This window comes from Nicotiana tomentosiformis, chromosome 12 (assembly GCF_000390325.3).
Source record: "Nicotiana tomentosiformis chromosome 12, ASM39032v3, whole genome shotgun sequence".
Lineage (NCBI taxonomy): Eukaryota > Viridiplantae > Streptophyta > Magnoliopsida > Solanales > Solanaceae > Nicotiana > Nicotiana tomentosiformis.
Window position 1 is genome coordinate 108,655,535 of NC_090823.1, and position 71,780 is coordinate 108,727,314.

At 35.6% G+C, this 71,780-nt stretch overlaps 5 protein-coding genes across 9 annotated transcripts in view; 3 read left to right on the plus strand and 2 right to left on the minus strand.

Annotated features, from left to right (window-relative positions):
* The first annotated feature begins 6,014 nt into the window (after window positions 1-6,014).
* LOC104090706 (probable protein phosphatase 2C 55) lies at window positions 6,015-6,747 on the plus strand. The gene is made up of 2 exons (XM_070191137.1): window positions 6,015-6,091; window positions 6,297-6,747. The coding sequence occupies exons 1-2, from the start codon at window positions 6,015-6,017 to the stop codon at window positions 6,745-6,747; spliced, it is 528 nt and encodes a 175-aa protein (XP_070047238.1).
* A 6,875-nt stretch (window positions 6,748-13,622) lies between these two features.
* LOC104090696 (DNA (cytosine-5)-methyltransferase DRM2) lies at window positions 13,623-29,138 on the plus strand. Of its 4 annotated transcripts, none has more exons than XM_009595863.4 (15): window positions 13,623-13,752; window positions 13,892-13,957; window positions 17,222-17,286; window positions 21,221-21,267; window positions 21,434-21,580; window positions 21,721-21,820; window positions 21,905-21,948; window positions 22,497-22,643; window positions 23,293-23,419; window positions 23,722-23,813; window positions 23,951-24,679; window positions 24,871-25,322; window positions 26,396-26,443; window positions 26,552-26,673; window positions 28,909-29,138. In XM_009595863.4, exons 4-12 carry the CDS (start codon window positions 21,265-21,267, stop codon window positions 25,306-25,308), a joined length of 1,827 nt encoding a protein of 608 aa, XP_009594158.1. In that variant the 5' UTR covers window positions 13,623-13,752; window positions 13,892-13,957; window positions 17,222-17,286; window positions 21,221-21,264; the 3' UTR covers window positions 25,309-25,322; window positions 26,396-26,443; window positions 26,552-26,673; window positions 28,909-29,138. The 4 variants fall into 4 exon arrangements, with proteins under 4 accessions (XP_009594158.1, XP_009594159.1, XP_018624479.1 ...); XM_009595864.4 differs by having other exon boundaries at window positions 26,557-26,673; XM_018768963.3 differs by lacking the exon at window positions 17,222-17,286.
* A 743-nt stretch (window positions 29,139-29,881) lies between these two features.
* Window positions 29,882-33,490, plus strand: LOC104090697 (actin-7). Of its 2 annotated transcripts, XM_018768964.3 has the most exons (7): window positions 29,882-30,059; window positions 31,281-31,394; window positions 31,514-31,583; window positions 31,662-32,055; window positions 32,134-32,747; window positions 32,871-32,937; window positions 33,218-33,490. In XM_018768964.3, exons 3-6 carry the CDS (start codon window positions 31,524-31,526, stop codon window positions 32,934-32,936), a joined length of 1,134 nt encoding a protein of 377 aa, XP_018624480.1. In that variant the 5' UTR covers window positions 29,882-30,059; window positions 31,281-31,394; window positions 31,514-31,523; the 3' UTR covers window position 32,937; window positions 33,218-33,490. The 2 variants fall into 2 exon arrangements, with proteins under 2 accessions (XP_018624480.1, XP_009594162.1); XM_009595867.4 differs by lacking the exon at window positions 31,281-31,394 and having other exon boundaries at window positions 29,911-30,059.
* A 5,301-nt stretch (window positions 33,491-38,791) lies between these two features.
* Window positions 38,792-42,253, minus strand: LOC104090699 (trihelix transcription factor DF1-like). The gene is made up of 2 exons (XM_009595868.4): window positions 41,728-42,253; window positions 38,792-40,983 (listed from the first exon to the last, which is right to left on the minus strand). Exons 1-2 carry the CDS (start codon window positions 42,021-42,023, stop codon window positions 39,321-39,323), a joined length of 1,959 nt encoding a protein of 652 aa, XP_009594163.1. The 5' UTR covers window positions 42,024-42,253; the 3' UTR covers window positions 38,792-39,320.
* A 27,947-nt stretch (window positions 42,254-70,200) lies between these two features.
* Window positions 70,201-71,780, minus strand: part of LOC104090700 (exocyst complex component SEC5A-like) — a 24,671-nt gene continuing 23,091 nt past the window's right edge. Inside the window, exons 19-22 of the mRNA XM_009595869.4 lie at window positions 71,660-71,780; window positions 71,119-71,334; window positions 70,636-70,884; window positions 70,201-70,461 (exon numbers count right to left, since the gene is read on the minus strand). The exon at window positions 71,660-71,780 is cut by the window's right edge and continues 29 nt beyond it. Coding sequence (XP_009594164.1) covers window positions 70,663-70,884; window positions 71,119-71,334; window positions 71,660-71,780 — 559 coding nt within the window. The 3' untranslated portion in view covers window positions 70,201-70,461; window positions 70,636-70,662. The remainder of the gene's footprint in view (window positions 70,462-70,635; window positions 70,885-71,118; window positions 71,335-71,659) is intronic.

Genomic DNA, 71,780 nt, shown 5'->3' on the forward strand with positions numbered 1-71,780 from the left:
AGTTCTCCAGTGTGAGTTCTGGCTCAGTTCTGTAGCATTCTTGGGGCACGTGGTGTCCAGTGAGGGTATTTAGGTGGATCCGAAGAAGATAGAGGCGGTTCAGAGTTAGCCCAGACCGCCCTCAGCTACAGAGATTCGGAGCTTTCTTGGTTTGGCTGGTTATTACCGTCGGTTCGTTCAGGGTTTCTCGTTTATTGCATCGCCCTTGACCAAATTAACCCAAAAGGGTGCTCCATTCAGGTGGTCAGATGAGTGTGAGGAGAGCTTTCAGAAGCTCAAAACTGCTTTGACCACAGCTATAGTGTTAGTTCTGCCATCAGCTTCAGGTTCTTACATAGTGTATTGTGATGCCTCGAGGGTAGGTATTGGATGTGTTCTGATGCAGGAGGGTAGGGTGATTGCATATGCCTCGCGCCAGTCGAAGACCCATGAGAAGAACTATCCTGTCCATGATCTTGAGTTAGGAGCCATTGTTCACGCCTTGAAGATTTGGCGTCATTATTTGTATGGGGTTCATTGTGACATCTATACTGATCACCGGAGTTTGCAGCATCTGTTTAAGCAGAAGGATCTTAACTTGCATCAGTGGAGATGGTTAGAGCTTATTAAGGACTACGATATCACTATTTTGTACCATCCGGGGAAGGCCAATGTTGTGGCCAATGCTTTGAGTTGCCGGGCGGAGAGTTTGGAGAGTTTAGCATATCTCCCAGCAGCAGAGAGACCCTTGGCATTGGATGTTCAGGCCTTAGTGGGCCAGCTTGTCAGATTGAATATTTCGGAGCCGAGTCGGGTATTGGCTTGTGTGGTCTCCAGGTCTTCTCTTTATGACCGTATCATGGAGTGTCAATATGATGATCCCCACCTGCTCGTTCTTCAGGACATGGTTCAGCGAGGTCATGCTAGGGATGTGACCATTGGTGATGACGGCGTGTTGAGGATGCACGGCCGGATATGTGTGCCTAATATAGATGGGCTCAGGGAGTTGATTCTTGAGGAGGCCCACAGCTCGCGGTATTCCATCCATCCGGGTGCCGCGAAGATGTACCAGGATTTGAGGCAACACTATTGGTGGAGGCGGATGAAGAAGGATATAGTTGGGTTTATAGCTCGGTGTCTCAACTATTAGCATGTTAAATATAAACATCAGAGACCGGGTGGCTTGCTCCAGAGGTTAGAGATCCCAGAAAGGAAATGGGAGAGAATCACCATGGATTTCATAGTTTGGCTCCCACGAACTTCGAGAAAGTTCGATGCTATTTGGGTGATTGTGGATCGGCTGACCAAGGCCACGCACTTTATTCCAGTTGGTACTACTTGCTCTTCAGAGCGGTTGGCGGAGATTTATATCCGAGAGATTGTTCGCCTGCATGGTGTCCCAGTTTCCATCATCTCAGATAGGGGCACTCAGTTTACATCACAGTTTTGGAGGGCCATGCAGCGAGAGTTGGGTACTAAGGTTAAGTTGAGCACAGCTTTTCACCCTAAGATGGACGGGCAGTCCGAGCGCACTATTCAGATATTGGAGGACATGTTGCACGCTTGTTTCATTGACTTTGGGGGTTCATGGGATCAGTTTCTGCCACTCGTAGAGTTTGCATATAACAACAGTTATTAGTCGAGCATTCAGATGGCTCCGTACGAGGCTTTATATGGGAGGAGGTGTAGATCTCCAGTAGGATGGTTTGAGCCGGGTGAGGCTAGGCTCTTGGGTACAGACTTAGTCCAGGATGCATTAGATAAGGTGAAATTGATTCAGGAGCGGCTTCGCACGGTGCAATCTAGGCAGAAGAGCTACGCGGATAGAAAGGTCTGTGATGTGTCTTTTATGGTTGGGGAGAAGGTTTTGCTGAAGGTATCACCCATGAAGGGTGTGATGAGGTTTGAGAAGAGGGGAAAGTTGAGCCCCCGGTTTATTGGGCCTTTTGAGGTGCTTCAGAGGATAGGGGAGGTGGCTTATAAGCTTGCCTTGCCACCCAGCTTGTCTAGTGTGCATCCATTGTTTCATGTTTCCATGCCCCGGAAGTATGTTGGTGATCCGTCCCATATTTTGGACTTCAGCACAGTTCAGTTGGAGGCTGATATGACTTATGATGTGGAGCCGGTAGCCATTTTGGATCGGCAGATTCGGAAGTTGAGGTCAAAGGATATAGCGTCAGTGAAAGTGTAGTGGAGAGGTCAGCCTGTGGAGGAGGCCACCTGGGAGACCGAACGGGAGATGCGGAGCAGATATCCACACCTATTCGAGACTCCAGGTATGTTTCTAGACCCGTTCGAGGACGAACGATTGTTTAAGAGGGGGAAGATGTAACGACCCGGCCAGTCGTTTCGGGAGTTATAGTCCCGTTTTTCCCATTTCTGCTTCCTTTAGTGCTTTTCAGCTATATTATGATATATCGGGTTAGTTGGTTCGGGTCCGGGTGGTTTCAGAGTGGATTGAGATACTTAGTCTCTAAAGTAGAAGCTTAAGTTGGAAAAGTCAATTGGATGTTGACTTATGTGTAAACGACCTCAGATTTGAATTTTGATAGTTCTGCTAGCTCCGTTAGGTGATTTTGGACTTAGGAGCGCATCCGGAATGTGATTTGGAGGTCCATGGTAGAAGTAGGCTTGAATTGGCAAAAGTTGAAAATTTAGAGATTTTGGTCGGTAGTGAAAAATTTGATATCGGGGTCGGAATGGAATTCCAAAAGTTGGGATAGGTTTGTGGTATTATTTGTGACTTGTGTGTAAAATTTGAGGTCATTCGGACGTGGTTTAGCGGGTTTCGGCATCGTTGGTGGAATTCAGAAGTTTAGGAGTCCTTAAGCTTGAATCCGAGTATAATTTGGTGTTTTGATGTTGTTTTGAGTGTTCCGAAGGTTCGACTAAGTTCGTATATTGATATATGACTTGTTAGTGTGATTGTTTGAGATACCAAGGGCCTTGGGTGAGTTTCGGGTGGCTAACGGATTGATTTTTGGTGTTGAAAGTTGCTGATTCTGCTGGTGTTGAGGTTGCTGGTGTTTTTCGCACCTGTGGATGGGGAGCTGTAGGTGCGAGGTTGCAGGCGCGCGCAGAAGTTCGTAGGTGCGGACGGGGTTGAAGTAGGTCGGGTCCGCAGGTGCGTAGGGGAGGTCGCATCTACGGGTCCGCAGATGCGGATAGGCGCCCGCAGAAGCGAAAGTGAGGAGGTTAGCTAGCGTCCGCAGGTGCGAGGTCTTTTCCGCACCTGCGTGGTCGCAGATGCGGATATGGAGCATAGGTGCGAAGTTGGGGTAATTAATGATTTTTTGCAGGTGCGGAGTTTCTTGCACAGATGCGGCATCGCAGGTGCGCATATTTGGCCGCAGGTGCGAAAGTCGTGGGCAGAAAGTATAAAACGAACACTTCGCGAATTTTGGTTCATTTCCACCATTTTCAAGTCGGTTTTTGGAGCTTTTGGAGTGATTTTAAAGAGAGATTTAGGGGGTTTTCATTGAGGTAATTTGCTTGAGCTCTAATACTCCTATCTATGATGATTTCCCGTTATTTAATCATTTAATTAATGGAATTTAGAGGTGAAAATAAGGGGTTAGGGCTTGGGATTTTTGAGAGTTTGATGGGAGGATTTGAGGGATCAAACGGTGTCGAATTTTAATAAATTTTGTATGTATGGACTCGTGAGTGAATGGGCTTTCAAGTTTGTAATTTTTGTCGGATTTTTGAGACGTGGGTCCGGGGAAGGGTTTGAGCCAATTTCACGTTTTTGGTCTAAGTTGGTAGTTTTTCCTGTGGAATTCATTCCTTTAGCATAAATTGATGGTATTGTACTGATTGTGAATAGATTTGGAGCATTTGGAGGCCGAATCGAGGGGCAAGAGCATCGCGGAGTAAGGATATGATTGGTTTGAGTTAAGTAACGATTGTAAATCTGGTCCCGAGGGTATCAAACCTCAGAATGTTATATCATTTTACTATTTGGAGGTGGCGCACATGCTAGGTGACGGGCGTGTGGGCGTGCACCGTTGGGGATTGTGACTTGGTCCGTCCCGTATCAAGTGTAAAGTTGAATATTTTGTTGAAACTATATGATTCTTATGTGTTTTAGAAAGAATTTCTGTAAATCAGGTTGGATGCCATGTTTAGGCCTTATGCCAGTATTGTTTGGACCCTTAGAGGTCTTTTCTTGCTATCCTCTCATTGTTTTTGATTGAAAATCTATACTCAGTCATGTTTATACATACTTACATCATAACTCAGTCTCTATTACTCTATTTTGATGCATCATATAAATATTGTTTGTGCTGAATACTTTATTTTCTGAGAGCCCGAGAGGCTGGAGAGGTTTATGACTGAGTGAGGCCGAGGGCCTGATTTGTGAGGATATTTATGGGATCGGGCTATATGCCGCAGCATGTTTGATATAGGCCGAGGGCCTCATTGATTTATGCCATGATTTGCTTGATATAGCGCTTGGGATGAAGGAGCCCTTCCGGAGTCTGTACACACCCCCAGTGAGCGCAGGTACCTACTGAGTGCGAGTACCGAGTGCCGAGTGCTGAGTGACTGGGAGGGATGAGTGATGGTGAGGTCTGCCCGAGGGACTGTATACGAGTGATTGTGAGGTTTGCCCGGGGGGCTGTATATGCGTGATGTTGCCTGAGGGGACTGATTATGATTTTATTATTTTTGCTCACCTTTGCATTGAGCCTTTGTTTGAAAACTGTTGAAAGATGTCTTTAAATGATTTTACTGGAACTGGGTTTAAAAGAACTGATTTGATTCAAACTCTGGTTTTAAAAGCATGCTGTATTTTACTGAATTTTTGTGATATGAACTTTACTTGCATTATTGCTCGTCATTACTTCTCAGTCTTTATTTACTGTTATTACTTACTGAGTTGGCGTACTCACGTTACTCCCTGCACCTTGTGTGTAGATTCAGGAGTATCTGGACACGGTAGCGACTGTTGACTATTCTGGTTGCAGATTTTCTCGGGGATTGCAAGGTAGCTGCCTGACGATCGCAGCCCTGCTCTTCTCCCTCTTATCTTCCTTTAGTTGTATTTAGCTATTTTCCAGACTATGTTAGTCTCGATATTGTCAGATAAATTATAGTTGATGCTCATAACTAGTGATACCCCGATGTCGGGCTTTTCTTTTCCGCACTTTTGTTTTGATTTGAACTCCTTTACGAAGGTTTTTATGTTAAATAGCCTTGAAATTATATTTGAAATGAAAATATCGGTTTGTTTTGGAAATGAGTCGGCTTGCCTAGTTCCACGATAGGCGCCATTATGACAGGGTTAGTATGGGTCGTGACTATATATATATATATATATATATATATATATATATATATATATATATATATATATGAGAGAGAGAGAGAGAGAGAGAGAGAGAGAGAGAGAGAGAGAGGAAAGAAAATGCTTAAATCAATAAGGGATAATTTGGAACATATAAATTTATGGTGAGGATAGTTTTGTCTTGAATAAATTAATTTTCTGGTTCTACTTCTGCTTCTTGGAAGAAGCTAAAATTTTCTAGTTCCTCCCAAAAGCAGAAAAATTGCTTCTGCTATTGGCCAAAAATACTTTTTTTATTTTGGCCAAACACCTTAAATTTTTCAAAAAGTACTTTTCTGACAAAAAAAGTACTTTTTTGACAAAAAAAAATACTTTTGGCCTCCGAAAAGCTTGCCCGAGAGAGGCTCTTGCTCTCGTTTTTCTTTTCCTTTATAGAAACAGTTCCCCTCGGTTTTTAAGAATTTTATATTTGTCTTTGGAATATAAAAGTGCATAATTGCATTTGTACCTATTCTAACTAGGATTACTACGTATATAAATTTTCTTACAACCAAGCCCTGACGTGCTCTTCGAGCAGCTTCTTTCATCATCTCATTTTTTTACTTTCCAAAAACTTTTGTTTCCCTAATCTATTCTAACTAGGATTACTCCGCCTATATATTACTCCATCTTATAACCAAGCCCTAGCCCTTCAGGTAGTACTTTCATATCACCTCGCTCTTTTTATTCGCAAATCAACACATCAATGGCTGCATGCATCTCATTAGGTCATGAACATTCGTTCAAGAAGTTTGATGAAGTTTTCAAGCTACCGCAGAAGAGGTACTTCGACTTTTGTTCCTATGAAATAAACGATAATCATCAACTGGAAAATTATAGAAACAAGAGACTCAAATGTTGTCATGTCTACCCTAGTCTAAAAAATGGTGGCTGGATCGTTATACTTACCTAAGGAAAAAACCAAATAAACCACGAGGTGAAGATGCACACTTTATCCATAAATTATACCAAACAATTGGTGTAGCAGATGGCGTTGGTGGCTGGGAAAAAAGGGTGTCGACGCTGGAATATACGCAAGAGAGATTATGAACCCTAAAAGGGTTCTTCAAGAAGCTTACAAAAATACCAATTCTGAAGGATTGTCAACAGCATGTATTATAAGTTTGGACAGTGAGAAAAATACGTTATGTGCTGCTAACGTTGGTGACAGTGGATTTTTTCTGATTAGAAACGGAAGAGTTATATACAAATCGCCAATACAACAACAGAGGTTTAATTGTCCTTATCAATTGGGAAATGCTAAAGATAATCCTAGTGCTGCTCAAGAGCTGGAATTAATCGTCGAAAAAGATGATGTTTTGATTGTTGGAACAGATGGGCTGCTTGATAATATGAATGAAAGGGAGATTCGGGAACTTGTTAGAAGTGTTAGCCTCAAGGTTTCACGTATTGATTTTGTTAATAACAAAACAACATAATTATTAATCAAAGAACATTTACTTATGGTAATCTTGTTCTTGTACGGGTTTGTTCAAGTAAAAAGATGCTAGTAAAGATCCAAAGAAATATAAGAAAGAGAATAACATGTGAAAAATTTATAAGCGAAAATAGTAACAAGGAAGATACTATATGGAAGAGATACTACAAGGGTAAGGAAGAATATATTTTTTATAGAAAGAAAATATATTATGGATATAGTATATCTATATTATGGAAAAAGATTATTTTTCAAAATCAAGAAAGGAGACAAAGATATATTGAGATCTATCAAAAGGAAATTATTCCCATAATTATATAAGTAATAAATGATTATTGAGATCTTCATATAATTGGAGACAAAAATCAAGATCCAAAGTCAAAGGAAGAGGATAGTGAAATTCTGTTAAGTTGTCTAAATAAGAGCTCAAATTTGTACAGCCAGAAATCTACCTTAAGTAGAAGAGTACGAGAATATTTCAGCAATGAGAGAAAGGTTATTGTTATCTTAATATCTCCAAGTTGACTTACAAGGTGGATACATATTTTTGATTTGAAGAATTCAATAGTCACAAATCATTCTGTGAGCCCTCTACTTCTTTAGACAAGGATAAAAGTGGCGGACAACAAAAGCAAAAATGATTTATGTCACTTATTTTGAAAATTTATTTGCGCAATGAAACCAAAGCTCTTCAGCCCCATCTACAGCTAAAGGTGGATACATCTCCACGAGAAGATATTTCCTCAGATTTGATATAAAGTCCTCCAGTCTTTTTTGAAGTGATTATATACCGTGCACCTATTGTGATTCGATGGCGCCTTTAATTTTTTTTTAAATGAGTTTTCATATTGAATGTTTGCCAAAATTGTCGTATGATTTAAAGTTGCTAAAGTCTGTTACTTTCATTTGCTTGAGATGTTAATCTTTTTTGAAATTTTCTGTTCTTAGTGACATGCTTTCCTGGTGTTGAACCTTTTTTGTATTCATTCATGTGGACGTTCAATATTTTATTGTCACCGAAAGTTTAAGGTCTCTAGGCTACTTGAATTGTGTCAGTATTCTCAGTGAATAATATTGGTGAGCAGTGAGTTGTAGAATCTAAGTAGTACTTCGACTATCTTTTTCTATGACCGGCGCTCATACGTTAAACTTGTGAATCTTACTTGTAAGGTAATAATTTGTACATAGCATTTTGACATCAATTCATTTATTGGTGAAGAAAAATATTGAATATGTATTAACAATTTGGTAAATCCGAATTTGAAGTTTATTAAACATACTACAACCCTGGCATATATGAAATGAAACAGTATCTTTCCTTCATTTTCTTGTGTTTATCATTAATTAGTGCTCCTTTTATGATGCATATTGTCTTTTCATATAATTTATTCTTATTTTCCTTTCTTTCCTTCATAAGTTGTACAATAAATTTGTACTTTATGTATATGGGTATTAACATTTGATTATTTCCTTATGATTCTACAGCTGCCAATATTTTTACACAGACTATAAAGAAGAAGACTAATCACAGCATGGAAAATGCTTCACCTTCTGTCAATATGTAAACAATATATATGTAACTCTCATGGTGTAATGACCCGATCGCTCGTTTTGAGTATTACAACCTCATTTACTGCTTAAATTGTACTTCACAGTTATTGTGTGAATTGCCGGGGAATGAATTAGACCATTTAGTTTCAAGGTTTAAAACTTAAGTTAAAATAGTGACCAGATATCGACTTATATGTAAATGACCCCGGAATGGAATTTTGATGATTCCAATAGCTCCGTACGGTGATTTTGGACTTAGGAGCATGTCCGAAAAATTATTTGGAGGTCCGTAGTAGAATTAGGCTTGAAATGCCGAAAGATGAATTTTTGGGAAGTTTGACCGGAGGGTGACTTTTTGATATCGAGGTCGGAATCCGATTCTGAAAATTTGAATAGGTTCGTAATGTGAAATGTGACTTGTGTGCAAAATTTGAGGTAAATCGGACGTGATTTGATGTGTTTCGGTACAAGATATAGAATTTGAAGTTTCAAAGTTCAATGATTTCGAATTTAGGTGTGATTCGTCATTTCAATGTTGTTATGTGGGTTTTGAGGCCTTGAGTAGGTCCGTGTTATGTTATGTTATGAGACTTATTGGTATGTTCGGACAGGGGTGCCGAGGGGCTCGGGTGAGTTTTGGATGGTTAACAGATCAAATTTGGACTTAAGAAAATGCTGGATCTGCTGCCTACTTGTGTGATCGCACCTGTGAAGTTTTGATCGCAGGTGTGAAGCCGTATGTGCGCAAAATCAGTCGCAAAAGCGAGGGAGTGCTAGCTGGGAAGGCATCACAGAAGCGGAAGTAAGGGCACAGAAGCGCTTGTGTAGGAGCAGCCCAACGCCCGCAGAAGCGCGCTCGCAGGTGCGCTCCTGGCATCGCAGAAGCGATTATGGTTGGCCAAGCTATTCTCGCAGAAGCGAGATTTTTCCCGCATAAGCGAAGGTCGCGGATGCGACCCCTGCTGGGACAGAACCTTAAATTCGAGGGTTCGATATTTTCACCCATTTTCGAATTTTGGAGCTCGGGTTAGGCGGTTTTGGAGAAAAAAAATTTCACACAACTTGGGGTAAGTGTTCTTAACTCCCTTGTGATTATATTCCATGAATTAATCTTCATTTTTGGTGTAAGATTATTGAATCTTAAAGAGAAATAGAAGGAAATTTCTATAATGTTACAAAATAAATTTTTCAAGTTTGAATACCGATTTGGAGTCGGGTTTGAGTGAAATTAGTATGGTTGAACTTGTAATTAGATGGGTTGTCGTATTTTGTGAGTTTCGTCGAATTTCGAGACGTAGGCCTACGAGTGATTTTTGGGGCATAATTTCAGATTTTATGGAAAATATTAGCATTTTGATATGGAATTAATTCCTATAAATTGTGTGGACTGAATCAAATTAATTGTGGTAAATTCGAGCCATTCAGGAGTTGATACGCGCATAATAAAATTTTTGGAGCATTGTTCAGCTTGCTTGACATTGGATTCGGCTTGTTCAAGGTAAGTAACTCTTCTAATCTTGGAGTTGAGGGTATGAACCCTGAATATATATATTTCGTGAATTGTTGGGAGGTGACGCACATGCTAGGTGGCGGGCGTGTGGGCGTGCATTGTAGAAATTGTGACATAATTATTTTTGTAGAATTGTGTAGTTAAATGATCTTGGCATTTTCCATGCGGTTTTATGAGTTAAAGAAATTGAGCTGAAAAGCATATTAAAAATCATGTTGAGGCTATGTGCCAGTATTATTGGAACCCACTGAGATCATATTATTGTGAATTATTTATTTTAAATTGAAAATTCATACTCAGTCATATTCATTTCATTGCATATCATATCTCATTCTCTGTTGTTATTTATTGATACATCATATCGTCATTTTGGGCTATTCTCATGACATTGTGAACCCATGAGTGAGAGACTGGAGAGATTGATGACTGAGGGAGGCCGAGGGCATGATTGTGAAGATATCTTTTTTTGGGATCGGGCTGCACGCCGCAGCAGGCCATATATATATATATATATATATATATTATACTATTGCACGTGAGTTGGCCATGCAACACGTGAGTTGGCCTTGCGGATCCATATATTATACTATTGCACGTGAGTTGGCCGTACGGATCCAGATATTATTATAGCACGTGAGTTATCCGTACGGATCCAGATATGATATTATAGCACGTGAGTTGTCTGTGCTTATAGCGCTTGGGTTGTAGGAGCCCCTCATGAGTCTATACACACCATCAGTGAGTGCAGTCGACTATAAAATAGGGATCGGGCTGTACGCCGCAACAGGTATTATATAGCGCTGAGTGATTGAGTGTGCTGAGCATAGTAAGAGAGAATGCGAGACGGTGAGATTGAGTACTCTGAGAGTGTGAGTGCATGAGTACAATCTCTGAGATATATTGCATTGACATGCACACATGACATATATGCATAGAGATGTGTTTTTCTCATGATGTACGATATCACATTATTCATGATTTCTCATACATGTTGACAGATGGGCATAGTGATGCATTTGTTTTACATAGGTTATCTGGTAAGAAAGTGAAACATATTATTTATTATTGAAAGGATTTTGGAAAAATTATTGCTTTCAAACTTATTCATATTTTTGAAAATTTCGGTAAACGATTTGGGTTTTTCACTGATGTACTTGAAAGGGAGAACTATTATTTTATAAATCATGATTTGGCTAAGCATTTTATCTCTGAGTTACTTTTGGTATTATTTACTTTATGTTGTTATGGACTGTTGTGGACTAGTGGTTTTGGACCCGACCTTGATAGAAGCTCGTCACTACTTTCAACCTAAGGCTAGGTTTGTTATTTACTCAGTACGTGAGGTTGGTTGTACTGATACTATACTTCTGCACGTTGCGTGCAGATGTTGGTTGTTGTTGTTGATGTGCTCGATGGTTGCGGGATTTGAAGATGTACCAGCGTTCCTATTATAGCTGCCTCTTATTCATGATAGCCTTAGATTTATAAAAGCTCTGTTTATGTATTGTTCAAACAGACTATGTAATTATTTCATTTCCGCTTTGTATACTATATTTTTAGAAGCTCATGATTTGTACTACAAGTTCTTGGGGGATGTATAAGATTAAGATCTGTATTCACTTAAATTGCTTTAATAATTTGGATAATTGAAAGTTGGCTTACCTAGTGGGTTGGGTTAGGTGTCATCACGACTAGTTGGATTTTGGGTCGTGACACATAGAAGCAAGTTGAAGAATGTATTATTTTGCCAATGCATATCTCATACTCCCTTGGTTTCAATTTATGTGAACCTATTTCCTTTTTAGTCAGTGCCGACCTCTTTCCTTATTTGGAAACAATTTACCTTTATGCAATTATTTATAGTCACACAAAATATATGTGCCTCATTTTACACCACAAGTTCAAAAGTATTCTCTCTTTTTTTAAACTCCGTACCCAATCAAATATGTTCACGTAAATTGAAACGGAGGGAGTATGTTTATAATTTTGTTCTTCAAATGAATATACATAGTATGAAGTGTTAATATGTTGCTAACATTTAGTCAGTTTGGTAGTATTACTTCCTTTTTTGAGTATTCATACTAGACAATTGAAACAAGTATGAAATTCTATTATCCGTCTTAAAACCTTGTGGTAAACTTACAGATGTACAAATAACACAAAGAAAGATGTCACGGTCGTGTTTGGCATCCGCCCGTGCAAAGCACGGGCATCGACCATCTAGTAATAAATGCAAAAACTTGGATAGTAGAAAAACCACCTCTAGACACATTGCCATGTAAAAGACTGCAGCAACTAAATAATACTACTTGTCCAAGTATAAGGATTAATAATCTGGGCTAGTACATTACAATCTACGGAATTATATTGTTAGGGCTGCGAACAGAGAAAATAATAAGTTAGATAGTACACGAGGCAAAATAAGAACGACTTAACATCCTTAGTATTGCTATTACAACAGCCTGAATCTAGCAATTTCTTGAGCCTCAATTACAAAGGCTCCTGTTGGTTTTTCAAAAAACAGCTTCTTGCATTAAGATTCTAAAATTTACCCGAAAATGTTGTTCAAGGTGGTTGTCGGTCTCATTCAAAAGGCGGAGGGGTATAGTTTTTCAAGCATTAAAGATTAATGGGGTAAAATGTATTTTACTCCTTAATTTATTAATACTATTCCATGTTTAATATATTCTCTCCGGTCAATTTTAATTGATATTTTGGTATTTTTTTTTTGTGTTCCACAATATTTGATTTTTTCAGATATTAAGAAGGAATTAATATTCTTTTTCAAAGTTGCCCTTGGAATAGAGAGCATAAAAGTATTTGTTATATTTCCAATGAACAAAATAATATTAATATAGTCAATTTTATTATTAATTAATTCTAAAATATGAATTTCTTAATATGTGTGAAAAATAACCAAAAAAATTATTTAAAATTGATGGGAGGGAGTACTTTTATTCAAACAGGACACAAGAGTAATTTCACAAGAAATAAGTAGGGCACTCTTATTGAGAATAATAATTGCAGTGATGTCAGGTCCAATGTCTACTCTGGAGAGTATAGAATTCATTTTACTTTCTTTTCACTTGCTTCCCCACATATAGTGTTTCTTGTTCTTTCTATCTGTCATTTAAAGTTTTGACATATTAATTAAAAATATTATTTAATTGCATTAATTGATGTTTGACCGAATAACTATTATCTATCAAATAAGTAATTAATGGCTATATGACTTTTAATGATAACGATTAAATTGGAATAAATATTACAATGTATCTTGATCTTTTAAGTGACAAATATTGAGAATGATATTTTTTAATAAAGTAGCAGATAAAAAAGATGGTACCATACTACCAGTAAATAATAAAAAAAAGAACGTTATTATTAACAATCATTTTATTCCCGTCTATACTATATTAATATAGAATCTCCTAAATTCACCCACTTGATGTGACAGAGTTAAAATAGTTTTATTTGATCATATTTTTATAAATACTTTGAAAAATTAATTATTATGGCTTATTTTATTTTTACATAATTTCTAATTATATAAATTTTATTCAAAATATTTATAGTGGGATCTGAAAATAATAGTATATACTATGTAGGCACATTTTATCCCTTCTTGTAAATATAAAAAAATTATTTTCGATAAATCCTCGTATCGATACTAAACTGTGAATTATTATGGCACATAAAATGGAAGGGATGTAATTACACGTGGATCACAAAGCCAAAAGACTATCTTGCCCCTGGCTGAAGAGATGGTTTTTCAAAATTACCCCTGTTCGTCCCTCTCAACTCTCAAGTAAAGAGTAATGCGTTAAAATCCACATATCGAATTCAAGGAATCTCTCTGACTCATTGTCCTCCTAACTCTCACTCCACAACAAAATCTCCTTCATCTTCCTTGTTCACTCTTCACTCTCTAATCAAATATCTCTGGTATATCTTTCTCTTTTCATTTTCACTCTGTAAACGAAAGAACCTTTTTTTTTTTTGGGTTTTTGAATTTGCTGAAACTGTGGTTTTTTAATCCTAATTTTTTAACTTTCTTTTATGTCTGGGTTTTTGGGTAATGCAGGATATTAAGAAGATTTCTCATATAGCTTAAAGTTGCTTGACGACCTTGATCGTCAAAAATTCTCCGGTAATTTTTATGCTTTTAAAATATTCACTCGTTTGCTTACTTGTAATCAGTAATGAATGTCGAAAAACCTAATTTTTGTCTGCATGTTAAATTTTTAGGTGCAATTGAAGCTTTATTTCAAAATTGATAGGAAAAAAACAAAACCTAATCCCTCAATTGCAGAAATTGACTCCAAAAAGAACTAATTTTTGCATTAAAATTCTTGTCTAGTGTTTGACTTAGTGCACCGTGGCAAAATATATAGGATTATATGGAGAAAAAACATCCCCAAATTTCTCCCATTAAGTGCTTATGCTGGCAAACTGAAATATGAAGGATACTCTAAAAAGGAAACTAAAGAGTGAACACTGATCAAAATTAGGCTATTATTGGAGTTTTTCCATTCATTTTATAAGAAAGTTAACATAGATTTTAAGATACAAATATATGCTTAGGTTCACATATCAAGTTTTTTGTGTGCTTCTTAAATCTTAAAGTATGAACCTGGGAAATGTCAGTTTTTATTAGAAACCAAGAATCTTTTTTTATCCAAGATATACTAGCTTCTGTGTAATCTTTTTTTTTTTTGGGGACAAGTTAAGGTTTTATTTGGGTGTGAAAAGTATGGGGAGATTCTTTATTACATTTTAATCATTCTCCAACTGGGAAGAACATTTTTGTTGTTGTTGAGATGATAAAAAAGCAAATGCTTTTAAAATTACCAACATAACAAATGCAGGCATTAGAATACTATCATGTATAACCATGCAAGCCCCCAGTAATACAACTATAAGTAGAACTCTACCTGACTTCTTATGCTTCCTCAAATTTCGTTAATGCTAAATATGGTGTGGATGAAGCAGCCCATCAGCCACTTGTTGGTCGGGCAGTAGACTAAAATTTGCATGTCTACAAACCAGAAAGCACAGAACAAACAGTACCTGGGAATAGTCTAGCACAATTATCAAACACGATCAAGCTTGGCAGGCATTAATTAGTCCTCTTTTAACATATCTTCACAATTGCCATTTGTAAATTGTAATCAATAGAAACATACATGTTTTAGCAAAGGCATAACTGAATAAGAGACATTGTCCATATGTTTAACCAAAATGTACTGTAATTCTTTTGGACTCTGATAATCCAGCAACTTCCTCACAAATATATAGATCTTTTTCTTTGATAATAATTTCATTAAAAAGGGAAAATATACAAGGAGTAACCAAAAAGTAGAAAACCTTACAAAAGGACATGGTTTTCTACGAATGACACCCAATCTTCTATACAAATAGGAACTTCATGGGTGCACCAAATAAGGGAAAAGAGGCTACTCCTCAGGTATACAAGATCTTTTTCTACTCCATCAAAAGCTCTACTATTCCTCACTCCAAACAAACCACAAGTGCAAGAGGAGCAACATTCCAAGCCCTTCATCTTCTCTTCCGTCTTCTAAAGGCCCAACTAAACATAGTTTCCTTAACCGTGCCCGACATCACCCACTCTATACCAAACCAACTCAAAATTTGTCCCCACAAATAAGATGCCATCCGGCAATGTAAAAGGAGGTGGTTCACGTCTTCTCCTGATTCTTTACATATGAAGCACCGACTAACACAAGTAACCTTTCTCTTTCTCAAATTCTCCGCCGTCAAAATCACCCCTCTTGTAGCTAGCCAAGTAAAGAAGCACAACATTCTTGGTACCCTAGGAATCCATACCGAATTATGTGGGAAGGCGACTTCTCCCTAGATAGTAGCTACCCATAATAAGACTTAATGGGAAACTGCCATTTTCCCCGTCGCCCCATCTCCATGCATCATGTCTATCTTGTGAAACTTATTGGCTATGAAGCAGTCCGAGCAAGTTCTGAAATTCATCTACCTCTCAGTCTTGCAAGTTCCTTCTAAACCTCATACTCATATAGATCTAAAGTGGTGAAGTGCTCAAATCCCCATACACCACCCCCAGGCTTTGGTATGCCAATTGTAGATTCTTAGAAACATTCACCAAAGGAAGCTACAAGGATAGAGATGAGATGGTTTCTTATAAAATTGTCAGCTAGAGATTTGCTCACTTGTACAATTCATCTTTAAGTTTAAACTGGAAGCAAGTAGATATAGAGGAAACTTTCATGAAGCCAGTAACTCCATGACAGCGAACCTTATCTTTTGTCTCTGATTTTGAACTGTAAAAGTCATGAAGAATATACAACAACAACAACAACAACCCAGTATAATCCCACTAGTGGGGTTTGGGGAGGGTAGTGTGTACGCAGGCCTTACCCCTACCCTGGGGTAGAGAGGATGTTTCCGATAGACCCTCGGCTCCCTCCCTCCAAGAACTCCCCACCTTGTTCTTGGGGTGACTCGAACTCACAACCATGAAGAATATAAATTTGTAATTTGTTTGTTGATGCATAAGAGAATTGTACAAATTTGTTATTAGTAAAGTAAGAAGCTACTGTAAGAAGCTATTGTCAAAAGACATGATTATACACATCACCCATACGACAAACTAGATGCATCAGCTCTGTGGCAAAAAGAAGAGAAGAATTTTGTTTGCTTACTATAAGTTGCTGAAGTTTGGTACCCCTCCTCAATTGCATCCATTAGTGTATTAGGTAGCAACCCATGATGCATCAGCTTTGGGGCAAAAGAAGAAACAGTTGTCAAGCCAACATAAACAACTAACATTGAGCCTGGATCAGCTGCATCTCTGTACTACAAAAAGTGTCTCATCCCTCCTTTTTTGTGTGAGTGACCTATGAGAAATCTAACACTATTGCAAAACCCTGATGGGTGAAACAAAGCACAGAAGTGAGTTCAGTTTCTCCTATTAAATAGACAAAAGTGAGTTCAGTTCTTCTGTTAAATAGACAAAAGTGACTTCAGTTTCTGCTAACAAAATTACAAATTATAGAAAAATCTGTTGGAAAATACAAATACTTTTGACACATAGAGCAAAGAATAGTTTCACAAAGTCAAGCAGATGATTTCTCAAATTTACCCCTGTTCGTCCCACTCAAGTAAAATAATCACATTAAACTCCACATATCGAATTCATATCTCTCTGGCTCACTGTCCTCCTAACCCTCACACTACAAGAATCTCTCCTTAAGTCTCTTCTTCCTTCACTCTTGATTCTCCTGTATGTATATCTTTCTCTTATCATTTTCACTTGTAAACGAAAGAACCTTTTTTTTTGGGATTTTGAATTTGCCTAAACTGTGGGTTTTCTTTTTCCTAATTTTTAACTGTTTTTGGTCTGAGATGTTGGGTAATGCAGGATATTAAGAAGATTTCTGATATAGCTCAAAGTTGCTGACGACCTTGATCGCCAAAGATTCTCGGGTAAGTTTAATGGTTTTAAATCTTTTTGGTCATCTTCTTACTTGTAATGGGTGATGAATGTTGGAAAAACCTAATTTTTGTCTGCTTGGAATTTTTGGGGAAATTGAAGTTCTATTTCAAAATTATTATGAAAAACAAGACTAATCCCCCATTTGCAGAAGTTGACTCCAAAAAGAACTAATTTTGCATTAAAATTCTTGTCGGATGTTCTATCTGCATTTGTTTAGATTTGTATTAGTTGCAGAAGGCAAATGCTTAAGCTGAATGAGACTACTGGAACCTAGTGGTGCATTCTTATGCATTTTTGCATTATTTTTGCAACTAATGTGTTATGGACCTAAGAAAACGATGTTACAATCTAAAAAAAATGATATATGTTAAAATACAACAAACAGGATGCTCACTACAGCTATAACTGATTACATATAATGAGAAAAACAGACACAAAAAGATACCTTGACATAGCTATGATTATGAGTTTATATAACGTATATAATGAGAATATTAGGACATTTCTTGCCTAACATTTTAACCTCTTGGTAATTTGCACCCTAACCGCTTAACTTAGGTATCAAAGTGCCACCAAAAGTCTAATGTCGAACATGCTGTCTGTGATAGGAAAAACAAAGCTTTCTAAGAAGTAAGAACTATATTTCCATGCAATTTATTTTGTTTTTTCGTCTATCACTTGGTGTATCACTCTTCATATACAAGCACAAAATATTAACTACATAAACAATTTTTTTTCTCTCTTCTTCCTTTTACTAGATAGCATGAGATGAATATGATGCGAGAAAAGAAAATTTTTCTAATAAAGATATTTTCGTTCTTTTAAGCCAGGAGGAAAATTTATAGATATTCAGAAGAAAAATGTATAGCATGGGAGGGCCGAAGATGAGAGTTAAATAGAAGATACAAAATTGTATTTATACTATTGTGGTTGTATTGCCTTTTTTCTTGTTGAAGGTATGGGGTTAGGTTTGTCTTTTCAAAAAGGATAAGAAATTGACAAGATTATAAAAAATAGTTTGCACCAAATCTACGCGCCTCCCCTTGAATAGTTCAAATTAATGTGTCTTTTAGTGACCATATCGTATGGAAATATTATTTATACCGTCTTTTTCAATGTTGCTATTGAAAATTGAAATGTTATATTTTTGGGACACTTCGGTACAAAGTGATTGATGTTGCCATGCTAATTACTATGTGCTAGTAAAGATGTAGATGTATCATTTGAATCTTGTCCCACTCTTTGTACATATTGAGGAAAATAATCAATCTTTAGGTCTTTAGAAGGTGTAATACAAAAGATGGAATGTCACTATATGATTGTTTGAATTGTAACAGTGCGACAAGGTTCAAATGAATCATATTAAATACAAAACATGCAATATCACAGTATCAGATTGCTTGAAATTATGGATTTCTTCTTTAAGACTTGGTCCAATTTGTATCTCCTTGTTCCTTTGAAGTTGAATGAACCCCAACTTTGTAAGAAATTCACAAGTTTTGCTTCTTTTTGTCGCTCTTCTACTGTGCCTTGGCTTGTAAAGTTGGTTTGTTTTATATTTTCTATTTATGCCTCGACTTGTACAATCTATATTGCCGGCTTTGGTTGGAGGGTGAGAGATGAAAATAGAAGCACTGCAGTGTTGTTGTCTTTGAAAAGGAAACTAGGTCTTTGCTAAAATATCATATTGGTTATCTGCATGTTTGGGACTAGATTCTTTCAATTTCTTCAAATATCTGTGGAAGCCATTTTCAGTGAGCTAATAATCTATTTTTGAGACAAGTTACTTGTCAGCACTTATTTTGGTCAATGCTGCATATGTCTTGTTACGCGGCGCCTTCCTGAGATTCGTTGGAAGGGCGATGTAAGGCTAAGCAACCGATGTCCATGCAGTTACTATCCGTTAACTGGGGTCCCCTTCGTACGCTAGACGAGACTGTCAGTGCCGTACGGAAAACCAATGTCAAGAGCAATTGAGAGAAGAGAAAAGAGAATTGAGAATGAAAAAAAACTTGATTGCATTAATGAAAGCTATTACAGAAAAGCAACACGGTGTCGAGGGGGAGAGACACCAGTACAGAGAATTGTTTGCTTGCTAGAAAGTTTGAATGCTTGATCCCCCCTAATAATGCTTAAAAAAATAAACCAAAGTTCCAGTACAAGACCTAACTAAGCTAGAGAGACATAATGGAAATACATGAAGTCAAACTACTCTATATTTACAATGAAAAGGACTTGGATTCCTACAAAGTAGAAGCAGGTCCGTTGGCAACAACCTTGTCTTTAGCATCAGAGTCTGCGCGTGCGGCGCTGTTGGCATCTGTCTGCGGCTGGGCGCTGGCGAGGGCTATCGGTGGGGCGACATAGGCACATGCGCGCTTGTCACATGGCGCGGCCAAGACCACGGGGCCGTCTTTGGCGCTAGGCGTTGGGAGGCTTGCCAGGACTCCATTGGGCGCGTCCAAGGGGTCATGGGGCATGGGGCATGGCTGGAAAGCCGCCCATGACAGTCTTCACGTGGCATAACATGTTTAAAATTGCTTCTATCTTGAGTTGAGTACTTGTTAGCACTCTTGGTATCTCTAGAATATTGTAGAGAACAAGCTTAGAAAAGGAAAAATTGTATCCCTAAGTTTTCAAGATAATAAAAAGGAGGCAGCCTTGATAAACTTTCAATCATCTCCTGCTGGATGGTTGTTGAAAGGTGAACATGGGCTTATGAAATCCCTTTTTATCATGTTTCACCGTGACTGTTCTTCCAAATCACAGGATAATTAATTACCCCCTCCCTCGAGTAGTTTAAGCTATTTATGAGAATTCTGCAACTTCTTCAAGCTCTTCATGAGGATGAATATCCTGTTTGTAATATTTGGGGAACTTTTACCATATTTGTGTAGGAAACTGTGGTTCCTCTATAATCATTGAACCTAAATGATAGTGAAAACTATTTTAAGTCTTGCCATTTTTTTAAGGGTGAAACAGCAGGCAAGTAGGAGGTTTTGAAGGTTTGAGAAAGCTCGACAATTTTTGGGGTTGTTTTGGATGCACATTTGAATTGTTTCTAACAGAAGTAAATTGGAAAGAATCAATAGTTTAACAATTCCATGGAGAGTTCTTCAGGACTAACCTTTTTAAGTTAAGTCTTCATAGACCTGGTCATATTGATGTTAGTATTATCCCACTGCCAATGTTGGTGCCAAAGAGGAATCAGTAGGAGGCATACGATCTTGTTCTCTTATGATTTGTGTCATTGATTCCATCAAACAAAACCTGTTTGAGGCGGCCTCTTTTTTAAATTTGGATGAGTTGCAAGCCAAGTCGAAATGCAATTCAAGTCGAAATCAAATATGAACTTAAAAATGCAAATATATTGGAAATTATGTAAATAGGACCCAGATTAAAGCATGAACGATTATGAAGTGAAAACATAAAGGGCATGGTATTAGTTCTTCAATCCCTCTTATTCTAACATCACAAATAATTAACTTGTCCTTTTCGTCATCAAAACTTTGATTAAGAGAGCATGTTAAATAATTCAATAGCGAAAAATTATAATACTGAACGATACATGCTTAAATTTAGGAGGAAAGTCATATGATCAAAGGAAAAAATAAATCTAGGAGCAAAGTCTCTTCATTTCCTTTTCGATATAGGCCTTGGTATAGTGAATGGGATTGGAAATTGCTTTTTGTACTTATGTTAATTAATTGAAGAAGGTATCATGTATATTCTTTTGAAGTTGTGTTTTGTGTCCAACAGGAAAGAACTTAAGTGCTATATCCTCCTGCTTCAATATCAAGACATGAAGAAACTTTTGTTTTTGAGTTTTTTGTGTGAGATATGATGGGCTAACTTTTAGCTTTGATGATTGATCTGTGGAGCTTTAATGACAGTAATTCACGTTTACCTTCTGGTGTTTTGTAGGGTGCTTAACAATTCGGAGTTCGTTTTCAGGCTTACCTTGAGAAATGGTAAATTTAGCTCGTTTCTCAATTCCCTTACACTGCAAGTTTTTGAATTCCTTCTGTTCTAATAAATCAGAAAAGAAATTATATGTTCCTTTTTTATTCAGATTTTTGATAAATGGAGGAAAAACATTTATTGTTTGTTTGTATTTCTTGTTTCAATCCCGTGCAGGACAACAATCTTTCTGGAGAAGACAATGACAACATTGACTGGGATACTGAAGATGAATTAGAAATACAGGAAATACAGGACACAACATTTTCCTCATGCATGGATTTAAGAACTACTGGACAACATACTGTTAGATGTGATGGGGAGGTAAATGCTTTAAGCCTATGTTGATACCTACTGATACTTCTTGTCAAGGACATCGTTTTTAACCCCCAAAAAAGGAAAAAAAAAATAGTTCATACCATTGCATCTCAACTTATGGTCAATTCTTGTTCTCTTACCTGAAGGCAAGCTCATCATCAGTACCCTGTCAGTCCAAGTTCATTCAGCAGTTTGTAGTGATGGGATTTCCTGAAGCATCTATTGCAAAAGCAATAGAGCAAAATGGTATTTGAATATGACTAGTTTTTATACAACTAAAAATTTTGATTTTTCTTTCGTGGCATTTATGTTATGTGACTTTGGACGCAGGAGAAGATTCAGATTTGGTGTTGGATGCTCTTTTGACATTCAAGGTGCGTAATGTCTGCCTCATTGTTTTCAAACTGCTTATATTATATTTTGTAATAGGTCACTGTCTGAGGGAATGAAGATGGTTCAATCCACCCCTCATTTGGCAACTACCTTTTGTTCTTCTAATAGTTGTTGCCTATAGATGCCACCACTTGCATAAGATGGTTTATAGAGAGAAGCTCATTTACATGTTCCAAGTAAAGTTAAGATCAATCAGGGTTTTAAATGAGATGGTGACACCTATTAATGTAGAGATTGGGCCATGTGAACACTGGATTCCTAGGTGTTGACTGTGCAAAGAATGATGTCAATTGTTCTTTGTCCGGTCTGCACAACTCTGTTAGCAAGCTTGAACTGTATTAAGAATATGCATGACTTCTCCTTCCATTTTTTCACAAGTAATGACCCTCTAATACTAACAACCCCCCCACAACCCCCAAACCATCTCCAAAAGAGGAGGAAATAAAAATAGAAAAATTCTGGTCTTTGCATAAATTTTAGCAGTATTAATCATCCATTCATACTTTTCATTTGTCTTTGGATGTTGCAGGCCCTTGAAGACTCTCCCGAAGAACAACCCAGTGCTAGCCCTCAACCCTGCATTAATTCTGATGATAGCTCTTCTGAATACAATGAGAACTTACTGGATGATGTGTATGAGGAAGATAGTTGGTCCTCCGACTCAGATAGCTGTAGAGTATGTTATCCTCAATCATACGCCATTCTCTATTTTTCTTTTCAGTGTCTAACTGTGGCATAGGAAATATTCTATCTGGTTTCTATTTGTTCAAAAGATACATTTAGCCATTTTTTTGTTCGGGCACCTTTTTGATCTTTGTAACAGTCATTTGTGTAATGCAATATCAGTGATATGGTATTTTTGAACACCCATGGCTTCTTTTCCTGCTAGATTATATAAGTAATATGAGGTGGTTTAGTTTTACAAATTTGCGGACAACTACAAAATAAAATTAAAGGTATTTGTGATTTTCAGCTTTGACAGCCATCAGGTTCTTCCAGTTGGAGGATGCACAAGATATTTTCATTTTTCTTTTAATTTAGGATTTGGGGAGACATAGAAGTGGTTTGTTTGGGAGTAATTTCTCCAAATGAGGAGACGGTGACCTGTAAAAGTAGTTCTGAAAGTTGGACGAGTGTGACTCGAAATTAATTTTTAGCTGCTCACTATTTTTGGGGCTTAAAGAACCTTCTGTCTCACGTATTTATGCATCAACTTGTACTTTTTTTACCACTTAAGATTTTTGCTGGTCCTGAATGTTGTTACAAGTTTTCTGGGCACAATTATATAAAGCTTTTCTAACATTTTCCTTTTGCAACTGTGATAGAATTCTGCTAAACAATGCTACGTGAAAGTTGAGAGCAGTTCTTCGTCTGAAAAAGAGCAGACTTTATTGTTCCTGGCAAGTATGGGATACCCCGCGGAAGAGGCTTCCATAGCAATGGAGAGATGTGGTTCGTATATTAAATAGTGCATTGTCCTCTACATAACTAATGTTATCTAAATCTTTTTATCTGATTAGACATTTAGTTTAGCTTTTGATATGTATTAATTATGCTAAGATTTTATCAATGGCGGAAGAAATCTTATTCATGCAAGTTCTAGGTTAGATGCTACTCTGTTGAGTTCCTAGTTATGTATTTAGAACAAAATCTGCTTATTGACACTACGATATTCCTGGATATCTTATTAGAACTGTAGCACCTTTTTTTAATTTCATTTCTAGGTTATTAATGTCCTATTCACAACTTTCTAGGTCCAGAAGCATCGGTTGCTGAATTGACAGATTTCATATGTGCTGCTCAAATGGCTAGAGCAGAAGATGTCTATCTGCCAGAAGATGTAAAGGTCTGCTTTCCCCTCGCAGTATTGTGAAATGGACTCATGCGAACTAACAATCTGCCCAACTTTGTTTGCATTTATAATTGCAAATTTGCAGTGTCATTTTCCATAGGATTGATGTTTTTTTCCTTCCATTGTGACAGCCAAAACTGAATCATATATTGAATGGTAGTGGTGGATACAAGAAGAGGAAGATGTACAATGAATTGTGCAAAAGAAAAAAGGCAAAGGCAATTTTTGAGGAAGAGACAATTCGTTTGCCCAAACCTATGATTGGGTTTGGGGTTCCTACCGAACCACTTCCAGCAATGGTTCGAAGAACTCTTCCCGAGCAAGCTGTTGGACCCCCGTTTTTCTACTATGAAAATGTGGCTCTAGCTCCAAAGGGTGTGTGGGACACAATTTCTAGATTTTTGTACGATATTGAGCCAGAGTTTGTCGACTCCAAATATTTTTGTGCTGCTGCAAGAAAAAGGGGTTATATTCATAATCTGCCGGTTGAAAATAGATTTCCTTTGTTTCCACTTGCCCCACGTACCATTCATGAGGCACTTCCCCTATCGAAGAAATGGTGGCCATCTTGGGATCCACGGACAAAGTTAAATTGTTTGCAAACAGCCATTGGAAGTGCACAATTGACGAATAGGATTAGGAAAGCTGTGGAGGACTTTGATGGTGAGCCACCAATGAGAGTTCAGAAGTTTGTTCTTGATCAATGTCGGAAGTGGAATTTGGTGTGGGTTGGGAGAAACAAAGTTGCTCCTTTGGAGCCTGATGAAGTTGAAATGCTACTGGGATTTCCAAAGAACCATACTAGGGGAGGTGGTATAAGTAGGACCGATAGATACAAGTCGCTTGGTAATTCATTCCAGGTTAGCCTAACCTTCTTTCTTTTTTATTTCACTGATATCTATGTCTTATTATTTTCTCCCTCCTTCCCCTTTTCCCCATGAACTTGGGTTTGTTAAATATAGTGAAGCTACTCCTTTTATTGGCTTATTCAATTTCTTTTCTTTGTTAGAATAACTTTTGACATGATACTTGGATCGATCATTTCGATTAGGTTGACACTGTGGCATACCATTTGTCGGTATTGAAAGACTTGTTTCCCGGTGGTATCAATGTCTTATCACTCTTCTCTGGAATTGGCGGTGGTGAAGTTGCTCTTTATCGTCTTGGTATTCCACTAAACACAGTGGTTTCTGTGGAAAAATCTGAAGTCAACAGGGATATTGTGAGAAGCTGGTGGGAGCAAACTAATCAGAGAGGGAACCTTATACATTTTAACGATGTGCAGCAGCTGAATGGAGACCGCTTGGAGCAACTGATAGAGTCATTTGGAGGATTTGATTTGGTAATTGGTGGAAGCCCGTGCAATAACCTTGCAGGCAGTAACAGAGTGAGCAGGGATGGGCTTGAAGGCAAAGAGTCTTCCCTATTTTATGACTATGTTCGGATATTGGACTTGGTCAAGTCCATAATGTCCAGACATAAACATTAGTAGACAAGTAGCAGGCAAGTTCTGTACTTTGTTTTTCCTTCATTTTGCAAATTACTTTACTAAAGCCCCCTTACTTTTTTTGACTATGTGTCTGTTTAATATATGTCCTCCAAGACTTTTCTTTATTAAAGTTCCAGGAAAAAAAATACTTTTCTTTGTTGCTATTCTCTTATATCTTGCTTAACGTTATATAGGCGCCAATAGAGGAGCTGCAATGTTATACATAGAAACAAGATTGAATCCTGGATTTCTTTATTGCTATATCTTTGTTCTAGTTAATAAAAACAATCACTCTCTCCTTGTTTTGCTTTTAAGTCTAAACCAAAGAGATCCTGGTTTTTTCCGTGTTCAAGAATCTTACAATTTGACAGTACTTTTGAGGTATTTCCGATGACAATTTTCTCCACTTTAGTTTTTCAATCCTTGATTGGCATTTGTAAGAGAAGCATTATCTTGGTTGAAATGAGGTCTATGGTTACTGTTTAGGGAACAAGTGGACTACATTGGTTTCTGCTGATCATCACCTTGATATTTCATCGCAGTGGCATTCTGACAGTGCTGCTGCCTTATGATCTAACGGTTTTAATAATCATTGGGTTCCATTCCATCTGAGTCTTTGTGTCCAACAAACATCTTTTAGTCATACTGAACTTTGAAAATGTCTTGACTGATATAAAATCATCTATTTATGATGTTATCTACTCATTTCTTGGAAGTCAGTTTTTTTTTTCTTCTTGACAACTTTCAAACAAATCTGCACATGCTCATAGTCTCTTAGTCTATTTCCTGACAGCTTAGAAGCATGTGCAACCTCATTAGTTTTATTACATTTTTAACTTCAGCATATTACTATTTGATAAGGGTTGTTTGTGTAGCTTTAGTCTCTCTTTTATACCTTAGAATGTCTCAATCTTATTAGACCATCCTCCATGCATCTAAGAAATTTGTGTGAGAAACCAAATGAACCTCTTGGGACTAACATCAATTGGAGAGCAACTATCATATTCTGAATTGCTTTAAATTTAATAATTTTTCGTGTTGTTTTTTCCCTTAAAGTTCTAAGCTGAATTGCTTCATTTTCTTACAGGTTATATCATCCCAACTGCCGTTACTTATGCTAGATTAACAAGTTCAAGTAAGTGGCAGGAAGCTTCTCTTTCAGGTCTTTGGATACACGTAAATTATTTGAAGCATTCTTTTCCAGCCTAACAGATAGTTTTCCTCCATTTTCTGTTGTTTCCAGAGCAGGTGTCGTATAATTTTTGTGCACAAATGTAAATCCAACTATTGTAGTTGACAGCAGTAACAGGAGGCATTTGATTAAACAATTGAATTATTCATCAAACTGTGCGTTGCTTTAAGAAGGTGATTTAGAGCAAGCAAGCTGAACATTCTTGACCTACGATGTGTTCTTTTATCTTGTGTTCTGCATATCATGTGAGAGGTTTCTTGAAACTGAATGTTAATGAAAGAGTTGAAAGATGGCATATTTTTGCTGGTTTGTTTATTTGTTTGTCTGCAGGTTTTCTGATCGAAATCATTTTTTTTTTTGAATCCATCAAAATCTTGAGCAAAATGTTACTGCAACATACCCCCCCCCCCCCCCCAACACACAAATATAGTAAGACCACTCTCGTAATGAGCATGAAGGGATATATGAATTAGTCCCATCAGAATTTCGTGACCATTTTGTCTGGTGACTTTGTGGTCCACTAATGTAGCGTTTAAGTTTCTTAAACATCTACAATTCATTGCTCGTTTCCAAGCCTGTTGTCCTGGTTTTCAAATGCTCCACTTCCATCATCAGTCCCCTCAGGTATGTTTTAAAGTTTGTCAATTTTTATGATTCAAGCGACCTCTTCTGTTATATATTCAAATGCAATAAATGGAATAAAGTTTCTACTTTCTATGGTTCTGGTTTTACCATAATGGAATTACTCTTTAGTGCTTAATCCAACTACTACTGGTTGATTATTCTATGTTGTCAACAAAAATGAGGGCAACAGTGAGAAGATTTTTATTTTTTTTTGATAAGGAGACAAAGGGGCATTCCGAGAAATGAACCAGCAGAAGATTCTACTGGTGTTATTAGTGAGGGAATTCTGAATAAGATTAAATAAGTTGTTTTCTTATAGGATCCACTGAATTAACTTTGTTGATCTATATTCTATCTAGTTAGAGTTGGATATCTTCCTTCATTGGTTATAGACCTTAGGTTTGCACCTGTAAACTAGCTGAATAACGTGATTTCTCGTTATTCAAAAACATAAGCAGCCTTTGGCCAAATTTTTTGTTTTGAACAGCAAAATTAGTAGCTTTTCTCTCTTTTTCATTCACCAACTTCAAGTTGGTAATCCTCGGGTTCGTTGAAGCCATCTTAGTAAAAACCATTTGAAAAACTGTATGAATCATCTTAAAGGCAGGCCTCCAAGACTCATTATTACAGTTGTAGAAATAACTATAACCACAGGCTTCTACATTCTTCTTTGGCTTTCAAGAAGATGATAAATGTGAAATTAAGTAAAATTACTGCTGACTGGTCCCAGCATAAAAAGCGCATGAAAAAGAAAAATATGATTGCAAGGTACATGATAGAACCACATGCGTGAGTCCCAAATTTTATATGTTTCTGTGGTTGAATCTTCCTTTTCTAACCAATTTTTCGAAGTTTGGAATCTTAATATTTACTTTGATACAAGGGACAGATAAAACTTGGATAACATAAGCTGATGTATTCTGTTTACTTGTTATATTCTGCTTGTGTGATTTTATGTCTGAAGTGATAACTATGGATATCAAGATGGCTATGAATTTTTGTGCTTTGATATGAATAAGGTAGTTGCTATGATTAGAGGATAGTTCTGCCGAATAAATCATGATTTGCCTGGGTTTTGGTCTTCTCTATTTTAATTTGTAATGAGTCATTGTCACTGCTTTTTGATTCATTAGTGTTAATCTTTGAATTAGCTTAGTCTCTCATGATCATTCACTTGAATCAATGGATGTTGCTTTTATGATTAGGATCCTTTACTGATGAAGTCTGTGTGTGTATAATCAGTGCATTGAGCCCCCTGTTCATGCATTTTTACATGCGCGCATCTCTTTCATGTTGTTAATTTGAAATCCTTGATGCTCAGTTCAGTCTCATAGTTGTCATTCTGTGCGATTCCATGTAGTTAAAACACTTGATAGCTTTCTTCGGATAATGAAATTCAACATATTCGTTTAGGTTGCACACCTCCAATGGTCATGACTTACTAAATTTTTAATTCATTTGTTTGACAATACGTTTTAAATAATTGTAGTGTGTCGTGTATTAGATGATGCCTGCCTTCAAGTGATTCTTGAGCTTATAACCTGACCACCACTTTGTGAAGATGGAGCTGATGTTTATCAAGTCATTTAGAAATGTTGTATTCTAGTTATTTTGTCTTTTTATTTGTGTTTTTTGTCATATCCTCAATCTCTATTTCAGTATTAGTACCATGCGGTTGACTCATCATATAATGAAAGATGGTCCTGATCTTAGTGCTTGACATCTTAAAAGGGTTTTTAAGTTTTTTTTTTTTACTGAATCATTTATTTATCTATCTTTTGTAGGTGGAGCAAATGAACAAAGGGCAGAGAAAAGCAGTGAGACCTTACTTAAGAGTACCGATTGATTGTTGCTGAAACTTAAAATCGTTTAGAAATCTTTTATCTTCGAACATTTTCAAACTTAAGTATTCTAATTCTTGAATTGTAAACAGTATTATATATTTTTGACTCTTTGGATATTACCCTTGGATATGTTGGGATTATTGGAATATGATTCTGGTTAACTTCCTCAATTTAGTGTTCCCTGCCATCCTGATGGGCCTTCTAGAGGCTTTGGTAGAGATTGCTTCCAGGAATCAAAATACTTTTGTTGGGAGTTTGCAATTCTTTTCTTTTGGTGGCGCATGCTATTTAGAGATTAGTCAGTACTTATTTTGTCCTGACATTGTAAACTAAAAATCTTGACTTCAGGGCAATTTAGGACATCTATGTCTCAAAAAGTTGAACTGAAAAATTGTAATTCATGACGCACTGGTTAATTCTTGAATAGCAGTCCTTTAGAGGTAGCTTGCTACCTGATGTCATTTCTATGCAAATCAAGTGACAGTTAAGGAAGCGAGTTACGCAATACCTGTAATAGGTAGCAGATACTTAGTGAATAGTCGAGGTATACGCAAATTGGCTCCGCAATATCATAAATTCTTTTCTCTCATGTGACCGCCCTCTAGCCCTCCAAATTCGCCGGAGCAATAATGAACTCCTGATTCAAATTACAGATATGGTAGAAGATGAGCATTTTAAGAGTTTATTTTGGGTATAACTCAAAAAATAGAGCAAAACGTACAACTCTTAAAAGCGAGATACAAAAAATACAGTTTTGCATGAGATACATTTTAAGAGTGTGTTGCAGTCTTGTAGTGAATAAATAAATCTAGGTAAGTTAGAAATAATTGCAACAATCTCTTTTTCTAATGTAAAAATAGAGAAAAATTTGATTTCTGTAAATCTCATCGGAATTCCACATTTTTGCATTTGCATTTTCATTTCATTTACCTGATACCCCTTTAAAGGAATCAAAGATACATGGGGATAGGAGCCCACATTCGTTTTTCCTTAAATATATTTCCTACTGTATTCTAGAGGCTTCTCTTTGTTTAGGAAAAGGGGAGTCTTCTCTTCACCCGCTGCCGCTAGTCAGTCAAACAGCAAAAAGGGTTTGATTTCTTTTCAATTTCTGCTTTTCAATTATTGTTGATAATCATCCCTCTTCAGTTGTTTAATATTTTGATTTTGCGATTTCCTGTTTTGTTCGTTGTCTTCACTTTCACCCTGTTGTGCTGGCTATTTGCTTTGATTTTGCTCGACTTTTTGATGTTGTTGCTGCTAAGTGAATTCTGGGCTTCTTAGTTTTTGATTTGAACTTCACTTAAAACTTTGTTTGGCTGATCTCTCACTATGTTTGATAATTTTGGTGGCTAGAAAGTTAATAAAAGGGCTCGTTTTCTTTATCTTTTAGTGAATACTTCATCTGTCCTTTTTTTCTTAAATTAAGGTGACGCTGGTAGTATTTGATGAGTCGAAAGAGGTTTTTCCTTTGCCATAAGTTTTTCAAATAGTTTCGATATATTTTGGGCTGTCGACTATTGTGACTTTATTTTACTTCATCTTATTTTGATAGGGATGATCTTAGACGGCTAGTGGTTAATGTTGTGCCCGCACTATCCTGTTTTTCCTAGCTCAGGGCCTTAATTACTAGTTATTGTTATTGCATGTAATCTATTTTATGGTTTTTATGATGATGCTACTATTTTTATGGTTTCTGATGATGGTACTATATAGTCTCTTCTCGTTTTCTTTCCGCCTTCCTGAGGGTCTATCGGAAACAGCCTCTCTCTCCCATCGGGCAGGGGTAAGGTCTGCGTACTCACTACCCTCCCCAGACCACAAGTGGGATTTTACTTGGTCGTTGTCCTATTTTATGTGACAGGGTCCTGACTCGTGAGTAAGTCTAATTCTTGTAGGAGTCTGCGTTCATTTAATGTAGACAATATTCTTCATAGAGCTGAGATGCATGCCATAGTCCTGTTGTGGAATTGTGCTAAGACATATTTGGAGGACGTAATAAGCCATCGTTCTATAAAATGCATTTTGTTTCCCTTTGCCATTACATGCATTTTTTCTCCTCTCTTTTTTTTTTTTTGGATAAGTCAAAATTCATCAATAAACACTAGCTCAGTATAAAAAATATGTACAAGTGTGTATACAACTCAACTCGAGTTATTCGGAGTCACATATCAAGTTTGCCTAGATATTATCATGGATGAACTTCAACTGCATCTGTTGACTTGTTTCTCCTTTCTATTGTGTTTTTCTTGAATCTTAATTGCAGTCTGCAATATTGTTTCTGATGTTTTTGTTCTCTGTTCTCCTTTTAGGAGTAGGGGATGTTCTTTGGTTGTAACAGCAGGTTTTTTCTGTATAAAAAAAGGGAATTGATCTATCTTAGATCTTGAAAGCAAATTGCAAAGAGAAATAAACAAATTGGTGGAGTAAGCAATTTTTTGCACAAACTGAGCTACGCTGATATTGTTAACATTCTTTACTTTGACTCTGCATTTGTACCGGTGATTTCTCATCTAGATTGTACTTGTACTTTTAATATATGTAGTCCTTAGAAGATGGCTGAAGGTGAGGACATTCAACCACTCGTTGTTGACAATGGAACTGGAATGGTTAAGGTTAGCTAGAAAAAAATAGCTTGCAGTTTTAACTTATTATTATTTAAGTTTGTTAGTGACTCATATTCTTTTTTCAAGGCTGGCTTTGCTGGAGACGATGCTCCAAGGGCTGTATTTCCAAGTATAGTTGGTCGTCCTAGACACCAAGGAGTAATGGTTGGGATGGGGCAAAAAGATGCCTATGTTGGTGATGAAGCTCAGTCTAAAAGAGGTATTCTGACTTTGAAATATCCGATTGAACATGGTATCGTCAGCAACTGGGATGACATGGAGAAAATTTGGCATCATACATTTTACAATGAGCTTCGTGTTGCTCCCGAGGAGCATCCTGTTCTTCTTACTGAGGCACCACTTAACCCCAAGGCAAACCGAGAGAAAATGACCCAGATCATGTTTGAGACCTTCAATGTGCCAGCCATGTATGTTGCAATCCAGGCCGTTCTTTCTCTGTATGCTAGTGGTCGTACTACTGGTAAGCAGAATTTCTGTTATCTTCTGGTTCTTTATTGCTTATAATCCATTACTAATATGATCGTTGTGATTCAAAAAGGTATTGTGCTTGATTCTGGTGATGGTGTGAGCCACACTGTCCCCATCTATGAGGGATATGCGCTTCCCCATGCCATCTTGCGGTTAGATCTTGCCGGTCGTGATCTTACTGATTATCTCATGAAGATTCTCACTGAGAGAGGTTATATGTTTACCACATCTGCTGAACGGGAAATCGTTCGTGATGTGAAGGAGAAGCTTGCCTATGTTGCATTGGATTTTGAACAGGAGCTTGAGACAGCAAAGAGTAGCTCATCAGTTGAGAAGAGCTATGAGCTTCCTGATGGACAAGTCATCACAATCGGTGCTGAGAGGTTCCGTTGCCCTGAGGTCCTATTCCAGCCATCATTGATTGGAATGGAAGCAGCAGGAATTCATGAAACAACCTATAACTCAATCATGAAATGTGATGTGGACATTAGGAAGGATTTATACGGAAATATTGTGCTCAGTGGTGGCTCAACAATGTTCCCTGGCATAGCAGATCGAATGAGCAAAGAAATCACTGCTCTTGCTCCAAGCAGCATGAAGATCAAGGTGGTTGCACCACCCGAGAGGAAGTATAGTGTCTGGATTGGAGGGTCAATTCTAGCTTCTCTCAGTACTTTCCAACAAGTTAGTTTTCCTTCGCTCTATTTGACTGTAGCCAAAAGAAAAAAAGGAAGATTTATTTTTGATTTTTCTCTTGTTAACTCTTCAAGCTTGAGGGATTAGCACTAATTTCTAGTTAATATGCAGATGTGGATTTCAAAGGCCGAGTACGATGAATCTGGTCCTGCAATTGTTCACAGGAAATGCTTCTAAGGTTGGTCGGATCTTGAGTCCTTTATTTTTTATAATAACACTGTTTTTTTTTTGGGGGGGGGGGGGGGAGGGGGAGTGGGGACACTGCATGAACTAGATGCTGCACTTCTGTTATGTTGGTCGGATTGTAAAGGTGCATTTGAAGTGATCTTGGGAGCAGTATATCTAGTTTGGTAGTCCTTTATTTTTTCCTATAAAAATAATTTTGCTAGTAAGCCATGGAAGTGGTTGAAGAGCCATCTTAAGAAGAGACTAAATGCTTCTGTTTTATTGCTTCTCAGGTTGAGACAGCTGTGGTTATATTTCTCATGTAATCAGAGGTTTTGCAATAGTGTGGAATGTGGATTTGCTTGCAGTTTTGAACTCTATATACTAGAAAATACATTAGAAGTGACCTTGTTCCAGTTTACATGCTATGTTGGTAACTGAATGATAGACTTGGTGTTACTGTGCTTTATATTCACGTGAGAGATTGGATTTGTATGTTAGCTTTCAAGATGTTATGAATATGATATGTTCATATGATGGTAATGAAGAGTGAGAGATTGGATTTATACGTAGCTTTCGATATGTTATGATAAGTATATGTTCATAATGGACATGGCACGAGGTTGGTGTTCTTGTTTCATGGTCAAACATTAAATACTTGCACCTAAATATGTTCAACTAAACTTTGTCATAACTAAAAAGCATTTTAACAACTCATTATTTGCTCAGTAAAATAGAGCAAAGTATTCTAGAATTTTTAAATATAATTCGAACTCTCCAAATGTAACTAACTAGACATAAATATGAATGACTGCACAGTATGCCATTGCAGCATGATAAGCTTACTAGTTTCATAATTTGAAGTTTATTCAATTCTTGTTCTTTCATTATGTTAACTACCTCACCCCCGGTAACTCAATTATCACGCAACACGGTCAAATCAAGTCCAAAATTTATAATCAAAATTTGCTAAGAGTTTGGAATCATATCTATTTCATGTAAGACCAATTTTGTAATTTAATTAGATCTTTACTTTTATCAAACAAAGTGTCAGTATCATTTAAGAATTGACCTAAATAAAAAATAAAATTAAAAGAAGAAAACACTGGTTTGCATAATGGGATTCGCAAAAGGATCAAAATTTCAAGTAGATGTGTATTTGACTTTAAAAGCAGGATTCAAGTGGGTGTTATCTACTTGTGGGCTCGAGTGTTCCAACTCAGACAGGCCCAAAACTAGACAAAATTTCTTATATCATAATCAATTAGTAGACAAAATTATACAAATAAAATAGAGTCAAAGTATGACTTTTCATAGTTCATTATTAAGTCCTTATCCTTTTACTATTACCAAGTAACTATCAAAACCAAAAAGATAAAATAAAAAAGAGAGGAAAAGCCGTTACGTAAGAGTTAATGGAAAATATTAAACTATAGCAGTTTATGAATTCAGTGAATTATTACTTCAAGGACACAGCCACAAAAAATAATTGCATGAAAGTTAGTAGCACTATATCAACTCATTCATGTCAACCCCTTTAAGATATTACTATTACTCCCTCTTCCGTTCCCTTTTACTAGTTCGTATATGAAGAATAAATATTCCCATTTAAGGGTAAAAAATATTTGCAGTTAATATTATTTGGATAGTAGGTAAACCCGTCATAGTTTCAAGATTAAAAATCTCAAACTCTATGGAAAGTTACCCATAAACAGGAGCGGATGTACCATTATAATTACGGGTTCAATTGAACTCATAATTTCCGAAGTAGATTATGAATTTATGTGTAAAATTTTACTAAAATCGCAATAGATAGTAGACATGAACCTATAATTTTAAAAATATAATAAGTTTAATACTAAAAAACTTAAAGATTGAATCTATATACTTTAAATCTTGGATTCGCGTTGCCCATAAATATCTTTTAAGTATCTGAAACTATAAGAATTTCTTTAGATCGATTGTATAAATAATTAAATAAGTGTACATAAACAGCTAACAGTTTGAGGTATGAAAACCCAAAAGGACAACCTCGAATTGCACTATAAACTATGGAATGGCGCAGGTTGAAAACAGAAAAATTTGTTTTGCCGGACAGAACCGAGCAGGTTGAAATCTTGGTGGATTAAGGCTAAACCCAGATTTTACGAGGCAGAAGACAGCTTCTGAAAATTTAGAAAAATGGAAGTGAGTAAAGATGCTTTCGTACTATATATTAACTGAATTTAGTACCTTCAATTCATTATATTCATAAATTGTACTAAGGTCCAGTGACTCTCAAAGTAGTGAAAAGTTTATCGTACTCTGCTGTTCCTACAAAGTTTCTATTTAATTTTTTAGAGTACTTATTAAGTGATTTTTGCTGCTAAATTCGCAAGACTCTCTTCTTCTACTCTCCACTCTTCAAATTAAATCTTTCGTTTTCAAATGTGCTTTTATTATAATACTGTACATCATGTCCCTTTATAATTTTAAATTTAAGAAAATGACCTTTTTAGATCTCTTATGTGTAAAAGACAGATCTCTTACGTGTAAAAGTAAATCTCTCATATGTTAAAAAAAAAAGGTAGGATCATAAAACTAAAAATAAGTTTGTAAAGAGCGAAAAAACCAATTGACCCGCTGTTAATAGATTCACAGTTAATAGAGTAATACTTGTATATGGAATGCATATAACGTTTTACTTTATACTTAACTATTTGCAGGTTTCCCAAATTGTTAAATTTAAGTCATAAATTATTTTCGCTTTAACTAAAACTCATGTAATGTTTTCTTTTTGAAAAAAGAATGTCATACCGCAGTTAAAAACAAGGAATGTTAAAACACAGTTAATTTTTTTTAAAAATTATTTTCAGTTTGAAATCACAATCGTCTGTCTACGTGGAAAAATCAAAGTTGAACGATTTTTATGAGCTTCAATGAAGTCAGCTTTAACTCTTTACTAATGATCAACACCAATAGTTCACTTCCCTTCAGGTGTATATTTTAACGAACAAGAGTGAGTATATTACAAGTTAAATTTAAGGATATCGAAATAAGTCATATGCTGATAATGTAAACAAAATTATGATAAATAGTTACTCTATTTTCAGATTTCAAAGCAAGGTTGCTATAAAGTAATTACTTTTTGTAACAGGTCACCTATTTGATCTCATGGTGTAAGAAAAATCATATACTTCAAGTGCACAAAACTTAAGCTCAATAATAAGATAATAAGTCGGATAGCGTAGGAGTTAATATCAGCATTAGTGGCTGTTTCTACGACTCGAATCTCTAACCTATAGGTCAAATAAAGACAACTTTACCGTTTTCCTAAGGCTCCCTTTACGGGATATCTGAATTATTTAAAAAAATACTATTGAACTAAGAGTAGGCTAAGTTAAAAGGAGAAGATAAGAGTTGAAGGGAGCAATTATGATAGCAACAGGAACTGGTGCTGTCTCTGAGTGGCTAATTGCCTGCATGTGTGTCCACTGTCACACAGTACTCCTTCTACTACTTCTTCTAATATCATTACTGTTACAGCTCAATAGTATTAACTCTTTTTTTGTCCATTCGTGTATCCCTATTTATCTTCAACACTCATTTTCTGGACCTCCACCCCTTCACCCTACCGCCAGAAAACTTAATAAGGGCGTTCAAACGTGAACAATTTTTGTTAGTGGGCTATGCAAGCAAGAGATCGAGGCGCGGGTTGATCGAACTCAGTAACTTTGGTCCAAACTCTATATTTGTTTTAAGAAATTCAAATTATTAAGAAATTTAGAATTCAGTAACTTAAAAGAGTTAAAATCCCGAACCCACAAATTTCATATCATGGCTCCGCCTCTGTATGCAAGGGTGCTCAAGTCTATTTTTTGATCAATAACAAGTAATAATTTTACCTTATATACAATATAACTTTCCTACGAAGAGTGTTCAGTTAACCACCCTTGGCCACACGTAACTTCACCCCGGCCCACCCCCAACATCTACTTGCTTAAATTGAAGATGCATTCAGATGCTTATGAAATGGAAACACTTGACCTGCACAATATATATTCACAGATATATACATGATTGAATCGACCCGGTAAAATAGAGCTTCTTCTTATGACAAGTAAAATACAAGTTGGAAGGTATGAGCTAAAAAGAAAATGATGAAAGAGAAAATTACATAAAGGTGCTAGCTATGATTAATTTCAATGATTTATTTTATAGTCGCGTTATTAATAGAAGGGTTGAAAATTTCTTTTGATGGTTGAACTTTGAACTAAAAAGTACGTAAAATGTTCTACAAAATACTAACCAAAGTTGTAAAACAAGAAAGTTAGAATAGATGAATTTCTTTTAACCCAACACTTCATGAGGGAAGAGGAAGAAAAAGCATCACCATAAACTCGACAACTTATCATCATTATTATTCTTTCTTTTTTCTGATCTGTCTTTCTTCTAACAACATTTGTGGGCTATGTTAAGTCAACACTTGAATGAAAATTATGCTCATTTCACTAGATTTAAAGTTTTTGGAACCCCCTTATTTTGTAGTTTTTACGACACCACTGGCAAATAATTTTTCTATTTTATCCTTATTATTAATCACTCATTCATCAAATCATTTTCCAAAACTTTTTGCATTGTTGTTATTATTACAGGTATTAAAAAATATCACGCGTTCACGTAAGATTAGGGAAAGAGTCGCACCCCAAGGGACAAGGGGGTGTGAATGTGATGTACACAACCTATCCTGATACAAGCATCAGTTACTGAAATTATTATAGGTATTATGTTAAAATAATTACTTCATTTATTATTTTTTAAGAAGAGTGCAAAATCCAAGTAAAAGTGAAGGGACTAAGTACTATTGCCTTATCATTAATTGCTTTTCCCAACCCTCTTCTTATATTTTAATACTGTAACTTCCATCCCTAAAGTTTTTACGCAGACAATAATGGTGTAGATAATACGATATTTCCTAAATTTGTTGCTGATCATGATCAAGGTTGATTATGATAATTTTTGCCTGCCCATTTTTTTGTATACTGTAAAATGATTCTTCCCTTTTTTTTAGATTTTTCTTTTTGCTAGTGGTGTATATATCTTTAAGAGAAAGAGAAGGTCGTAACCTGTACAACACCAAGGTATAGACTATCAGTAAGTTACGCTATTCAAATCTCATCAGATGATTAGGACTGGAAAAAAAACTGAGATTGCAAAAATAATATGTAAATGAAAAGAACAAGTGATGAGTAGACCAAGTACCAAAAATAACTTGACTGACAATCACTATCTATAATTAGCAATGATCCCATTTGTTGTTATTGTTTTTTCCTCTTTCTTTTTTAGTTTAGAGATGGAATCATAAGTACGAAATTCTACTGCTAGCTGTATTTGCAACTTGGGTAATATTTTTCTCTAGTGTCTCACAAGTTGGTGTATGAGAATTATTCTATATTGTCTTTGTTCTTTACTTCTGTTCCGTTCATTGAGCTAAAGAACATATATTTTTTTAATTATTCTAATAAATATCAACGTACGCCACCTGATTTAACTCGTATTTAGGGGAGGGGCCGGGAACCAGTGGCGTACACACAGAATTTTACATAAATAGTGTCATAATTTGAAGAAATGGACAAATGAAAATAAATCAGTATAATGACAAGCAATGTCATTTTCTATACGTATCTTCAATATTTTCATTTTTTTTCTAAATATCTAGTGAAAATTTTCAACCAAGCGGTGTCCCATAATACCGCAATGTATAATGTGCATTCCCCCTGAGTGAAAAATTAAGTTATTTTTTTATGTATATTAGATGTTAAATTCTTGCATAAGCTATTATCAAGAACTTGTAATATGATAAAATCATTGAAATAAAAGGGCAAAAATAAAGAAAAGAGAAGAAAATTATAAATGTAGTAACCATTTTCTCACATTTACACCCCATGAACAAAACAAGAAAGAAAAAAAAGTACAAACATTATCCCTGCATTTATTCCTTTATGTCTCTCTTCTCTTTGCACCCATCCCTCAATAAACTTTATTTTTCAAATAATAAATAAATAATGAAAGTGAAAATAAACTTGTACCACAAAAGAAAAAGAAAAAAAAAACTCTTAACACTATACCCCTTACCAACCAAAAGTAAAAAAAAAATGAAATTAAAACCCCAAATGTGTAAATTACATGCCTTCCTTTTCATTTGGGGTTTTACCCCAAATGTATATTTTCACTGCAGCCACCGTCTTCTCTCGCCAACAGCAATTTCTGAATACGACAAATTTCTGCAAAATCTGTTGACCCACTTACCATTCCCAATGCACAGTCACTTTGCCAACATTTTTTTAACTCCTTAATGCTACTGCTTCTTTTTTCTCTCTCTCTCTATTTGATATCCTTTCTTGTTTTCGTAATTATTCAAACTGCAGTAGTAGCAGCAGCAGCAGTAGTGGCCGTGGCAGCCGCCATTGATGATGGTTGTTTGTTTGTCACTATCTCATAAGCATTTCCTTCATCTTCATCATCGTCGTAATCATCTTCTTCCATGCTGTCACTTTCATTATCGTGATCTTGAATAATATTAGTCATTCCTTGTTGCTGTGGTTGATTTGAAGGAAATGGCCATTGTTGCTCAGGTTCAGCCATAATGGGAACCATTGTGTTATTATTTTCGGGTTTTAATCCAAACCCGGTACCAGTATTTGGTACAACTTCGTTCTTGGCTTTTTCCTTGTACAATGCCTCCAGCTGGTGGAAATATGGGCAAGTTTTGGAATCTTCTGGTCTTTTCTTGTTGCTTTCCTTAACCTTCTTGAAGTACTTGTTGATGTTCTCCCATTTCTCTTTGCATCTCTTGGCATTTCTGTTGTATCCAAGTTTTCGCATTCCAGCTGAAATTTCCTCCCACAGTGGCCCTTTTGGTCCATTATCTTGGTACTTTAGATCCAGGCTAGTCCTCAGCCTAATCAAAGCTTCAATTTCTTCTTTTGGCCATCTTGAAGAGCTTGCTGGACTAAAATTCTCGCCACCATTATCAGGTTTTGGAGCTTCAAAGGTTTTGACCACTGGTAATGACGGTGCCTGTGTTTGTACTTGGGCATGTATTGTCATCGGTATTGATACCGCAATAGTTGGTGCTGGTGTTGGTGCTGGTGCTGGTACTGGCGCTGTTGCTGGTGGTGCTAGTTGTTGTGTTTGTTTTTGTGGCTGAGAATGTGGTGGCACACTCGGGGACTTTTCGGACAATTGAAATTGTATTTGAGCTAGAGAATCATTAGTAATATTCGGGATTGGTGTGTTTTTCTGTTCTGTTATTTTTTGCAAGAACGCAATGATTGTTGCATCTTTGGCGGCTGCCATTGATCTTTCTTGGACTAAAAGATCATGTTCTCGATTCATTCTGGTCATCTCTTGTAATCTCAAAGTCTCCTCTCTCACCATCCTTTCCCTCTCCCGCTTCTCAAGTGTTTCCAAGAACTTCTTTTGCAACTCCTCTTGCTTTTCAATCACATCCTTCGTCAACCTCTCGAAGAAATCCTTCCATTTTCTCTTCTTCCCATGCTGCTTTTGTATATCCTCATCTGATGACGTCGATGAAGAAGATGTGGAATTTGACAGCAAGCTGCTGGTGTTACCTTGAGGCCGATTTATCTGGTTCACTGTAGTAATTATCGGCTGCGTTGATGGTAGTGGTGGTGGCTGTGACAGTGGCAGTGAGGGCACGTTCAAGGGATGATTAACAGTCGGTGCTGCTGCTGTCACAACGTTATTTTGAGACACAGTGAATGTGTTTTGTGTTGGTGGAGCAGTAGTTTGTGACATTGGAATTGGAAGATTTGTTGAGGAATTTGTTCGCATTGGCATTGCCATTGTTAGTGGAGTAGCTGCCAATGGAGGTGGTGGTAAAGAATTATGAGATGGACTGTTTTCAAAAGCGGCTAACTGATCAAAGAAGCGATAGGTTTTGCCATCTGCTTTAGAAGCACGGCCATCTTTAGTTCTCCTGTGATACTTGTAAACGTTCTCGAATTTCTCTTTACATTTCTTGGCACTTCTATGATAACCAAGATCCGCCAATTTCCTGATAATAACACAGTTTTGGCAATGAAAACAATTGGAATAAAAGAGAGAAACAAAAAGAAAGATACAAATCTAATTAACAACTCATCTTATCTTCAAGAGTATTCATTATATTCAAAATAAAACAACATCTCATACTTGTAGTTACCACATTAAATAAACATATAGATTAAGAAATCATTATTCAACACTAAGGTAATTAACATGTACTTAACAAGGAGGAAGAAATGAAAGATCCCATATATAAAGGTGGAAAGAATCCCTTTAAAACACTAGAAGCACATTCAATGGAAAACAAGAGGATAAAGAAAATGAACACAGTCATCTTTCAAGATCTATATATCAGGTTTTGTACTAGAATTCTTTTTTAAAATTGCTGAATTTGAAGAAAAAGAGAAGCGCAAAAAGGGTTGAAGTAATTAAGAGGAGAATTGGAATTCCAGAGAGTGAATAATCATGCTAAATTTGTTGCTGGAATTGGCAGGAAAATGCATAACAACAAAACTGAATAACCAAAAAACTGGACACTGAATTCCCCAAAAACTGCTGAATTCCTGATAAATGAACTGGAAACAATGACACTTTACATCAAAAAGCAATACTTCAATGGATCTCTTTTAGTTTCCCAAAAAACTAAATCTTTAATTATTTTTTTTCAAAAAAGATTCTGTTACAGTGAATCCGATGCATGATAATGATGAGGAGTTAATATAACTAGCTAAAGAACAAAATAAAAATTAAGTACCTGGAAACTTCTTCCCACAAGGGTCCTTTAAGACTTGAATCCCTGAAAACAACATCCATCTCCGACCTAATTCTTAGTAAAGCTAAAGTTTCTTGTCTTGGCCATCGGTTTCCACCTGAATTTCTTTCTCCTTCTTCACTAAAGCCACCTGCAGCTGCCACATCACCGCCTCCGCCACCGCCACCCTCACTACTTCCGCCACTTTCCGGAGCTTCTTGCGGTGGTGGTGCTGAAATATTGGCCGTACCTCCACCACCTGAAGTAGTAGACATTAAACCTGAGGAGACACCAAGCATCTTTCTTTCTTTTCTGAAAGAACTAAAAAAAGAAAAAAGAGGAGTCACCTCTCTTCTCTCTGCAGCAATTACAGCTGAAATTATAATAAAAATATATCAGCAACAAAAAAAAGATGGTGAATTCTGTGGGTTTTATGAAGATGGGGTGTGGTGAATTTGTTAGTAATTTATTTCGGTGGGATCTGTCTGTCAATCTCACACCCCTTAAAATACAAAGAAAAAGTGTAGACAAAAAGAAAAAGAATACAAAAGCGAATTTTATTTTCTTTATTATTATCAACATATAATTAACCAGAAGGGTTACTTTGGCTCATTCAAGCTGGTACAAATATAAATTGGAAAAAAAAAATCATAAAATAATTGTTTCTAAACAAAGATATATTAGTGATATATATAAAATACATAATGAATAATGTGTATGTACAGGCTGGCTTCTACTCATATACATTAGGTATAGATTAGAAAAAAGAGTATATACAACAAGTATATATATATAGTAACAATAAGTGGCGGAGCTAGGATGCAGAAGGAAATTATCCTGGCTTCTTTCGCTAGAAAATTACATTATGACGGTAGGCACCTTATTATAAGCAGTGGCGAACCCAGGATTTTGTGCAAGTGGGTTCAATCTTAGAAGTACATAACTTTAGTCGTAAAATAGTAGTTGTCAAGTGGGTTCAAATAAAATATTTATACAAAATTTACGCAGTTTTAATATTAATTTATCTATATATACAATATTATTTTTTGATTGAACCCGCTTGCCATCACGTGCGTCCGCCACTGATTACAAGCAGTGTCATGTGCATCGCTTAGTTGAATTTTTTATAATATGTATTTATAAATAATAAATAAAATTAAAATTTAGGTATAAATATAAAAATGACACACGTCACAGTAATTTATTCATTTACTTATTTCTTCAAATATTAATACTAAAATTGTTGTGTATGCCATTGTAATAAAGTTAAAAAATTTATGCATACATATTAAATATTGAATTTATTTTTACTTTTATGCGTATTTATTTTTTTAATCGCTTATGTGAAAATAGCAGCGGCAAAGCTGCAGATAGCGACGATGGAGATAATAAGTTGGTTTTTGTCTGTCCCGCTAAATATAGTTAAAAGCCGGCTCCAAGTAGGTCATCTTTGCTTTTTAGGCATTTTGGATTTCAGTGGCTGTTGGCTAGACTTGTAAAAAAAGGCAAATAAAAAGGAGAAAAGTTTTTTTTTTTTGGGGGGGGGGGGGGGGGGTTTACAAAGAATAGATGGGGGCTATGAAAAGGCAAAAGTATCCCTAACATGAATCCCATTGACCTTTTAAATTATGTAGATGCTAATCTGATTAATTTTATATTAGTTCACCTGATGAATGATATGTGAGATTCCTTTGCTGTAAATCCTGGATTAGTTTAATTCTGGGAAATTTCCTAAAGTATCCTTGAAGGTTGTTTAGAGGATAAAGAAATAATTTAATTACAGTAAGATTTAAGTTAATCTTTTTCAGGTTAATTTATTTATAATGATCTTACAAGCAACACAATTGTGTATAGACATGGATAAAGTGTTGTTCAATGGGTTTAAATAAAAAATCGCAATAATTTCAATAAATATATTAAGGTCTGGATCCGCAATTTCAACAGTACATCAACTTATGTTCTAAAAACACCTAAATGATGGCTGGTGTAAATATTATTTTAACTATTATATACAATAAACTCATAGAATTATTGTTAGTTGTAAGTTCAAGAGGGATCTTTCCTAGTAGTAATACTTTTTGATAAATTTGTTTTATTTTTTCTTGAGTAAGTAAATTTGTAAGACTATACGTGGTGCTTGTGTAGCCACGTAGGTGTAGGGGACCCTACAATTGGAGGATGACAATTTAAGAGTTTGAAAAAAATTAGTTATAGTAATTTGTCCAAAAACCTAAGGGATAAAAAAAACTCAAGTGGAACTTACGAAAGGTCTTTTTAAAAAGTGGGATCCATTTATATTGAATTAAACTAGTTAGATGTAGGTCATCTTATTAGGCAAACATATCGAATTCAAGTAAATTCTGTCCAATTCCGTTAGGCCTACAACCTACCGTAATAAATGGTAGAGAATTTCAAACGCAGAACGTTCTTACCATTTTTTATTTTTATTTTTAAGCCTAAAGTGGAAAAAAAATAGGGAGCAAAGTTCTTTTTTAAAAATAATAATAAAAAGAGAACAAGAAGATGGTATAAGCAGGGCTTTCATGAATGGATAAGCAAATGGAAGAAAATTGTAAAACAAATTGCAAACTTTAGGGTACATATTTGAACCGTTTTAGGTTTCACAATATATTATTTGAAGGAACATAATGTTATGCTCAAGCATTTAACCTTAAGAGAAGAATAGGGCCATCACATAAATCATCGAAAAGGAATTAACACTCTTTAACGTGTGATTTGCGAGTGCTAAAAAATGGAAATTCTACTCGTACTCTATTGAAAAGATAAAGAACAATAAAAGGTGGGGCTATTTTGCCTATGATTGAAAATAGCTCAAACACTGTAGTTAATTTATAGAGTCAAACTTTTTTACCAATGGCGACCTGTGGACCCTACCAACCAATAATCCATTAAATGCAAATGAAGAAAAAATTAGACATTTATAATCAAATGCATAACTCCATCTCAGTGAGTTTGTTCACATTGTTAATCCCAAATCCTGACAAATGAAAACGGTAAGTATAAAATTTATTAATTCATGAAGTAAAAATATAGTGCACTTTAAATATTATTATTATTATTATTATTATTTTTACTTAGTATGATGATGGCATCAGTTTAACTTAAATGAAGAAATATGATAAGTGAGAATTCAAATAATTGACTTTTAATTTACTTGGAATTGAGACTTAATTACGGAGTATTATATATAATTACAAAATCACATATATACATATATAATCTTGATTTTTTGTTGCGTGAACTAGTGAGATAAACAAAATATATACGGTAAGGAGTTTGGGAGGAGGGGGCTGGAAGATTATCATCAATAACAATAATGCATTAGTGTTATTTTTTAAACTAAGAAAGTGAATTATTAGAAGAATATAATAAGATACTGTAGACAAAAGGGTATACAAGTGAAAATACAAAAAGGTTGTTAAGTATGAGAAGCAAAATGGGGCACCGTTCTTTTGTTGCATATATATATATGATATAAATGGCACGTAATTGATGATGAGAAGACTAGCCGCATTTTCTCTCACTGTACTGCTACTCTCTCCAATTACATTTTAGTAATACTAATTTAATTTACTTATGATATAAATGATAGTGAAAAATGCTCAAGTAACGGCTGAAAAGCTAATTAATAAATAAAACAAAACATAAAAGTCTAGAATTATAAAACTTAAATAAACGAACTTTTGAAAACTGTAAAAGTCATATCAAATTATAAGGTTAATTAGTAGAACTGGTAAATTAATTTTAATCCATGCACCCACTATTGGTTAATAAACTTGGCAATTAATGACGAAGAAAATGATATGTTTCATTATATGTAATGTAGATAAAGGTGGAAGGTAGACTGATATAATTGATGCCAAGCACTACTTACTGTTAATTTATTGGCAACAAAGAAAGATTCTTCTAACTGTCTAAGTGACATTATTAATTAGTTTAATGTGATTTAATTTAAATTAGAAATCCTTGATGACAGTGTGAAAATGGCTCTGGTTAGCATAATGAGTTTACTTTTAGAAAATACAGAATGAAATAGGCGATGTGTTGATAATAATACATATATGAGATTGTAATCATTGTAATATAAATATACTACTCCAAGCCCAATAAATATATTATTGCAGAAGTTAATGCTATGAGTTGGATGAAGATGATGTGTCAACATCCATATTTTAAATTGCTACAAAGACACTTTGATATACATCTTTTGTACAGTTGTAAATCAAATTTTGTTTTAATTTTTAACCGAATCACTTATTGTTGATTGCATTATTTTCAACCCTATTTTTAATTGAATAATATATATCCCCACGTTAATCTTGCAATAATTTTTTAGGTCAATTTTTCAGTTTGATTGATGCTGTTATAAGGTATTAATAGTATCCTGGGCGGAGGGAGAATATTGTTGATAGGTTCGGACAAACTTAATACGTTTTACTTATATCATGAATTTATATTAGAATATTTATTAAATATATATAATTATTTAATTGCGAACCTAATACGTTAGAAAAGGAGTTATGAATTAGTACTCATAAACTTTAAATTTTGACTCGGCATTAGTATCTACCATGTATAATTGGTGTGATGCTTTTGTTATTGATTCACACTACGACCACTTATTTTGAACTTTGAAAACTCAAACTTCCCTAGTAAATAAATCAGAGGAGTAGTTCCATGTCACCGGCATCTTACCAGCGATGGAACTTGTCAACTTATGGAGTATTATGTTACTTTATTCTTCAAAAATTTAAGAAACGATAAGGAACCAAACTAAATAATTGTGTAAGGAATTTTCACGGTAATAGATCGTGAGACATGAACAATCTAATTGAAAATCCGACATAGTTATAGGGTCGTGGAACTTAATTATTTTCACAAAATATCAAATAGCAATACTTTAATAAAGGAAATATACCTAAATCCATACATTTTGTAGCAATTTAATTAGTCGTTTTGAGTTCTAGTATCACGTTATGTGACTTGAGACCTCGAGTAGGTTCCAAAATGTTTCATGACTTGCATGTATGGTTGGTTTGAGTTTCTAGAAGTTTGGGAGTAATTTGGATTACTTTGTTCCTAACTAGAGGTCTTAAGTTAATAGAATTGACCAAAAGCACATTTCGGGTAAACGGGCTTTGGTGATTTGAAGGTTCTGTTAGGTTCATATAGTAATTTCGAATTTGTACGTATGTTTAAAATGGGTCTTGGGTGACCTGGGAATAATTCAGCGCTTTAGGGTAAAAGTTAATAATTTGAAGAACTTTAGAGCTCATAAGTTTGACTTGGGTTTGACTTTTACGTTATTGCATTTTGTTTCGTATTTTAAGCCTTTGGATAAGCCTGTATAGATTATTTCGACTTATTTGTATGGTTAAGAGGTGATCTGGAGTTATTCGTATCTATCTTGTGAAATTTAAAACTTTAAAAACTTTTAAAAGGTCATATTTTTGGTTTTGGATATTAATTTTTAGTTGTGATATGTCTGAATGCATTTTAAGTCATTCGACAAGTTCTTATAGAGTACACGAACTTATTGAAATGGTTGAATGGGGTCCCAGGAGTCTCAAGTGAGTTTCTGACGCGTTTGGAGAAAGTGTTAAAAGATTTGAAGTGTTGAAACGTAATTTTTTGCACTTGAAATGCAAAAAGAGAACTGACCCCAATCTATAATAAATTTAATAAAATGTCTTGGTGATAGTTGTAGCTCTTTGAATCTAGTTTTCAGAAATTCAAATTGTTTGTCATTTCGATATCGCTACAAACACTTATGATTGTTTTAGCGAAGGAAGGGCAATTTCTGAAAAATTTGCAGTAAAAATTTCTGCACATGTGTACATAACCGCACGTAGTGCTTGGACTTTATTTTATCAATTTGGGAACTAGGGAACCCAAATTGAGGCGATTTTTAAATCGATTTCTCCTAAGACGATCGGATAAGTGGTTCTCATAATAATTAATCATTATAACTGTATATGGTAAAATTGGTTTATATTAAATTATCGAATGATAGCGTGACACGTGGAACCAAAGACAGGTAGAAGCTATATCGTGTAACGGCCAGTACCGGGAACAACAACTACCATTGGTAATCGGATGAACCCCGAAGAGAGCATAATTAACGTGAGCAAATAGGATATTTAATGAAGCATTTTTCTTGGAATTAAATAGGCAGCCGTTTCAGAGAATATTTGCATTCATAGCATACCATTACATATTCATCAATGACCCCTTTATTGTCATTTAATAGGGGCTCGATCCTAGGATCATGTTTTCCTAGGTCTAGCTATATATAGCATGCACAACAGCCATTGCAAGAGACAAAAATCTCTGGCAAAACTTATGCTACATTATATTCTCAAGCTAAATAATACAAATTTACTTTCTGTTTTATATTGTTCTTATTTTTATCCTCAGAAGCATCACTCCCGGAGCTAGGCTTGCCATTCCCTTTGATTTTAATGTTAAGTCTTATTTTTAATCTAATTTATTTATCATTTTGGATCAAATTAGTTTGTTTGTCTATAAACCACTTAACAAATTCAACTGTAGTACTTTACGGGCAAACAATAATATGAATCTATCATCGGGTTTGCCTTAGAAGCAAGGATTCAAAAGAAGGAAAAGGAATTTTAGACTGAAACTTAAGATAGTAGATTTTGAACACCAATTTGACTCGGATTTGAAAACTAATCATATATTTGGACTCGTGAGGTTATCGGGTCAATATGATTCGATTTGTATTTTGGGATTTGACTATGTAGGCCTAGATTGACTTTTTGCTAACTTTTTAGATTTTATTAAAGATCGAAACTTTATAATTTGAAATTAATTTTTATAGCTTTATTTGACTTTCTTGAGCATTATTTGGCCTAGCTTTGGCTCGTTTAATAAATTTGGAGCGAGAAAAGGTGAATTTTAAAAAAAAATTAGAGCTAGCCCGGATAAGTTAAGTATCTTGCTTAACCTCGACTTTAGGAATTGTTTTCTAAAATGGGCATATATGTTACATGATAAATGTTTGGGGGCGATGTATATGCGATATAACAAGCGTATATGCGGATGCGGATGTTATGTCATACTTTGGATAGATTTTAGATTGTTTATGCTTTATTTGGTATATGCTTTACTTAAATTTACTTGCGTCATGACTCTATGCGCATCTCCACATGTTATTATCATGTTATAAGCATCTCTCTTATGCTAGTGTTACATGATAGGATATTATATGCCATTATTTGTCATCGTATAGCTACTTGAGCATCTTATTCAAGCTAGAATAATATTATAGGTATCCTTCACATTCTAGTTTAACATTATGGATTTTATGTATTTGTGTTACATGGTAGAACTGCATAGTCATACACTATCTCTTTATATACACCATGTTAGCATATCGATATAGTTCTTATCATTCATCTCAGACGGTTTAGGCATCTGAATTCGTATTTCTGTATTGAGGCATCTATTTGGGTGGGTGAATTCACGTTCCTAATTGAGACATTTATTGGGCATGTGAATTCATGCGAACGCTACCAAACTAGTAGAGAAATTTCTGAAGAGCAAAATCATGCCATCCAGATAGACTTTGATGAACAATTTAATAGAGAGGTTGAGTAAATATAGCATAAACTCTACCAATTCGGTAGAGAAAACCTGAAGAGTAATAATTGTGTGCGGGTTCGAGGGCCATGTTTTAAATACCACCAAATTTAGGGACATTAGGATAAGACCAATCCCTTTATGGGGTCGTTCCCGTCAATTAACCATGTGAATATGAATTAGTAGGTACCAATAAAATTATTGTGTATATTATTTGTAACGACTCGATCAGTAGTTTTGAGCATTTGCATTCTGTTCAACTATTTGAAGTCTTGAGTAATTTCATATGATGTATTATGACGTGTGTGAATCATCAGCGTTGGTTTTTAGGTATTTTAGAAATTAGTTTGGAAGAATGAATTTCATAGTTGAAGTTTTAAGTTAGAAGAGTTGGTCAAGTTTGACTTTTTAGTATTCGACCTCAGATCGGAGTTTTCATGATTTTATTAGGTTCGGATGGTGATTTTAGGACTCGGGTATATGCCCGAATTTGTATTTGGATAATTCTAGAAGGTTTTGGCACTAATTGGTAAAAGTTAATTATTTGAAGGTTTGGAAATGCTCATATGTTTGACCGAGGATTGACTTCATTAATATCGGGGTCAAATTTTGATTTCGGAAGTTATAGTAGGTCCGTTATATCATTTATGACTTGTGTACCTAATTTGAGATCAATCCAAGATGTTTAGGCTTGTTCGCCGTTAGATTTGAATTTTGAAAGTTTATTAACTTCATTAAGTCGATTTGAAGTGCGATTTGTGATTTTGATATTGTTAAGTGAGATTTGAAATATCGATTAGGTCTGCGTTATGATTTGGAACTTGCCTGCAAAATTCGGGATAGTTCGGAGTTGGTTTGATAGCATTCGGACGCCTCATTGTAATTCTAGAAGTTCTTGAGTTCTTCTTTCAAATTCCATGCGTGTTGATGTCTGATTCATGGTTTCGGGTGTTATTTTGGTGATTTGATCGTGTGAGTAAGTTCGCAGGATACTTCTAGACTTGTGTGGAGGTTTGGCGTGGAGCCCCGAGGGCTCGGGTGAGTTTCGGGATGGTTATAGGGTGGTTCAAATCATTTTTAGGCCATTTTTAGTTGCTGATTTTTGCCTATTGGGGCATGCATAGCGATTGCAAACATTTGGTCGCGTTAGAGAAGAGCAAACTATTGTTTGGGGCCTTGTGAATCGCGATCGCAAAAGCCTTTTTCGCGATCGCATAAGAGAAATTTCTGCTGCACAGAGCTGACATTGAAAGCTTATATCTTGCAATCTATAAGAAATTTGGAGAGAATACAAAAAAAAAAAGTTTTAGCCCTTAATATCTAGTTTTCGAAAAGACAAACCATTCATCATTTGGAGTTTTGTACAAAATATTATAACCATTATACTAGAGGCTATCTGGAAAGAGTTTGGAATCGCTGTTGGAGAATTTGTTCATCGCCTCGGAAGTGGATTTAATGTCCAATTTCGGACCTTTGATCCATTTATCCATATTTTGAGTTGGGGACCTCGGGATTTAGCGATTGTTTACGTGATTTTCATCACATGCATTGGGGTAAGTGTTCCCTACTCGGTTTCGATTTTATTTCATGAATCTATCTTCATTTTTGGCATTTAATTAAGGATTTCAAGAGAGAAATTGGGGAATTTTGTCTAAAGTTTCATAGAGTGAACTTTTGAGTTTTGAACATCGATTTGGAGTCGGATTTGAGTGAAACTAGTATGGTTGGACTCGTAATCGAATATGTTATTGGATTTTGTAAGTTTTATCGGGTTCCGAGGTGCGGGCCCAAATTGGACTTTTGATTGACTTTGGGCTTTTGATTAAAGATTCGACCTCTATCATTTGAAATTATTTCCTTAGGCATTATTTGGCGTATTTTAGTTGCCTTTGACTAGTTTCGAGCCGTTCGGAGATCGGTACGCGCGAGATGGAATTTTTGGAGTATCGTTTGGTTTGCTCGGTATTGGATTTAGCTTGTTCGAGGTAAGTAACACTTCTAAACTTGGTGTTGATGGTATGAACTCCTGAATATACGTGATATGTGTTTGGTGATAAGGTGACACACATGCTAGGTGACGGGCGTGTGGGCGTGCACCGTGTGAATTATGATTCAGTTATTTCTGCGGTACTACGTAGTTACCTAATCTTATGTGTAACGATGAAATCTCTGCGTGCTAGAGTAATTGAATTGTGATCCATGTTAGAAATCTTACTTATGCCACATGCTGGCACTGTTTGGACCCGCAGAGATCGTGTTACATGTTGAATTAATTTCTTAATTTGAAATTTATACTCAGTCACAGCTATTACTTGCATATCATATCTCAGTTTCTGTTGTCCTTTATTTATACATCATATTATCATTGTTTGGGATGATTATCATGATTCTTGTGAGCCCGAGATACTAGAGAGATTGATGACTGAGTGAGGCCGAGGGCCTGATTGTGAGGATATTCATAGGATCGGGTTGCACGCCGCAACATGTTTATTTGATTCATGCCATGATTGGCTTATTATAGCGCTTGGGCTAGAATTTCCCCTTTGGAGTCTACACATCCACAATGGGCGTAAGTACCTATTGAGTGCGAGTGCCGAGCGCGAGTGCCGAGCGATTGGGAGGATTGAGTGACTGTGAGAACTGAGTGACTATGAGGACTGAGTGATTGGAGGAACCGAGTGACTGGGAGGACTGAGTGGATTGATACTCTGAGAATATGCATATGGTTATTCACTATGTTGTATTGCATTAGATATGCACACTTGACATACAGATATATAGATGTATTTTTCTCATGATGTACGGTATCACGACATCCATGACTTCTCATACATATTGACATGTAGGCATATAGATGTACTTTCCTCGTGCCATTTGATAATGAAATATTTACTTGTTGAAAAGTTTTAGAAAGAAAATTACGATTTTACAAACTTACTCATATTTTGGTGCTTTGAGTAAAAGATTTGGGTTTTTACTATTTTATTTGAAAAACATGCATATTTTCCCGTAACTGTGAACGAGTTGAGTATCATACCTCTGCGTTATCTTCTGGTACTATTTTTATTATGATTGTTGAATTGTTGGTGGTTATTGGAGTTGGACTCTGACCCTTACTCCGTCTCGTCACTACTTTTAACATAAGGTTAGGTTTGTTACTTATTGAGTACATGTGATCGGTTGTACTCATACTACACTTGTGCACCTTGCGTGCAGATGTTGGATGTTGATGCTACTGCGTACGACGGAAGCTGGATTTGAAGATGTACTCGCATCCCAGTTATGGCTATAACTTGTCCTTGGTAGCATTAGATTCGAATTCTGTTCATTTACATTTCAAAGAGATGTTGTTATTATTTCAATTCTGTTTTGTAAAAATCTAAATCTTCGAATCTCATGATTTGTACTACCAACCATTGGGAAATGTATTAAGGTTCAGTTATTTTATCATTTATTTGTCTCAATAAATCTCATTAAATTGGATAGTTATTAATTGGCTTACCTAGCGGGTTGGATTAGGCATCATCACGACTAGTTGAATTTTGGATCGTGACATTATTATTTGTGGTTAATTTTAAATTTTAAATTTTTATTTGTAGCACTTCTATTTAGCCGATCTCTCCGTATTTAAAATATTCTTTTCGTAGTAAGAAATCAATATCCAATTCATACATTAGCTATATTGACTTTCATATATGGAATTGCACTATTCTTTTTGAGATGATAAGAGTAATTAACTTTACAAATATGTTTAGCTATAAACACACAAATTCACATGGACATTTTTCTTTTTGAACGTGGCAAGAACTATTTTGCACAAACTCAATACTACAACGCCACATTATGGTAGGGTCCTTCATAACAACCAATTTCCAAGCTAGTTTGAGTCCATTGGTTTTGTGATTCTTTACAAACTTGTTTTTATTTTTATGATTATACCTTTATTTTTTACATATGAAAAATTTATTTTTACACATAAAAGATCTGTCTTTTACACATAAAAAATTTAAAATTATTATTTTCTTAATTTTAAAATTATAAAAAAGTATGATATACAAATAAGGCACTGATTTCAGTACTATTATATAAATGGATGGCCCAAGCTGTAAGGGGAATGTGGCAAAGGGCTGTTACCACCTTCTATTGACATCACAAAGAGTCACTTTTTTCAAAACATGCATAATTTTGTCTTTTTATTGCGAAATACTTGAGATGCTCTAACATTTCTTGTAAAAGGGGACCATTCAAATCAGTTGCGAAATTAGTATTTTCGCTATATAGATTAAAATAATAAAAAGTAAACATGTAAAAAATTTAGGGAATTCAGTATAATTTTTCAGTTAAGGGGTATTTAATTGACTGTCCTTAGACAAGAGTAGCTCCGCCAATATTTCAAGACAGCTCCCTCTATTACTCATCAATATATAAAAGCTATAAATAACTCATATATTCTTAAAATAAGTCATGATTGTTGACCTGTGCGTGCTTAAAAGTTAAATGGATTTTCCATCCTTTTTTTTTTTTTTTCTCTTTCAGTTCTATTCTCTGTTTTTTTACTTTAAAATTTAACTCCTTTTTGCAACTTTTAGTTGCTGTAAGTGTCTGTTATTTCACTTTCATCCATCAAAGAAAAAGGAAAAGTCAAACAAAAAACATTAATTAACATAGTGAGATTTAATCTTTTCTTTTTTGTTCTTCTCTTTAAAGTATGATGTATATTCGATCTTCATAGCCTTGTTTTACTAAATATTCTTGATCGATCTAATAAGCAGTAATGAAAAGCTTTTTTTATTAAACGAATTAAGCTTAATAAAATCTTGTTTTTTTTCTTAATTTATACATGAAACTTCATCACTCAATGAAAGAGAGAAACAAAGAATAAAGAAAGAAAGAAATGACAAAAGGAAAAAAAAATTAATTGATAGTTTATCATTCAATTTTTTTGATTTTCCACCGGTGTTTGATATTCACATCGGGACCCAACTAATTCAAATTCTTATAGCATAAGGCTTATTAATAGGGAAAGCGCTTCGATCAGTAATTTCTATTTTCGGATCCAATTTAAGGGTAAGAGATTCTATCAATTACACCACAACTCTAACTTATGACGGTACATAAGATTGGAAATATTAAAAGTGAGTTGCAACAACTAGTTAAATGTAAAGAGTTTATGACATTGGACGAAAGTGAGCTGTCTGATCTAAAAAATGGCTGGCCCCATATGTAAAAGTTTTACATATATGTACACAAAGGTTTAATTGAACATGGTTGGCATGTGAAATTATAGACATATACCATGTGATTAACCCTTTCAGTTTATCTGGCATTAGCTAAGCAAACCACCCAACTTCATTTTCCTTTTCACCCTTTTGTAAAAAATAAATCTTTTTGGTAAAAATAATTATTGATTTTTGATATAGTAGTAGATAAATAAAAGGAAAGAGTATTTTGCAATCCACAACTTCTTTAGATAGCCTAAAACATGGAGATTCTTTTATAACGATAGTGTTCGAACTTATATATGCTAACTCTACTTACGAAGATTTAGGCATATATAAGCAATTCATCTCTCGCATAATTTTTACCAAATTAGTTTATAAAAAAAATTATATTATAACTTATACACTTTTGAGTGAAAATAACTATAATACAGAATTTTTATTTTCTTAATCAATTTTTTTCAATGTAAAAGAATTAATGAAGGTAGTATTAAAACTTGTGTATTGAGCTATCCTTTTAATTAGGGTTTCCATGTACAATAATGCAATCTGACCCTAAAAATAATGAGAGGGCTGCATTAACATTATCTTCAATGTGCTGTAATCTCTAATCATAATGAAGCTTGGATCTTTACATAAATAGTCATTCGAATTCACTATTTTATTTTTTTAGCCTATATATATACACACATATTATACACATATTATATATGAATTATATATAAATATATATTATAAATTCGCCAACTATTTTTAATTTAAGCGGTTGGATGAGCAAAAAATTAGGTTAGTTCTTCCAAATATATTTTTATCTTCCCTCACATGAAAAATAAAAGACATAATGGATTTACAAAAGTTTAACGAACGAGTCCAAGGACATTTTATTCATAAATAATTATATTATCATACCCAAAAAAAATTATAGTATACCAGTAAAAACTATTAAATGCGTGAGATAATTTTACATTTTTTATAGTCTATTATTGTTAGAATCTCGCCTCGATTAAGTGTATGAATTGTAATCTTCCTATACTATCTTGGATGCTTTTCATTACTTGAGCTAAGCTTTTAGGGTTGAGTTAAAGTTAAAGCCTAGTTTCTCAGCATAATATTAGCGTCAATTTTTTTTTATTAGTGTCAAGTTTATTCTTGGTTTTGAGCAACCTAATGTTTTCACGCTCCAGATGACCAGTACCGATTACACCTCACATTAATTAAGAGTAGAGGTGTTCTTAATTATATAATCTTTGACAATATTCAAACTACAACTAGCTGTTAATTTTGAGGTTAATTTTCACAACAGGCTTAAACTTGATTTCGTCTTATAAATACATTCGTCCAAGTATTTCATTATTTCGTAAGGCAGAAGACTGTAGATCTCAATTCTAAGAGTACCAAATTAGAAAACTAATATAATTAAACAATAATAAATCAATTTCCTTGAGATATTAAGGAATATTAACGATTGGATTTAATTTAGTTTTGTTAATCGAAAAACTAGAATATGAAAATATTTTAAAAGACAATTATGAGAACATTTGTGTGTTTGGATTAGTTTTCGAGAAATTCTTTTTTTTGAAGAACTTTCGTATCAACTTTTGAAAACTCTTTTATATAGTTTTTGAGAAAACCTATATTTTGATTGTTCTTCTCCGAAAAATATTTCGTTCTGTATACGGTCGAAATAAATTTCGGTCTCCGTACGTTTGATCGAGTTCGAATTGTAAGCGATCGAAGTGAGAGCTCGAGACGAGTTCCGAGGATAGAACAAACAAGCCTCGAGCTCCAAGACCGATCGAGGAATCGGCTCGGTATCATTATCGAGCCCATGACCAAATCGAACCGCAAGGTAACGTGAAGGTTACCGGAGATGCACAGACTGATTGACACTCACCCCGAATGTCGAGCTCGAACCAAGGCCGAGGGCTCGACCCAATACCGAGCTTGAGCCAGTATCGAGTTCGGAGACAAGAGCCGTTGCAACCGCACTAGGAGAGAGAATCGTGGCAGGAATCGAGGAAGAGACAATTCATTATGGGTTCTCCACTATATATTTTTTATTATAAATAAAGTAAGATCCTTCTACTATAAAGGAGAGAATCATTGTAAGCACAAAGCGGGTTCTCACATTGTAAGAAAAGGCTACTTCTATGTATTGAAAAATAAATCTTTGAGCTTATTTTACTTAGCATACTCACTCTTCTTGTTCAATAATTTATATCCCGTTTCTATAGCCAAGAATCTAAATATCTCCACTTCTACGTACGATTTATGTCAAGCTATATTACATATCCTTAGAACTATTTATAAATTTAACTATATCCGATTTTTCGGGTAAACAGTTTGGCGCCCACCGTGGGGCTAAGGATAACAGTGGTTGTTTGCTATAAATCCGCAATACGCACCAGTTTACAACTCTGAATCAGCAATGGCAAACCCTCGATTCATGGCTTTACTTATCGACCACGAAGCCGGCCTTCAGGATGAAACCAACAACTTGATACCCAGGACTGGAAGGTCACTTAACGATGTCACTGAAGCTCGAGTCGAAGTACCTGAAATCCGAGTCGAAGTACCGCTAGATGTCAATTCACAAGTGGCTCTTGAGGCGAACCAATGTTTCGAACCGGAAAAAAATATTTAGGGTGGTACTCGATCCGTAGCTCGAGACTCCATAACATGGAGGAGATCGGAGTCAGCTTACGGATGATCTTCGAGATGTTACAAGCCCAGCAAATAGCGATAGCTCAGTTGCAGAGCCAAACTCAGGTACAAAGCAGGCCGAAGCCCGATCCGCTTCGAGAAATCACCCACAGAACGGAGCCAGCCATAGTGAAATCAAATGAGCAAAGAATCGGGGACTACTCCCGAAATTGCTAAATTGCTCGAAGAACTCACAAAGCGAGTCGAAGCTAACGATAAAAAAGTAGAAATATATAAATCTAGGGTCGATCAAATCCTGGGAGCTCCATCAATGATAAAAGGGTTGGATTCCAAAGAATTCATGCAAAAACCTTTTCCCTCGAGCGCGGCCCCAAAACCAATCCCCAAAAAATTCCGTATGCCCGAAATTCCCAAGTATAACGGAACGACCGATCCCAACGAGCATATCACTTCTTACACGTGTGTCATCAAGGGCTATGATTTGGAAGATGATGAGATCGAATCCGTATTATTAAAAAAATTCGATGAAACCCTATCAAAGGGGGCAATGGTATGGTATCATAATTTACCATCTAACTCTATTGATTCTTTTGCTATTCTTGCAAATTGTTTCATAAAAACACATGCCAGAGCCATAAAGGTCGAGACCAGAAAGTCGAACATGTTCAAGGTAATACAAAAGGATTAGGAGATGCTAAGGGAGTTCGTATCTCGTTTTCAAATGGAACGAATGGATCTGCCACCAGTCACAGATGATTGGGATGTTCAAGCTTCACTCAAGGTCTGAACGAGCAAAGCTCGATGGCTTCACGGTGGCTGAAGCATAATCTGATTGAGCATAATCTTCTAGGTCTAAAAGAACTACCAAGCAAAAGTCGACCAGAGATCGATACCGGTCATATAGAGAAAATCCCCCAAGCCCGGTCTGATAAAATGGCAATCAACTACCAAGTAATTGGAACGTGTAACGCCTAAAATGATACTACTGCTGAGTATCCAAGGCCTCTTTGCAATCAACCTCGAATACTCGGGGGGCTCTATCATGGAACGTATCTGTGACGATTATCAAGTTCGGTGCAAAGGAAGTTACTTCGTTATTTCATGACAAACAATGTCTCGACAGGAAACGTTATAAGAGCCAAATGGTCAAAACGAACCATGCTCATGCAGTTGGCCCGAGCCCTGACGCAAAACATGAACGCATGTATAATGACTTGCAAAGAAAGCTCCCTTCTTTACCGATATCTTATATCCAAGATTCAATATGCAAACAGGATCGAGTTCGAGCAAGCACTCACTCGATCACTAAGCCTACAGGCTACTTTTATTTCGAGTTCGAGCAAGCACTACTCGACCATTACGCCTACGGGCTACATTACTTCGAGTTCGAATCATTCACTCGACTACTAAGCCTACGGGCTACTTTTATTTCGAGTTCGAGCAAGCACTCACTCGACCATTACGCCTACGGGCTACATTACTTCGAGTTCGAATCATTCACTCGACTACTAAGCCTACGGGCTACTTTTATTTCGAGTTCAAGCAAGCACTCACTCGACCATTAAGCCTACGGGCTACATTACTTCGAGTTCGAATCATTCACTCGACTACTAAGCCTACGGGCTACTTTTATTTCGAGTTCGAGCAAGTACTCATTCGACCATTATGCCTACAGACTACATTATTTCGAGTTCGAATCATTCACTCGACTACTAAGCCTACGTGCTACTTTTATTTCGAGTTCGAGCAAGCACTCACTCGACCATTATGCCTACGGGCTATATTACTTCGAGTTCGAATCATTCACTCGACTACTAAGCCTACGGGCTACTTTTATTTCGAGTTCGAGCAAGCACTCACTCGACCATTACGCCTACGGGCTACATTACTTCGAGTTCGAATCATTCACTCGACTACTAAGCCTACATGCTACTTTTATTTCGAGTTCGAGCAAGCATTCACTCGACCATTATGCCTACGAGCTACATTACTTCGAGTTCGAATCATTCACTTGACTACTAAGCCTACGGGCTACTTTTATTTTGAGTTTGAGCAAGCACTCACTCGACCATTACGCCTACGGGCTACATTACTTTGAGTTCGAATCATTCACTCGACTATTAAGCCTAAGGGCTACTTTTATTTCGAGTTCGAGCAAGCACTCACTTGACCATTATGCCTACGGGCTATATTACTTCGAGTTTGAATCACTCACTTGACTACTAAGCCTACGGGCTACTTTTATTTCGAGTTCGAGCAAGCACTCACTCGACCATTATGCCTACAGGCTACATTATTTCAAGTTCGAATCACTCACTCAATTATTAAAGCCTAAGGGCTATCTTACTTCGAGTTCGAGCAATCGCTCACTCGATCATAAAAGTTTACGGGCTAATATACTTTGAGTTCGAGTTTGAAACAATCACTCACTCAATTATCAAAGCGTAAGGGCTATCTTACTTCGAGTTCGAGCAATCACTCACTCGATCATGAAAGTCTACGGGCTAATATACTTTGAGTTCGAGTTCGAAACAATCAATCACTCAATTATCAAAGCCTAAGGGCTATCTTATTTCGAGCTCGAGCAAACACTCACTCGGCCATAAAGGCTACGAAGGCTGAATTCGATGAAATCACCTAAATCCTAATGAAAACATCCACAAGGAATGAATGAAATCTTCACGAAGCAAGTCAGTAAAAGAAAAAGATATTTGTATAGATATACAAAGATGGTTTACATAAATAAATGCAATATAGAAAAAGCTAAGGGTTAAGCTTCTGGGTTATCATCGAGAGCGGTCTGTTCCCCCCCCCAAATTTTCGGACCCGATCTTGCTACCGTCATCATCATCGCCATTAAAAGCCAAGGCTTCAGCATCAGCTTCGAGTTCTTTAGCCCATTTTTATCTCTCCAGCAAGGTCGAAACCTCGAGCGTGTATCTCACCGAGGCTCTCCCTCCGAGACCGACACTTAGCAAGTTTGGCAACCCAATGTGCTCGAGTGTCGGCAGTATCCGCTGCCTCTCTTGCATTGATGTAAGAGAAAGAAAAGCAAAGGAAGATGAAAGGTTGATGGTGCCAAACGCTGATGAAGGTGGCTTTACAAACAGCGAAATAGAGGCAGAAAGAATAAGAAAATTTGGGAGATTGAAGATGTAAAAGTGGTAAATGATAAATGGAAGGGTTATTTATAGGTTTATATCCTCAAGGGTCTCCCTCCGAGACCGACACTTAGCAAGTTCAGCAACCCAATGTGCTCGAGTGTCGGCAGTATCCGTTGCCTCTCTTGCATTGATGTAAGAGAAAGAAAAGTAAAGGAAGATGAAAGGTTGATGGTGCCAAACGTTAATGAAGGTGACTCTACAAGAAGCGAAATAGAGGCAGAAAGAGAAAAAAAAATTAGAGATTGAAGATGTAAAAGTGGTAAATGATAAATGAAAGGGTTATTTATAGGTTTATACCATGGCGGTTCATTATCAGCGGTGGCCGACCACCGTCTGACGTGCATTAAATACCTTGAAAGACTAAACTGATGGGACAACTATCACGTACGTTATGATCGAGCCCAGTGAAAACGTCAGCTTATAATCCGATCGAGCCGTCGAAAATCATATCGCTTCTCACCACATTCTTCCTGAGAAACGAGGGGACTATCTGTATACGGTCTCGAACCGCAAGGTAACGTGAAGGTTTTCGGAGATGCACAAACCGATTGACACTCACCCCGAATGTCGAACTCGAACCAAGGTCGAGGGCTCGACCCAATACCGAGCTCGAGCCAGTATCGAGCTTGGAGACAGGAGCCGTTGCAACCGCACTAGGGAAGAGAATCTTGACAGGAATCGAGGAAGAGACAATTCATCATGGGTTCTCCACTATATATTTTTTTATTATAAATAAAGTAAGATCCCTCTACTATAAAGGGAGGAATCATTGTAAGCACAAAGTAGGTTCTCACATTGTAAGAAAAGACTACTTCTATTTATTGAAAAATAAATCTTTGAGCTTGTTTTACTTAGCATACTCACTATTCTTGTTCAATAATTTATATCCCGTTTCTATAGCCAAGAATCTAAACATCTCCACTTCTATGTACGATTTATGTCAAGCTATATCACATATACTTAGAACTACTTATAAATTCAATTATATCCGATTTTCCGGATAAACACGTTCATTTCAGAAAAACCAAATTTAAATTTGAAAATAAATGACTTTTTCTGTGTTTTGAAAAACTTTTCGAAACCAAACCCCTAGAAAAGTATACAACCTAATATCTAATTACAATACTAACTAGGCTGGGGGTTGTGAGGTGATCAGATAGATGATTAAACAATTATAGTGTGATTAGGAAGCTAGAGAAGCATGTGAAGAGATTTAATTGCAATCTAATTTTAGTTTTGTGAGACAAAACTTTAATAACACATGATAAGATGTTGATTAATATATTTAATCATCAAATAATGAAACTATTTAAACTTGCAAAAGTCATAATGTAATCCACATGCCTTTGGTTACTAAGTATGTTGCATTTACACATGCTTCCGACTAAAGAGAATATACTGTCAAACATTTAAATCAAGATTTAAGAAAAAAGGTCTTTCATTTATATTCCCTAATTATTTTCCCTTTAAGTAAAGGCTCATAATTAATGGAATTCGATTCTTAGAACATTCAAGATATTTTGTATGTATTTCAGTTTTCATTTCTTTAATTTCTAATCAGTAGGTGTGTTTTTTCTTTTTAACAAATTTTATACTTATTTCAGGTAGGGAGGGGTGTACAAACCGAACCGAAAAAATCGTACCAAACCGAAAAGTCAAACCAAACAGATAAAAAAATCCGACTAGGTTTGGTTTGATTTGATTTGAATTGGTATTGAGTAAAAAGACCGAACAAAACCGGCATATAATATATAGTTTTTATATATAATTTTCTTTAAAAAATATCTAGAAATATTTTGGGATTCTCTTGCGGGATATAATATTAATAGAGTATGAAATGCTCTATGTTTATTAACCTTAAATAATGGGTTGTATGATTACTTTCTTATCAAGTGTTACTGAAATGCATCAATTTCTTTGTTCTTTCATATTCATATGTTAAGATCAATTAAATTCTTATATCATTTTCGAATGTGAGGTGATTATTATTATTTAGGTATCATATTGATTTTTATGTTTAATTATTAAATTCGGTTAACCTTTAAAGTGTACATCAACGAAAAATTATTGTGAGACGACTAAAAAAATATCTATTATATATTACTAAGAAAATTCTCCCATAAGAATATTTTAATAGATAATATGTGTGTCAATATTTTTATATTTTTACTAAACATATATTTACTTATAAAAAATATTTAACAAAGTAAGATTAAAATAATAGTCAAGTAACAAAAAAATCGAAAAAACCAAAAAATCTGACAAAATCGAATTAATCCAAACAGATAAAATTAATTTGACTTGGTTTTGATAAAAATCGAACCAATTCGGTCCATGTACATCCCTAATTTGAGGAGTATGTTCCACCTTGTGGAAGAAGGTAAAAAAAATTGGATGCAAATTATAACAGAGTGGTGTACAATTAAAAATTAAATAAAATCATTAACTAATATGCAAATGGGGTATTCAGTTGACGATCCCAAGAACATAAAAGAATCGACCAGAATGACAGAATACATGTGAAAGATAACGCATTAGCTATTTTGGACATAAAATAGTTCAGTTCAGCTCAAGTGCAAGGATCAAAATTTTTAGTTTTACTTAATATTTTCTCATATATTGTCAACACTTAGAATCTCCTAATACATTGGACAATGTACGATATTAGAATTCCTCATTAGTGATATATTGAACAATGTTTATCGGACCACAAAAATATCAAAATTTAGAAAATGTATATAAATTTTGAACAATATGATCTTGATGGATTATATTCTATATAACTTTTAGGGGAAATCCAAAAGACATCATATTTCCACGGGAAAAAGAATCATATAACGCCTTTCTCCATATTTAAAAAAATGCTATTTGTTATAAGAAATATCAAATTATGGTGGATGTCTACTCTTCCTCCATGATATTCATCTCAAATGCTTAATGACATATTTTCTATGTTTAATGACATATTCAATGACATATTTTCTTCACTTTTCATGCCTATATAAAGGCCTTGTAATAGATAGGAAAATACACACAATTAAAGAAGAAATAAGAATCTTTTCTCCCTTTCTCTCTATATTTCTTAGCTTGTTTTTTCTTGTTTTATATTGTTAATTTGAGTTATATTTCATAACCCGTTATCAGCACGAGACTCTACCGTCTCAAGAAGCTCTTTGAGAAGATTAAGCAAATATGGATATCTTTCAAAGCAAACTTGGATCAAAGTTCAATTGTAAAAATATTTGCTTAATTGATTCATGTACAACACATACAATATTCAAAGAGAAGAAATATTTTCTCTCATTTAAATATGTGTAAGATAGATGTTACTATAATTTCTGGTAGTAGTAATCTAATCGAAGGCTCTCGAAGAGCTAATATAACTTTGCCTAAGGGAACACTACTTATCATAGAGAATGCAATGTTCTCCTCCAAGTCCAAGAGAAACTTGTTGAGTTTTAAAGATATCCGTCGAAATGGATTTCATATTGAGACAATAGATGAGAATAATCTCAAATATCTCATAGTTACCAAGAATGTCTCTCGCCAGAAAAAGGGTTATTGAGAAGTTCCCATCTTTATCTTGTGGCCTGTATTGGACAAGAATTAGTGCAATTGAGGCACATTCTATCGTAAACCAAAAGGTTTCTAATTCAAATACTTTTGTACTTTAGCATGATCGATTGGGACATCCTGGATCAATTATGATGAGACGAATTATAGAGAACTCAAATGGGCATCCATTAAAGAATTTAAAGATTCTTTTAAATAATGAGTTTTCTTGCACTTCTTGTTATCAAGGCAAGTTGATTATTAGACCATCACCAACAAAGGTTGGGATTGAGTCCCCTGCGTTTTTGGAACGCATACAAGGGGATATTTGTGGACCTATTCACCCACCTAGTGAGTCGTTTAGATATTTTATGGTCTTAATAGATGCATCTTCTAGATGGTCTCATGTGTGCTTATTGCCATCTCGCAACCTGGCGTTTGCAAAACTAATGGCACAAATAATTCGATTATGGGCACAGTTTTCCGATAATCCAATTAAGTCTATTCGACTTGATAAAGCTGCTGAGTTTTCATCCCAAGCATTTAATGATTATTGCTTATCAATTGGGATAAAAGTGGAACATCTCGTTGCTCATGTTCACACTCAAAATGGCCTTGCAGAGTCTTTGATTAAACGTCTGTAATTGATAGTAAGACCGTTACTCATGAAAACGAAATTACCCACTTCTGTTTGGGGTCATGCCATTTTGCATGCAGCAATGCTAATTCGTCTCAGACCGATAAATTATCATAAATATTCCCCGTTGCAATTAGTTTTGGGTCATGAACCTAATATATCTCATCTAAGAATTTTGGGATGCGCTTTATATGTGCCTGTAGTACCGCCATATCGTACCAAGATGGGTCCCCAAAGAAGGTTAGAAATATATGTTGGGTTTGAATCGCCCTCCATTATTCGCTACCTCGAAACATTAACGGGAGATTTGTTCACTGCTCGATGTGCAGATTGTCGATTCGATGAGGTATTTTTCCCAAAATTAAGGGGAGAAATTGGTGAAATCAAACAAGAAATTTCGTGAAAAAATCCATCATTATCTCATCTTGATCCACGTGCCTCTATTTGTAAAAAAGAGGTGCAAAAGATTATCTATTTGCAGAAAATAGCAAATCAAATGCAAGATGCATTTACAGATCTGAAAAGGATAACGAAATCATATATCCCTGCAGAGAATGTTCCAATCCGTATTGATGTCTCTATTGAAAAATCTTCTAGTGTCATAGCTAATGAGTCAAAAGCATGCCTAAAGCATGGCAGACCATTGGGTTCTAAGGATCGAAATCCTAGAAAAAGAAAAATAAATGATCAAGATGACGCTACGAAAAAGTCACATAAATAAACCCATGAGTTAACCAATCCTGAAATTCATGAGGATATCGATGAGCCTCAGACTCAAGAAAATAAGGAACTATCAATAAATCCAATCGATATTGAGACAAATTTGAATCGATTGAATATAGTGGTGGATTATGTCTTTGCATACAATGTTGTATCTAACATTATGAAAGATAATAAGGATCTTGAACCTCAATCTGTTGGAGAATGTCGACAAAGACGTGATTAGCCAAAATGGCAAGAAGCAATCCAATCTGAGTTGGATTCACTTGAGAAACATGAAGTTTTTAGGTCTATAGTCCAAACACCTAATGGTGTTAAACCAGCTGGCTATAAATGGGTCTTTGTACGTAAAAGGAGTGAGAAAAATAAGGTACAAAGATATAAGGCACGCCTTGTTGCACAAGAATTTTCACAAAGGTATGGTGTCGATTATGAAGAGACGTATTCTCCTGTTATGGATGCTATAACGTTCTGTTATCTCATTAGTCTTGCTGTCCTTGAAAATCTTGACATGCATTTAATGGATGTGGTTACATCCTACATATACGGCTCACTTGTTAATGAGATATACATGAAAATTCCCGAGGGATTTAAAATGCCTGACGTACATAATTCAAAGTTCAGGTAATGTTTTCAATCAAATTGCAAAGATCTTTGTATGGTCTAAAGCAATCAGGAAGAATATGGTATAACCGCCTTAGTGAATATTTATTAAAGGAAAGTTATATAAATGATTCCATTTGTCCATGTGTTTTTATAAAGAAAACAACATCGGAATTTGTTGGACTTGCCGTATATGTTGATGACATAAACCTTATTGGAACTCCTACAGAACTCCAAAAGGCAATAGATTATTTAAAGAAGGAATTCGAGATGAAAGATCTCGGAAAGACAAAATTATGTCTCGGTGTGCAAATTGAACATTTGGCAAATTTGTTCATCAATCTGCCTACATAGAAAAGGTATTGAAACAGTTTTACATGGATGGAGCGCATCCATTAAGTACTCCGATGGTTGTTCGATCACTTGATGTGAATAAGGACCCGTTCCGACCTCAAGAAAAGAATGAAGAGTTTCTTGGTCCTGAAATACCATATCTCAGTGCAATTGGTGCACTAATGTATCTTTCTAACACTACAAGGCCTGGCATAACGTTTTCAGTTAATGTCTTAGCAAGATATAGCTATGCTCCTACAGGGAGACATTGGAATGGAATCAAACACATGTTGCGGTATCTAAAAGGGACTACCGATATTGGCTTATTTTATGGCAATGATTGCAGTCCCGATCTTGTTGGTTATACCGATACTGGTATTTATCTGACCCACACAAGGCAACAGGCTATGTGTTTACATGTGGAGGCACTGCAATATCTTGGCGATCGACTAAGCAATCAATCGTGGCTACTTCATCTAATCATGCTGAGATAATTGTTATTCATGAAGCAAGTCGAGAATGTGTATGGTTGAGGTCTGTAATACACCTTATTCGAGACAAATGTGATTTGAAGTGTAACAAACTACCCACAATTTTGTATGAAGACAATGCAGTATCCATAGCTCAATTGAAGGGAGGATTTATAAAAGGAGATAGAACAAAGCACATTTCACCAAAGTTATTTTTCACACATGATCTTCAAAAGAATGGTGATATCAATGTGCAACAGATCCATTCAAGTAATAATATGGTTGATTTGTTCACCAAATCTCTACCGACGTCAACTTTCAAGAAACTAGTGTACAAGATTGGGATGCGAAGGCTCTAGGATGTGAGTTGATGCTCTCATCAGGGGGAATTAATGCGCGGTGTACTCTTTTTCCCTTACAAGGTTTTGTCCCACTGGATTTTTCTTGCAAGGTTTTTAATGAGGCAACCAAAAAGTGTATTTCTAAATATGTGTACTCTTTTTCTTTCACTAGGATTTTTTTTATCTAATAAGGTTTTAACGATGCACATTATCTATGGACATCCAAGGGGGAGTGTTATAAGAAATATCAAATTAAGGTGGATGTCTACTCTTCCTCCATGATATTCATCTCAAATGCTTAATGACATATTCAATGACATATTTTCTTCACTTTTCATGCCTATATAAAGGTCTTGTAATAGATAGAAAAATACACAAAATTGAAGAAGAAATAAGAATCTCTTCTTTGGTTCTCTCTATATCTCTTAGCTTGTTTTTTCTTGTTCTATATTGTTAATTTGAGTTATATTTCATAACACTATTGGGAAAAAAAAATTATAGTCCCAATGTGGTTGTAGTATATTTCCTTTATCAAGAAAACAAGAATCATGTTTTATTTTTAAGAAACTCTCCCTCAACATTTCTCCTGATCCTTTTCGTTTTCTTTTCCTTTTCCTTGCATTATTTTTTTTACTGAATAGGCAACGGGATGGAAAATGTCTTTGGCTGCTAGAAAGGCGTGGAAGAGCGACCAAAATCTGTAAAAATAGTAAGGGCTAGTCAGTTTTTGGACTAATAATTGAAAAATAGTCAGCGTTTGCAAAGTCATTGAAAAATAGCTACTATATTGCTGCAACATGGATCGGTCCAGCATAATATACTAGAGATTTGTGCACATGTGTATGAACTTCCAACATATTATGCTAGAACTCCAACACGCGAAAAGTTCCAGCATAATATACTGGAGATTAGAACACCTGTGTATGAACTTCCAGCATATTATGCTGGATCGGTATATTATACTAGAATATTTTCCGGATTTTGAACAGTATTTTCGTTCAGATTTATCTTTACATGAAAAGTGGCTAAATTTCGATTACTTTTGAAACTGTGACTATTTTTCAATTACCACTTGTAAATCTAGCTATTTTTGAATTTCCCCCCAAAATCTTCCTAGAAAAGTTTTGCCTTTTTCTCATTTTGGTGATATAGCACGTCCCCTTTTGGGCCATAAGCGGATCTAACTTAGGCGAAGCGGTGTCACGTGACATCGCTTTGTCCGAAAATTTTGCTAAATATTTATATATGATTGAATGTCGAAACAAAAATTTAAATTAATTAAATAAAATGACACCACTTGAAATAAGGAGCTAAGTAGGTTGTGTGGTCAAGTGCCCTACTTTAGTAAGCAAGGTTGCGAGTTCAAAGCTTAGACAACATCAATTTTTGTGCTTAATCTACAAAAAAGATACACCAGTTGGGTTTGAACCATTGACCTTTTAGTTGTTAACAAAACCTTGATCGACGAGTCGAGAGTCATATTTGCCCTCTTAAGCGACATAACGTTATTTGAATATGGAAGGATGATGTTGCTTCCATAAGTAGTTCGGCTATTTTTTTTTCTTTTTCCCTTCAACTTTATTCTCGACGATAAAATTTATTTAGAAATAATTCGCGAAATCAAATGAGTGATGAGTTTTAATTGAATGTTTGGTGTCTTATGTAGAAAAAAGTATTTAGTATTATCTCTAATGAGTTTATTTTGAATGCATTTCAAAAAATAAAAACTTATCAAGAAGAGCAGAAGTAATATACTTGAGTCGTGTTTTATTAATATGATTCAAATTGTGTTCTTTTTTAAATATATTTGCTTACTTGTTTATGGTTTAAAATGGTGACACCGCTTAGAAAAAAATCTTGCGTACGCCACTGCTTATGGCCTTATGCAAATTTTCCTATGCAGTTACAAGTAAAAGGAAAAATAAATCATGCCAATATCTAATAAAAATAATTACTGTATAAAAATTGAAAAGCAAGCTGCAGGCCAGCCATTAGAGGAATACATTCTTAAAGTTTTGTTCAAGATTATGCCAATTTACTAACCTGCAAGGAAAAAAAGGGATAGTTCGATGCACAAAGCATCTCGGATTTATGCATGTCTGAGAAAAAAACCGTGGGATGTGATGTAGGAGCCTACTCTAACGGTAACACTAATGGCTAACGTGTGACCTATTAATCATACAGAAACAACTTTACTGTTGTTTCAGGATTCCCTTATAACCTGCAAAAGATAATGCAATTTCAGGATTTCACTTGATAAGGATGATCTTTCTTCGAAATGCAAAATTATTTTTAGGCACAGAAAATAAATAGAAAAACGAAATAAAGAATGAAAGAGGGAAAATCAATCCCCTTTGTCCAAAAAGGAAGGAAAACGGTACCAAAAAAAAAAGGTGAAAAGCATAAATTTACAAGTGGGTAATAAGTTGAAAATGAAGGTGCATGTTAAATGTCACTATTACTGGACCTATAAGAAATGGACCAGAAGAAAAGCAGATGAAAAAGCCCACATTCAGCAGCTGTGCGTAAAAGGGACGTTGCAAAAAGTTCATATTGGCTTCAAATGACAAACAGCAATTGGGAAAAAACAAGAGAAAGGAAAAAGGAAAGGCTTTGGGGACATACGACTAAAGGCTAATGTAACTCTCAGTCTCAAGTCCACTTCCTCTTATTTTATTATTTGATTTTACTCATGTCCATTTCAATGTGATAAAAGAGAGGATAAACCCACAATTGGATTAGCTTTTTGTCTGCAAGCCATATTACTTTATGACTTTTATTTTGTTCGTTTGGTTTGCTCATAAATATCAAACTATTCGGATGAAGTACACATAGCCCTTAAAGTAGACGGTCTTGAATTTGTCTCCGCCTGCCCCATGACCAGAATTTTATGTTTAACAAGTGTTACCCCTTGCTTGCCCCATGGGAAATACTTTTAACTTTTGACCTTGAAGTTATGCCCATGGGGCAAGCGGGGGTCAAGTTAAAAACCACCCTAAAAAGTGTCATATTTCTGCAATTTTTTGTTTCACCACAATTTTGTAGCAAGAAAATGCAGAAACTGAATGAGCTTTTCCAAACAGCATATTTTCCAAAGAGAAACTCCTTGCTTTCTTACCGTTATTCTGCTGATTTAATGAAGATCAATCCTTTCTCCAAGAAGATTGTCTTAGATCAGAGCGAGCTGGAGCTGACTTCTACAAGGTCAACAAAATTGGATTTTGGAAGCCATACAATACTATGGCCCAAGTAAAATTTGGATAAAACAAACAACTTGCAGGATACACCTATAAATTAGTTTGTAAAATCACTTTTGTGGTCTTTGTGTTTCATATCTCAATAAGAGGCTTCCCCACTGTGGCGAAAATTGGAACACTTGAAAACGCTTGATACTGTTAAAATTAACTCATCCTGGAAACATGAATGAATTATAATGAGGTTTGTGATTATGGTTTCATTATCAGCAAAATTGAAATTAAAATAAGGCTTGTGATTATGGTTAAATTATCAGCAAAATGTCTCTCATCCAAGAAAAGAATGTAAATTTAATATACTACAACGGCACAAGCATTATGGAGGAAATACCTTGAGAAAATAAAATAGACCTATAATTTATCGACGTCTATGCTTGGAGAAGCTTGCGGGTCCAATATTTGGAGATCCTCTAAAATCTCTACCAGGAGAATCCATTGATCCTCTAAAAGAAGCATAAGCTGCTTTTGCTGATTCTGGGACAGAGTCCAGAGGAATTGACTCCACAAAGCATGCCGTATTGATTCGGGTCCTCTCAAGTTCAGATTGAAGTAGCTCTGAACTATACTGCTGCGCAAGAGCCTGTGAAATTGCCAACAATTCAAAGGTATGTAAGGAAGGGTGGCTAAACACTTTTAATGATGATGTCTATACTAGTTAACTTTTGGTGCAAGGAAAATATCATTGCCAACAGCAAATTTGCTGGCTGGACTGAACCATGTGATAGCATGTTTACTTATGTCTAAGCAGATTGCATAGAGAAAAGACATGTCCCAAAATCTGGAAAAAAGTCGATAGGGAGGAAGTATTTCATACAATCAGGTCATCAGGTGATACAGACGCCCCTTGCTGCCTTTCATCCTGAAGCACATCATCACTTCCACGTGTTGGCCGACGGCTATGACTTGGAGTCTCAATAGTCTCTGTTACACTCTCAGTCGCTTTCTCTAAGAGGGCCCCTTGTAAAGTTTTCAGGGACTCCCTTGCTTCATGTGTAAAATAAGGGTTCAATATGGTCTCAAAATAATCAAGCTGCAAGATTAAGCAATACAGACTATCAGAGTCATGGGAGAGCATAACCTCTCCATTTCAGTTTCCTGTTTTATTCTATCAACTTTTGGTAGTCCATAAAAATATCTATATAAAAGAATGCAAGAACGCAAATCTAAATCCCACTCTCTGCGTTCTTGTTTTAAGTATTATCTGCTTCTACCTGTTGCAAACAGCATAAAACCTTAAGCAATATAAAAGCACTCAAAGAAACAAAAGGAAAGAACCAATTTGTATTTACACATCCAAAAGGAAGCTGTATAACAGTAGCAAAGTGATTCCCGGACGCACTAGCAATTTAACTGACCTCAAGCATAAGCTGACAAAAGCCATTCACGTCTAATACTATAAAATCTTTGTCTTGGTTTTCATGGAAAATGCTTAGGAAAGTGTCTATTAGGCCTTCAACAAGAATACCAAGTGTCTTA

Excerpts from the sequence above, each read along its gene's own strand:
- LOC104090706 (XM_070191137.1), top strand. The coding sequence starts at position 6,015 with ATGGCTGCATGCATCTCATTAGGTCATGAACATTCGTTCAAGAAGTTT. Across the intron at positions 6,092-6,296 it reads TTCAAGCTACCGCAGAAGAG|ATGGCGTTGGTGGCTGGGAA; the intron begins GTACTTCGACTT and ends TTGGTGTAGCAG.
- LOC104090696 (XM_009595863.4), top strand. Across the intron at positions 21,581-21,720 it reads CTGTTAGATGTGATGGGGAG|GCAAGCTCATCATCAGTACC; the intron begins GTAAATGCTTTA and ends TCTTACCTGAAG. Across the intron at positions 24,680-24,870 it reads CGCTTGGTAATTCATTCCAG|GTTGACACTGTGGCATACCA; the intron begins GTTAGCCTAACC and ends CATTTCGATTAG.
- LOC104090697 (XM_018768964.3), top strand. The coding sequence starts at position 31,524 with ATGGCTGAAGGTGAGGACATTCAACCACTCGTTGTTGACAATGGAACT. Across the intron at positions 31,584-31,661 it reads ATGGAACTGGAATGGTTAAG|GCTGGCTTTGCTGGAGACGA; the intron begins GTTAGCTAGAAA and ends TCTTTTTTCAAG. Across the intron at positions 32,748-32,870 it reads CTCTCAGTACTTTCCAACAA|ATGTGGATTTCAAAGGCCGA; the intron begins GTTAGTTTTCCT and ends GTTAATATGCAG.
- LOC104090699 (XM_009595868.4), bottom strand. The coding sequence starts at position 42,023 with ATGCTTGGTGTCTCCTCAGGTTTAATGTCTACTACTTCAGGTGGTGGA. Across the intron at positions 40,984-41,727 it reads TTGTGGGAAGAAGTTTCCAG|GAAATTGGCGGATCTTGGTT; the intron begins GTACTTAATTTT and ends TGTTATTATCAG.